This window comes from Chelonus insularis, unplaced genomic scaffold (assembly GCF_013357705.1).
Source record: "Chelonus insularis isolate UGA/USDA-ARS -01 unplaced genomic scaffold, ASM1335770v1 contig_352_pilon, whole genome shotgun sequence".
In the NCBI taxonomy this organism is placed as follows: Eukaryota; Metazoa; Arthropoda; class Insecta; order Hymenoptera; family Braconidae; genus Chelonus; species Chelonus insularis.
In genome coordinates, this window is record NW_023276517.1 from 1 (window position 1) to 62,786 (window position 62,786).

The 62,786-nt window shown below is 29.7% G+C and overlaps 3 protein-coding genes across 3 annotated transcripts; all 3 read left to right on the forward strand.

The window, feature by feature from the left end:
• The first annotated feature begins 8,989 nt into the window (after positions 1-8,989).
• On the forward strand, positions 8,990-19,051 carry Ptp36E (protein tyrosine phosphatase 36E). The gene is made up of 11 exons (XM_035082867.1): positions 8,990-9,106; positions 13,365-13,452; positions 14,069-14,145; positions 15,085-15,219; positions 16,223-16,524; positions 16,617-16,752; positions 17,012-17,261; positions 17,989-18,065; positions 18,150-18,389; positions 18,474-18,818; positions 18,910-19,051. Exons 1-11 carry the CDS (start codon positions 9,005-9,007, stop codon positions 18,988-18,990), a joined length of 1,833 nt encoding a protein of 610 aa, XP_034938758.1. The 5' UTR covers positions 8,990-9,004; the 3' UTR covers positions 18,991-19,051.
• On the forward strand, positions 19,008-25,017 carry LOC118066666 (uncharacterized). Its single transcript, XM_035082866.1, has one exon. It carries the CDS (start codon positions 19,285-19,287, stop codon positions 22,210-22,212), a length of 2,928 nt encoding a protein of 975 aa, XP_034938757.1. The 5' UTR covers positions 19,008-19,284; the 3' UTR covers positions 22,213-25,017.
• Positions 25,018-26,928: 1,911 nt separating this feature from the next.
• Jra (Jun-related antigen) lies at positions 26,929-30,326 on the forward strand. Its single transcript, XM_035082837.1, has 2 exons — positions 26,929-27,346; positions 27,624-30,326. The coding sequence occupies exon 2, from the start codon at positions 27,782-27,784 to the stop codon at positions 28,586-28,588; it is 807 nt and encodes a 268-aa protein (XP_034938728.1). The 5' UTR covers positions 26,929-27,346; positions 27,624-27,781; the 3' UTR covers positions 28,589-30,326.
• The last annotated feature ends 32,460 nt before the right edge of the window (positions 30,327-62,786 follow it).

A 62,786-nucleotide genomic window follows, 5' to 3' on the forward strand; every position in this document is an offset into this window, starting at 1 on the left:
ATGAACGAACAGATCAAATATCCAACAGAAAATATTCAAAATTTTCAAAGTGCTCGAAATATATTTGATTCGTAGCAATTATTTCTACAATTTGACCCGTAAAAAATGAACATTTCTACAATATTTCTATTTTCTATATATCTAAACTCTGGTGAGTATACTACTCGACAGTTTCAAAGGTGAATATACGGAATCAAAAATAGAACGACGATTGATTTTCTAACAATCTGGTTGTAGAAATGTACAGCCAAGAACTATATGGTATGGGTTGGAAATAAGTAAAATCGTTAACGTATTTTACCGTTAGGCTAGGGGTGTCTGACCTGCAACATGATAGTACTACTGTCAACTAGATATGCACAAAGCAACAGTCAAGCTTAATAGCTTTGTATCTGTAATATACAGTTGAGGATTTCCGATATCCTAGAAATTCGCTCTTCATTCGGTCAAATTAATTGTCCAAGAATGAGTTTATCGACAAGTGGATGTCTTTGTGTTCGGTTTTGTTAATTAAACTCAAACACTTTGAAATGCAATCCGACCAATCTATTTCAATGTTATTATGTAACAAGATGGTCTTTATTATCATCATTACGATTAATACAAGCTAATATTCTTGACTATTAATAATATCAAAAAATATTATTTATTAAATTTTTTTCTTCTTTTTATTTAAACCACATCTTTACTATATGTAATAAAATGTACAAAATTATTTTCTCTCATTCGTTTGCGTTGTGTTAAGAAAACAAATCTATTGATTTCTACTGTCAACATTACACTTTCTGATATTTTTTTTCCCCATGTTTTCTTTCATTACCTTCTTGCTCATGTCATACACTCAGTAACGCGGAAACTCATTAAAAAATAAGCTTCTAACAGCGAAAAAAAATTTACAAATTCATCGTGAAAGAAAAAAAGAATTTCAAGTCAACTTTCTGACTCTTGAAATGACGTCAGATGACCCTGAGGCCGATCTGCGAGAACTATTTCTGGCCACCAGAAATATCTACACGCTTTAACACATGTAAATCTGTATAGTTAAATCTCGAAATATACATACACTTGAAGACTGTACTTGTGGCATTCGTGTGTATATATTATGATACATAGATTGACATCTTCTAAGCTTGTTTATTCACACATACCTATCCTTACTCGTCTAGAGTTATGACGAAATCAAGCATCATTTCCGGTCTGTATATGGTCGTGATTGCAGCGTCATTTTTAAAGTTTAATTATTTATATTGAATATTTATTATTGGGTTGGAAGAAGAGAAATAAATTGAAATTCACTAGTGAAAATAAAAACTTAAAAATACATTTGATAAGTATTTACTGCTATCCCATTTCGTTGTAGCAAAAAAAAAGTGACGCAATTAAAGTCATACATTGTCCATCCACATAGGACAGAGTATTCTGCCCTTTTATTTTCATAAACTTTTTCTCCCTCTGTTATTTCTAAAAGATCGATCCATTGATCTGTTGGATCATCCCACGAAAAATCATTCGAATCAAGAGACGACTTACAAACAGTTCGAGCTCTGAAGGTGAAATGAACTATCAAAATAGAATTAAAAAAAGGAGACGACGCAGAAGATATAGTAGTATGAGGTTTCAACCTAACTGATTGGCCAATAATTGTATTTCCCTCGTGGGCTTCCTCAACGGCCAATATTACGTTTATGTATCGATCCAGTCTTCTCAAAATGACTTTTTTAATTTTTCTTATCGTATCATAAATTTCTCTGCAAGTGATAAAATTGAGTAAAGTTGGTCTCCGATAAATTTATTTTTAATAAATATTATACGATATAGTTAGAAAGATTACCCTATTGAGTATTACGTTAATAATGATGAAAATAAATTTTGATTAAAAAGCAGAAGAATATTGATTATGATAATCATGTTATTTTCATTTATTAAATTTATTGATTTTATCATTAATAAAATTTTTTTATTCTTATCTCCATCAAACTTTGATGGAAGAAAATTTTTAAAAAATTTTAGATTAGTTTAAATTATATTACAGCTTTTTTCATCGAAGTTACACGCTGTAGTAATTTTTTTATATATTTTTTTTTTTAGTAATTTACCTCACTGAAAAATATGGCAAGAATTTCATAAAACGATAAAGTAGTTGAAATTTCATGTTGTAAAATGTTTGAAGTAACAAATTTAATGGTTGAGTGTTATTCAATCACTTTGTAATCAGATGCCATACAAAAATTTTGCAACTGTAATAAAAGCAGATTGTTTTAACAGCTTAAAAATTTGTGAAAAAATCATGTTGCTGATTTTTTCATTGTATGAAAAAGAATTTTTTTTTCAATAAAATATTCAAGCAAACACGCTATAATCGTATTTTTTTATAATCAAATCATCAAGCCAATTATGCGTACTGCCAATTAACAGTAAATTGTCAAAAAGAGTCTTATATTTTATGAGCTTTTAGTCAGAATCAATTAAATATTTCAGATACTTTAATTGTTACAAGTCATTTAATAAATAAAGTTATAATAAAATAAAGCAAACACTCTCTGGACTCAATAACAACTTCAAGGAATGATTCAAGCATAAAATGTGTATATGCAGTCACACTTCACGTTCCAATCTTGTACGATAAACGAACGCTCGAGAATTTCAAGTTGCTAGGTGATGGAGTGCCCACAGTTTCATTTGCCTCTTGCTATGTTATTACTCGGATCACGTTAAGCTTATACCATCAAATTGGGGGCTTTGACTCATTAAGCACGTATGCAATACACTGATTCACATTACACTTCTTGTCTTAGCGAATAATATACTGGTATTTTTTAACAAATAAATTCACTAATTTCCAGACTTCTCCAAATATTCATTTGAAAAATGGAGTATCTCGAATAAATGTTTCAAATATTTTACTCTCTGATTTCATCCTTCTAAAAATAGTTGTGAATATCGAACACTAGTGAATAAACATAAAATTCCATCGTCATTCATAGCATGTATTTGGAAGACATGATTTGTGTTATTGCATCTGACCATGCGAATTACATGATGTTCTGTATGGTTTGATAGGTGGGAGACATGTTTCATGTTTCATTTACAACGGCTCTTGTATCTATTGATCGTTAAGTAAATAATTATAGTAAAAAGGGAAATAATCATTTTATTGAGAAATTTGAATAAAGTATTGCTGTTATATAACAAAAACTATCAATATTTTGTTGTTTTATTTTTATTATTGTTATTGTTGTATTATACTTTTTAATTACATATCTATTTTAATATCTGAAAAAGAGAGAAATCACTGCAATAGTTAGGCTAAAATAATACCCAACTGAGGTAGTAATAACACTTTTAGAGAAGTAAATTCGAGCTCGGGAAAAAAATGGTAATAAATAAAAAATGTTAGCAATAGGGTAGCTATAAGGTAGTACTAGCAAATGTTATTAATTACAAGCTTCTACGTTTATTAATAACTATTCAGTATTCACTAAAATTATAAAAAACTATCAATATTACAGCTATAAATTATAAAAAATAGAAAAAAAGTTTATTATCACTAAATAATATCGGTCATTTATAGGGAATATAACTCTCGTAAACCATTGTAAAAAATTAATAATCAATTAAAAAATATTGTTATTTGGTCGTAAATTATCAATGCTTGAATGATAAAAAATCGTATTTATTTTTATTAATATAATAAATCTAAAAAATATTTTCCATAAAAAAACAGAATGAAAGGTCCTAAAAAATGAGTTTGGACTAAATTTCAAAAGAGCATAATATTTTTAAATAAAATAATTTGTTTTATATATCACATCGTAATGATACATTAACTTGTAAATATTTCCTGAATACTACTCCAGAATGATTCCCAATCTGGTGAGAGAATTCAGGATAAAACAGAGCCAATTGTTTTCTCGCACGATTTCCTACCATCGAAATTACTGGAATGAAATTGAAAAAAAATCACTGATGCAAAAAAGAAGTAAAAATATACGATGGAAAATGGTAGAAATTTATTCGTCTTTAATGCTTGAAAAAAAATTGTGACAGTGTGTATAATTTAACACAGCATCTATAATTTATTAGCAAAAAAAAAAAGCATAATCCTTCCGAAAAAACTGATCTCTGACCTCGATTGTAAAATGAAGTATCGAGTGTACAGGTGGAAGGAAGGGAGAAATTATCGGCGGCCGCGATCTGTACCGATAATAATCCGATCAATATTGTTAATGAACTACTTGATTTCTACAGAATAATAAGAAAAGTTTCTGTTACTTGAACTGTTGTATATTCAAAGCTCTGCGTATTAAACATCATATAACACAAAGTGTGTTGATTTACCACAAAGACAACTTGATGGAATATTTTAAAGTATAATTAAAGAGGTTTCCTACTGATCTAAAACACACTTGAAAATTGATTTTTTTCTTTTCATTAAAATTTTTCCAAGTATTTCACATTCACATTCTATTGAATTCTCAATTAAACGTCTAGACACATCTTGCTATCAACTTACATCTTCAAGATCAATCAAAAAATATTTTAAACTTGAAAATCCAACTTGATAATAATCTCTTTAATAATTTAATCAAAAATGATCTAATGAGAATTAAGAATGGACTCTTAGAAAAATTGATATTAACTAATGTCGTCATAATTGCAAGATTCATCAATGACTTCATTAACGCTCATTAAAAAAAGATTAATAGTTTTTTTTTTTTTAATTTAGTAATCAAGATTTATTATTGGATAATTAATTTAATTGATAATTGAGTTTATGAGTAAATCAATAGTGTTTTCATTGATAGCATCTCTGGAAACCTACTTGATCATGAATTATAAATGAATACTCGTATTTGGAGGGTTTTCCTATGATGTTTTAGTAAAGTACATTATGAGCTCTTATATGTTTCAACTGCTTTGGTAAAACAATTTCCATGCATTACATGCACTAAATGTTGGTATGTTCATGATCTATCAGCAGTATACGATTGGATTCAATTTTCTAGTGCCTCAAGAAAAAATCAATATTCTCGGAAGTTTATTTGCGGGCTATTTGCCTGGTAAATGTCGACATAAGTCGTGCGACCAACGGTGGTTAAATTCAGATAAGGTCCATGTAAATATTGATTAAAACAAATCTGATTTAAACTTTATCAGTTCCTCTTGACATTTTATTTATCGTCTGCAAAAAATTCTCCTGCTTTTAGCAGACATTGTTTAACCAAGTTATAAAGTCGAAATATCAGAGATGAGATTATAGCTTGGAGACTCAAGAAGAAAGTCAGCACAAGTTGGCATCTGTTATTGCGTAACCACAACCACAGACCACGTAAAATTACAGCCCTGAGCAACCTCAGGACCCTACAACACTACAACACTTAAGCTCTTGGGGGCTGAAAAATAAACTGGGGATAAGGAAAAATAACATCAAACTCTTCTAAAAACTCTGAATATACCTACTCCGATGCTCTAGCTTACCACGTCCATTCATTCCCATTTTCTTTTTTTATATCTTTATTTTACTTTACTCCTATCATCTAAGACATATTCCTAAAGTTTCAATGAAGCGAAGAGAGTGCTTTCTTTTTTATTTAATCGATATTTTACAGATCATTTCATTTTTCATCAGTGACACTATTGATGGTGAATAGACTCATCAAGTGATTCTTGATGGAAAAATCACTAAAGATCAATTAGTTTTCAGGTAATTTATGGCAATCTGAACATATAGGTCACGTGGAAAACAATATTCTTTTCTCTTTTAGTTTATTATCAATAAATTAAATGTTTTAAATAAATTATTACACCAAAAATTCATTCAATGTGAAAATCGATCAGATTTTAATTGGAAGCTTATAATAAAGCGTAATTATTTAATGAAGAAATCAATAATTTATTATTGAATAAATGCATAATAAATATACTAGAGCTATTTTGGAAAAGTTAAATGAGAATTTTTATTTGTGAAGCATAATTATAAGGAAAATTAAAAATAAAACGAAGTTTACTTGAAAAGTTAAAATTTTTCTGGAATTTTTAAAACGCAGAACTTCTGTGAATGATGATCTAATTATAATCAATTTTGACGTATTTTAGAAGTTCATTGTTTACACTTTCAAAGCTTGTCTTTTAATTTTTTTATCATCACTCACTTTGTTGATATGAATAAAAAAAAAGAAATAACTTAATTTATTAGTTTTCAAATTCACATAATTATCATTTTTTTTCCACATTAAAGTTATATATTCTTAACTTTATTTTCCAGTAAAATATTTTCCAACTCTTCTTTATGTCTTCTAACCTTCATTTGCTTTTGAAAAAAAAGATATATCTAAATAGGTTTTTATCAAGTATAATTAGAAATGACAAAAACATGAAAAATAAGGAGCTTTAAAATTGAAAAGCTTGTTTTATTAAATACAACCATTTTAAAACGGTCATCTAGATTTTACCTCTTCCATTTTATTTCAGTGTATTTAAAAAGTCATGGACTTGACATGTGTACTTGTCACAGATTAAACATAAATAAACAATTCACTGCCTGTCCCAAAGCATAAAGCTATTGATTAACAAGTCAATATCTTTATTTGACTGAAGAGACGTTTAAGTTATTCCGTCTAATTGACGCTGGGAAAATTCTGTTAATTACAAACGTGCCCCGGACCTGAAATGCAATTTTAATGAAGGAGCATTCGAAAACTGTCTTGGAGTTTAGACACAATTGCCAACAATTGCAACCCAACTGTGAAGTTTGAAGTTACTTTGTCTGTTCTTAATTTGTTAAACAGTTACATTTTCAATGAATAAAACAGGAAATATATGATAATAAGTCCAGTATCTCATCAAAGATATCACCAACATCTTCTTTATCATTGGATCCTGTTATAGACTAGTTTATTAAAATAATTGAATGAAATTATTTGATGAATATTTGATATCATTGCAAAATTTCCTATTGGAAGTTTGGAATTGGAAGCTTTTTCTCTGGATAAAATATTATCCTGACAGAAAACTCCAGCATGAATGCAGGACATATAGAAGTCGGTGTCTGTCCAGCGACTAGGAGGCGCCATTCCAGCCATGAATCTCGTTTTCTGACTCTTCTTCTCTCTATCTCTCTATTCTTCACAGTATGCACATCTCGACATGTGTTGTCCAACGCTTCGTTGCTTGTGTTCATACTCACGTACGAGTTTAACTCAATCCAACAGTCTTAACTAAAGACAAGCCACTCTCAGACTTACTCATCTCCAACTTAATCCCAGTTCAAATCAAATTCTCTTCTATTTCTCTGTCAATAGCCAATGTGTATGCTTCATCTGTCTCAATGGCCATTTTATTTCGAGCTCTAGGGCAGTTATTAGGTGACCAATATTGGCTCAAATGGTCTATCCTTTAAATAGTGCCTTCACAAATTCAGTATTTGCGATTGGGATTATTGCTTTAAGCTTGCATAATAAATAAATAACCGAAATGATAGTTTGTTGTTGTGAACCCATAATAATATATCTTGATTAAAGTTCATAAATTTAAAATAAATGATGTAATTGATTGATGAAATTATTAATCAATTTTCTTTGATAATTTATCAATAACTTATTTAGCAAAGGTTATTGAAGTTGAATGAATATTTGTTATTAATTAACAAGTGTATTTATTATTTATAGACAGATATTTATTCAATCTCATGAGTTTCAAATCATACTAGATATTTAGAAATAGAAACAGAAGATCAAATATAGATTTATTAATTATTAACGAATACTTATTTCTATAAGATTGAGGCCAACGTCAATTTTGAATTTATAAATTTACGAGTGTTAAATAAATCTTGCAACTTATGATGTTCTAAAGAATCAGTAGTTCAAATCCAAATATTTTCAATCACATTTTATTTATTATTTTAATAGAAAATTCAAATATTAAATAAATTTGATCTCCTTTTTACATATTATGTTGGTCATAAAAACTCTATTTCTTATTTAATAACATTGTTGAAGTATCATTTCTCTTTTGTTCTCAAATGAAAATATTTAGGGACCAATAATTGAGAAAATAATTGTATAAATATTGTTTTTTAATTAAAATTAGAAATGAGATCAATTCAATCATAAAACAGTTGATGATTGTCAATAAAATAGAAAATTATTGTGAATTATTATCACAAAAATATGCTACTGGCTTTGCTATTGACTGAGTAGTGAAAAAATCTTTGTTTCAATATAAACAAAGCTTGTCCAAGGCAAGCTAAATTCATAACAGTATTTTGAGTGTCACGCCATATTATAATCCACTAATCTAATTAGGCTTAAGGCTTTTATTTCGAGTGACATATGCGACATAAGATGAGAAGAATCCGTTGATTGAATACACGTGTTGGAGGGATCCCAAACACAACTATGTCAAGGCGGCTTTTACACTTTCAGTGACTTCCCCATAACCCTGAGTTCAAAGTCGTCGCCTTGTAGATATAAAGGTCAAGCAACTTTCAGCTCACTCTATATCACGACTATTTTTTTCCCCCCAACTATTTTCAGTGTTTTTTTTCTATCCGAGCTTCCATTTGTTGGATTTGTCTAAATAGAAATATCTGAAATACAACGTCCAACTTTTTATTTAACTTGAAGGAGAAAAAGTAAATGTTTCAGCCGACATTTTTTTTGTTGATTCTGCATGGTAATGCTTTACAGAATAATTAGTTTTTTTGCGTATTCTATAGGATTATTTGAGTACGCAGAAATCATTTGTTTGTTTTTCGTAAACGTGAAAGCTCATTCGCATTTATTGGATCATGCCAAGTAGGTCAGGGTGGCTCAATTTTCTCTAATTGTAACGACAGACCGTGAAATTTTGGCGGTACTCATTTATTATACAATTATAGTTAACATACTTAGAAAATAATTAAATGATTATTGCTTACAACTATTACCAATTAGATATTTTATTTATTAATGACTGTTGTTATTATCAACTGTAAATTTTAGCTGCTGAAGAACTTGGAGACATGGGAACAACTTTGCCTTCTGCACCAACGTCGCTTGCTCAGTATCCAAAACTCTGTGAACTCCGTCGAAAGTTTCCTGTTCTCTATCGTGTTGAATTTCAGGTAAGTTTTCCACATTTGTTTATGTCACGATTATTATTATTGTTATTATTCTTGTGTTTCTATTTTCTCTTGGATCTTAGCAAGTAATTTTTTTTTATTATGCTTTGACAATATTTTTCAAAGTAGGGAAAATTTATGACATAAAAAATCCACTAAGTGAAAAAGAGTTTTCAAGAGCACAATATCATGGAAATAATTCCATGTCGTTAGGTTAGATTATTAAAAAATTACTCTGAAGGAAAATAATAAAATACATGAGCTAAGATGAATATTAAGCATTGCTCTGTTCTTCTTTTCTCTTCGTAAACTTGAAAATGTCTAAGCTTGTGAAGTTTGTGGAACTCTGATGCAGCTTTAACAAGTTGAAGCATAGCATCTACAGGCGAGACAGTGAAGGTACTTGAAATACACACAGTTGACGTGATAAATATTGAAGTGCACAGAATGCACAAGATTGAAGGACTTTGCCTATTTCTACCAGATGCCAATGAAGTACTACATCGAATAAATCCTTGCTTGGTGCATAGATACGAGACAAGATGAGAGATAATCCTGTGAGAATGCTTTTAGAGTGTCACTAAAGAAAAAGAGGAGGTATCGAGGTCGACATCGATTTCTCGTTTGGCACGAGATTCAAGTCGTGAATTTTGTGGCAACGGATCTCTGTCTCGCCTGTTTGTCGTCATCATCAAACGCTCTTTTCTTTTCTTCCTCTTGAAGAAGATAGTTTAAATGATGATATTTAAATTATGGCGAAAGTTTGCATCAATAAGATAAGAACAAAAGGAAATCGCTTGAACACTTGTTTTGAAATTCATTTCATAAAGTTGCTTGTTTTCTCATTCACTATCTTTTATGCTTCCATTGAGATGTCTACTTTGATTTTGGTATTAATCTTGCTTTTTGCTCTGGCAATGAATAAAATTAATCGTGTATAAAAATACCAAGAGTACACAGAAATGAAATTTATATTTTTAACTAAGCTTTTTAAAATATAGTCATAGTGATGTTTTTATCTATTTAATTTCATTTTTTGTGTCAAGAGTATAAATTTAAGAAAATGTCATTGCTGTTATGATTTATTTATCAAATTTCTTTCTTTGTTTATTTGCCAATTTTCCAAGATAATAAATAATGATTAAATCAGAAGCAAAAAATTATCTTCTCAATGTATTGAAAGTTTTTTTTATCTTTTATGGATATAATAAAAAGCTTGTGCTCGCTAATGAATACAGTATATATTGGAAGCTTTTTCTCAACATTAAGAACTAGCTTAATGAAGTTGAAAAGAATGCATCTCCGAAAAAAGTGGTATTGAAGACTTAGTTTTTTTTATTTACAATTGATCGATTTTTTTAAATTGTCTGCGGTTAGTGGTCTTTTCTAATAAGACTGTTTTTGCTAAAGATCCACTATTTACACGGAAAAAAAAATATTCCTAGACTTAAAATATTTTTAAGCAATATCAATAAAAAAAGAGCACTTTTTTTGTGTATAAAAATCAAAAATAATTATTCTTTTTTGTAGGATACTATGATCTAGAATAAAGTTATTCTTAATCTTGGAATATCATTTTATTAATGTATGTTATTAAGCTAAAATATTAAACTTGAAGTCCCTGAAAAATGATACTTCATTCTAGAATAAATTACATCATCAAGTAGTTCCAAAAGCTGAGCATACAGATAATCAAAGTAGTGCTTCATAATCTTGAAGAAAAAATTCTTTCATCAATTTTTTAAATTTTTTATCCATGAAAAATTGAATCAATAAACAACGTCATATAAGATAAAAATAAAGACAAAAAATTTTCTTTCGAAAGAAGATAGTTTCGTAAACTCGATAGCGCATAATGCACACTCAATTTAGTGACCAATATCAAACTTATTCGATCCTAAAGGCCATCTTTCGCATACGTGACCTGAAGGAAGTAAAACAAAATAAAATGAAAAAAAAAGAGTCAAATAGCTTTTGTACAATACTCGAATAAGTCTAGAAAAGGGGTAGCAGTATTCTCGTCGAGGTTTGCTGGCCAACCACTTCTTGTCACGCACGTAATCCCGCGACGACTGAAAGAGATATATCCCTAGGACTTTGGCTGCAGTTCAAAGTTTCCCCTGACAATGTACCATTTCAGTTTTGGTACTGGCTGTGTAGACAACTAGCTAATATACTCCATATACTAAAGAAATACTACTTTAGAATATAAATTACCTGGATTTGTCGAATTTCCGGATAAATATATATTTACGATTTATAACTAATGATAGCTACAAATCTGTGGATAAATAATTTTATCTACAGAAAAATAATCAAAAAAAATTTATTTATAATTTAAATTATGGTATAATTATTGGCATATCTTCAAGATAAAATTGAGTAAATAAAAAAAAAATTAACTGTTCTTAATTTATTTAATAAACTGAATCCAAAAAAAATTATTGCTAAAAGTTAATGGTTTTAATTTTATTAAACTGCAAATCTCATTGTATATCAATAAAAATAAATTTGTATTAAATAAAAATTTCCTCCGCGAGTGTATAGGTTTAACTTTGTGGCTATTATTATATAAAAACGCTTTAACTATTTAATATCATTAAAATCGATAATAAATAAAATCTCATGTATGAGGCAGTAAAATTTATTTTAAATGGTAATTTGATAAATTTTGAAATGTATTTTATTCATCAATTTATTAGATTCATTATTTAAAACTGTATCCTTCATAATCGGATTTTCAGTAAATTGATTACATTTATTTAATAAAAATCATTCTACAACTCGACAAAATTCTATCAGTGCTATATTTGTCCACATTCATTTTCGTTTTGCACGTAAAGATTCAAAAAATGGATTTGCATGTCAAGTATTTTATTCTCGCGTCGTTGAAATGATAATAATAAATGTAACAATAGTTATATTTATATGACAAAATGAAAAAGCTGACTTGAAAATAATATTTCAAATGTCACAATTGCATTAATGTGTATATGATGTTACACAGCTATGTAATTTCCTATTGTTTTTTATTTCAATTCTATTCGATTAGTTACAAGCCCCGCTTTTTTTCCTATTACTCGTGAATTGTGAGAGCACTGGAAAAACGGGAATTCGGTCGCAATTGATCTTCAGTCGAGTAGCAATTCTCAGTTAGCCGACGGCAGAAGGGTGACATACCAAAAGCTTTTCCATGTTTCACTACGCTAGTACTCATTTGATCGCCAATCTGACTGTGGTTACAGCTGTGACTTGACGCCCACCTACAACTATTACTTTTTCTTTTACCCTGATAGCCCTTACATTGCTTCAAGGAATCCAAATAAAGGGGAATTTGATCGAAGCAATATCTACGGTACACACAATGCTTCAGGCTGAATCGTTTAACTATTGATTATCTAAAAGCTCATATTATCTATGGCTTCTTCTAAAAATGCGTAGGATAACTATTTAACGAAAAATCTGTGATTTAATCTGACATCAATCAACAGAGAAACAGGAAATGAATGGGGGATGTACGTTGAGAGAAAACTTACTTTCTAAGTAATGGAGTTCATTTACAGTTAATGAAAAATATAGCTGAGCAAAATAAAATGTATTTGCTATTGGATTTTAATATATAAACAATGTAAATACTTTTGCAGATCAATTGGATTTTTTATTGACAAAAAAAAGAATAAATACTTTATTTTAATAATAAAACATTATTTAAACATTTAATTCTTATTTATGTACTTTTTTTAATTGTTTGATCAAAATTAAGAGAATGCTTTGTCATTTATTAAGGGAATAATGAGAACAAAAAAACTTAATAATTTTTGGATTAAAATAAAAATAAAAATTATTTTTTATCATGTAAATATTTTTATCGTAGAACACTTGATTTTAATATATCTTAAATTTGATTCTAAAATTTTTAATATAACAATGCAAATAAAATGTCAGCTTTGTAATAAAGTATCTGAGTACAACATCATCACATAGAGAAACCGAGGTTGAGGATACAACTTTTATTGAAACATTTTATTAAAAAATATTTCAACACAATATAATATTACACACAAAAATATGGAATTTTATGAAATAAATATTCTCTCCATTTAATTAGTTCTTCTCACAATCACCACACGTGAACTCAATTTAATTCCAGTCGGGTTATCAGGGATCATGTGTAGGATATTTTTTACGCTCACTTGAGATAATAAATGTACATAATAATAAAGTTCTTTTTTTTCATATTTAAAATTTTTTACATTTCCAGAGTGCAGCAAAGGTTGAAACCCATTTGTGTAGGCACGCAATGAAACCAGCTAACAGGGAGAAAAACCAGAATCAACGTTGTATTCCATGTAAGTAATTAAAAGAAAAAAAAATAATAAAAAAAAAGGAGTAAAAATATTAGATGCAGAGCAAAAGAGAAAACGGAATAATGAAAATTGTAGTGCAGATAATACTTGGACGATGCTTTATAGTAGATTAATGACATGATTAGATGAATAATGGGAATAGTTGATGAATAATAAGAGTGTAGTGTGAGCCTAGACGTGTAATAATGATTCTGGGTGATTTTCTCATCAACAAGTGGTGCATCTGACCGACTACAGCACCACATTTCTCGGAAACGCAAAACCAATTAAGAGAAGTTAATTATACGGGAGATTGTCCTCACCCTCGAACCTTTGAGCATGCCGCGAAAGGAAGCACATTCATACTAAGTTCTAAACAACTGCAAAACACACCAATTGTCAAGAACATTTAATTGTTCTATTGGCGATAAAATGAGAGAATTCCTTAGGGTAGATTATTATCGTGTTGATGGCTTACTAAGACCATATAATTGTAACAAAGCATCACTGGAAATAATTAATTAAATAAGCTTTTTACTTTAATCATCATGAGTAGAGTGATAAATATTGTTATTACTGCCAGCAATTAATGATCCTCTCTCTTTCTGCTAATTTTCAGATGATTACAATAGAGTTGTTCTAGACACAATTGAGGGACAACCTGATTCTGACTATATAAACGCTTCATATGTAGATGTGAGCAATTTATTTTATTTTTTACTTTTTAATTTATTCACTCCACACACAGACCTGAAAGTAAAAACGCTCTTGGAGAATTTTATCACGTGCTAATTTTTGTGGTAATTCATCAAGATACTTTGTGGTAATTTTGATGAATTACGATGGAAAAAAATTTAATTTTTACTTTAGAAAATTCATAAGAAGATAAAAGTTTTTAGAAAATTTTTCTACAAAGTGAACAGCTTTCAGAAAACATTATTTCAATATATAATCAGAGATTTTGATATGATAAGATGGAGGTATTAGTTGATATTAAATAAAATATGTATCTAGTTTAACTAAAATAATGGCAGGAAAAAAAATATTTCATTCTTGCAAAGTATTCATTTTTTTCGAGTAGCATTTATTAAAAAGCCAAAGTTCTTTTCATGCATGACTTTGAGTTGTTAAATGGTACTTAAATAATGACTCATAAAATAAATATGAAAACATTTGTAGCTATGAACATAGTACAATATATTTTTCATACAACACTCAATCATTTAAAACGAGACCATTTGGTTCAGTCTGAAGACTTAACAACTTGATTTATTTACTTAATTTTTCGTTAACAAAGCATAGAAATTTAGTTATTAAAATGTAAAATAACAATTACATTCCTTTTACAATTAGCTGTAAAGAATTATGAAAACCTTCAAAGAAGAATATAAGTCTCTTATAAATGAAAGAGTAATTTTCTATGGATGTCCTTTTGAACAGAATTACCTTTTATTAATTAAAAGGCTTTTACATTTATAATTTGTGTTACTTATCTTATCAAACACAACTCGTGTTGACATTAAATGATGAGAGAAAAAAAATTACTTTCCATTACAAATCCAAAGAAATATTTACTCCAGGTCTGTAAACTTGATAATAAATTGCCTGAAAATAAATCAACGACATTTTTTCCAGAGTTTATTGAAGCCTAATGCCTACATCGTGACTCAGGGACCCATGGAAAACACAGTAACAGAATTTTGGCGAATGGTATGGCAAGAGAGAGCATCATGTATTGTGATGTTAACAAAAACATTCGACTTTATTAAGGTGAGAGCTTGTAATGATCCTCAGTGATATTCAATGATGTTATCAAATCTCAATGGACATTGTATCATAAATGTATGTTACTGAATTCACACTCAAAGACCATATTTTGTTCAACATGAGTATGCATCGTTGTATCACAGCTGTTATCGATTATGGGCGTATAAAGGAACGCAATAGAGCAGATCGAATGTCTGATCAATGCTCCATAGGACGTGATTGGTGAACGTACAGTAGGCATTGATTAATTGAACATTAATTTTGGACTGCTATATTTTCTCACTGGTACAGCTGCTGTTGTATAAGTTATTCCTTATCAACCATTTCAGGTGACATAGTTCACCAAATTCTGACATAGCCCATTCAAATTTCGTCATTCTGTTTTGATTTATTGTTATTGAACTTTTGGAGCTAAATAAACGTATTAATGATTTGTTCGAATTATTATTTTTTTTTTTATAATTACTTCAATTCAAAAGTCAGCTAAAGAATCATGTACATTTGGAATAAAATCATCAATTATTCTATGATTAATTAGATTATTAAAAAATAAAAATTTGATTCTCTTTTATTTTTCTATTAAAACAGGATTAATTTAAAAGGATTTTCTGCTTATTTTCATGTAAATAAAATTGATTATTTAATTTTAAATAATTCTCTATTCCATTAATATCTTGTGTTAAAACCATGATTGTTTCCAGATCCCAAAAAGTTAGCATGTATATAAATATTTCATGTCATGTTCGATTTTCTTTCTATGTATTCATTATAACTACAATTCACTTGAAACAATTGCATGGATTACGACACTTTTATTTTTATAGCTATTCACATATATGGTATCCACCCAAAACAATACAAGAAATATTGGATTTTTTTTTATTCTTTTTAACATACATGATCCTATCAATATAACAAATAAAATAGAGAAGAATAAAAAATTTATTTGAAATAATATTTATATAAGAAAGACGTAAAAGTGATTCATGTAAATACTATTTTCTAGGTAATGTGTGTACAATATTGGCCAGCAAATAAAGACAAAGATGAAGAGTATGGTGGAATAGGTGTGTCAGTATTGAAAGAAGAAGAACTAGCAAATTTTCATATACGAACGATAAAACTATACAAAACAGATGATAAAGGAGAGATTAGTGAAGAAAGAACACTTTTACAATTTCACTATACAGAATGGCATTCGCATACGTGTCCGTTTGGTAATGCAGTTTTAGAATTCCGTCGACGTGTGAGAGCTGTTGTTGGATCCACAATAAAAAATGAATCTGGTCCAATGGTAGTTCACTGCAAGTAAGTAGATATAACTCTAAAGAACAGACTGAATGCCAAGATAAGATAAATAGTCACAAGAATGTATAACATAAAAAAATATTATTATCTAGTGATGGTGGAGGTCGTTCTGGTGTTTATCTCGCAATAGACGCAAACATGGAACTTGCTGAGGAAGAGGACACATTTGATGTCTTTGGATATCTTAAAAAACTGAGGCAAAGTAGACGAGGACTTATAGAAAGTTTGGTAAAGAAAATAAAATCAATTTAAAGTTGACTCTCTTTTCTTTTTTGTCTCTTTTCTATATTCATTCCTCCTACTCTTTTCTTTTTTCTTCATTTTCTGTTCCAACATTTCCATTTTTTTTATTCATGTTTACTTAAGTCATACAACCGTAAAGTTTACTAAATTTTACTTGAAGTGATGATGAACTTAAAGAGGTGTAAAATGATCGAAACCACTTTAAGCTGCTAATCTTTTATATGACATGTTATGTATCCTACAGGACCAATACAAATTTGTCTACGACACCCTCGAGGAGTTCGTAATATGCGGTGTCTCGTGGTTCCCAGTATCGGAACTCTCACAACGACTGAAGCAGAAGAGCGTGAAAAATCCAATAACGAAGATGAACGAGTATCAACGGGAATATCAACAAATCTGCAAGCAAACTCCTCGATTTACGATAGGAGATTGTGCTGGTGGACATCGAGCTGATAACAGAGAAAAAAATCGAGATGTACTTGTTGTTCCTCGTAAGTAATCCAACATTTTATTCTTGATTCTTTATTTATTTACTTTTAAGACTAATAAAAGGCAGACTATTTCATCTAAATTCTACTCAAGTTCTTGAATAATCAATGAAATTATTTTTCATCCATAAAACATTTTCCTTCTTTACTTAACTTAATTTCAAGAACAAGAAATAATTATTATTTATGAGAAGTTATTGTAAGAGATATGTAGTTATTAGTTGATCTTTTTATATTGAGGATCATCAAAAAATTAAATAGGAATATTCCCGTTAAAGACCGTTCCAATTATTGATTATAGAATTAAATATAAGGGTCAATAATAAGTAGGAAAATTCAATACAGGATGAGGCACTCATGAAAATAAGATACGTATTTATATACTGAATTAAAATGCCTTTTTCCTTTTTATTGATTTTTTAAAATAGGAAATTGAGTACAAAAATGAAATCGAAATGTCGTAGATTAAATTTCCTTCAATAATTTATTTTGCTGTTTACTATAAAAGTATTATCAATCGATAAAAATATGATTGTGGGGTTGAAAGTTATTTATAAATTAACAATTGATCTTCAAGGTTTAACACTTTCTCACTGAACAATTTCCAATCAATCATAAAAATTTTCAATGCTAGATTTCATTTCTATTTTTCTATAATATCCTGTCTTTTATTAGTTACAAAAATTTATTAGCTTTATTTGTAACCTAACTGACGACTACTAATTTCCAGCTGACAATTTTCGGCCTTATCTAACGAGTTTCCAAGGAAACAGTTTCACAGATTACATCAACGCTGTATTTGTGGACGTAAGTAGCTTTATACTTAAAATTTTTGAAAATACCTCGTTACTTGATGGATTTGAATTTAACCAACATGAATTCATTTATCAGGGATATACTAAACCACGAGAGTACATAGTAACTGAATGGCCATTGAAGCATACTTGTGGAGAGTTTTGGTCTTTGGTTTATGACTATGAATGCTCAGCAGTGGTTGTACTTTGTGTTCCACCCGCATCCTCCCAAAACTTCCCTAGTTTCTGGCCAGAAGGTAGACACTCCAAGAAGTACGGACCGGTCTTTACGATAGATCACATAAGCCATAATCATTACACTAACATTAAAACATGGGTAAGTGTTAGTGTAAAATCAATACTCTAGACAGGTTTTAATCCTTCATACATGGGAAATTGATGCATCATAATATTTCAATAGGTTTTTAGGATAAACAAGAAAATCGTGTCATTAACAGAATTGATGGCAGGCGTGAAAGCACCCCCTAAAACGGTTCAGTTATTCCAGTTGACGTGTTGGCCAATGGGTCAAGCGGTACCGACGTCGACAAATAGTCTTGTCGAATTGATGAATATGGTAGAGAGATGGCGTCAAAGAACAGACTATGGACCTGTAGCTGTTGTGTCTCCTGATGGCAGAAGTCGTTGCGGTGTGTATTGTGCCGCAAATGCTTGTATTGAACAAGTCATTCAACATGGGGAAGTTGACATCTTTCAAGCAGTTAAGACTGTCCGCAGGCATCGTCCTCAATTGGTTGAAAATATGGTAAGTTTGACTTGTCAATTCTCAATCAAACTTTTCTTCCTTTTTGTTATTTACAAGAAAAATTGATCAATCAATCTTATTGTTTTTACAGACGGAGTACAAATATTGTTACGATTTAGTTCTACATTACGTGCTGCATTATTTAAATAAAGACATGAATGAAAAGAAGTGAGAAAGCGAGTTGAGGGACGAGCTGTGGTTCATCGAGTTCGGTCGTGGGGCTGCGTTGCCCTTGACGCCAGAAGAAGCGCCGACGGATGGCGAGCCGGTGGTGCCGTGTGCTCAGGGTCGAATTGTTGTTGAAACAACTCACCCTGCACCCCCACATTTTGCCACATGTTCGACTTACCGACGTACGATAACCGCAAATGACGAATCACCTCGTTCGACTGTGGATCCGTCACCAAGTCAGTCAACAAGCCGAGGTGCAATTGCCAGAAGTCTTTATCATCGTCAACATTCGATTATGCCACAAAGTCCAGCAACCAGGCCAGAGGATTTGCAAGTAACACCCTGGTATGCAGAAGAGTCTTTCACAGATTCCTGGACATCAGGACCTGGAGACCAAAGCTCGTATCCCTCTTTATTCTTCTCCCGGAATGATAAGCAACTGCCGTCTAGGCCAGATTTACGTTCAATACGAGGAAGTAGTGGGGAAAGTGATGCACTTGTTCCACGAACTAGTTCTTCAGCACCTAGGAAAGCTTATATGGATCTTAGTGATGCTATAGCACTACTTGATGAGACTTGCCCTAATCCTGATGCTAGTCCATCGCTCACTCCGAGAACGCCTAGAACACCATTAAATTTAAACTCGAGAAATAAGAGAGCACGTTCCAAGAGTAGTGATAATTCCTCAAATTATAGTAATGAACGTTTGAATGATAAATCAGTAGAAAGTAAAGATCGTGAAAAGAGACGACCTTTCTTGAAAAAAATTGGAATATCAAAAACAGAAGATAGACCATTCCTTTCAAAAATAGCACCTAGAATTACTGGTAAACCTTATTTAGAAAAAATTGGTCCTAGTAAAGCTTTAGAGCGGCCTTTCTTAGATAAAATTGGATCGTCCAAGACTTTAGATAAATTTAATTTTGAATCTCTTAAAGAAATACCGAGAGCGATGATGAGAAGAACTCAGACTATTGTAGAGCCTACTTTAACTGAAAAAGCACGTACTGAAGAAACTATAAATGATTCAATTTTAGTTGTTGAAGAGGAAGAAATACCAGAGATACCAGATACTTTTAATAGTGTTGAAAGAAGACGAAGTGGGAAAGGATTATTATTAAAAATGTACTCTTTTGAGACTGAAGACCTAGATGATATATCTGTGAAAAATCACCGAGATCCTCTTAGAGGTTCATCTCTAGACGATGTTGTAGATACGGGTCCAAGTTCATTACCTCCCCTTGAAGATGTACATGAACCCTCGAGTCCTACTAAATTGGAAGCCAGCTTTTCAGGAGGTGTAGAACTCGTCAAGTGTCGAGTTACAACTAGTGAGGAAATAGTTTCTTCAAGCACTGGTTATGCTGGTTCACCAAGAGCTGCAGCTAGTTGGAGTAATTCTCCACGGTGGTCAACAAAACGGAATGACAAGCCGTCCATGATTTTTAAAACACTCGAGCGAAACTTTAGCTCTAGGGAAATATCTTTAAGTGATGAAGAAACTGTTCCAAATTCGCCCACTAAGAGAAGAATCTCTAAAGTATCACCTGAGCCACAAATGCCAATTAAAGTTGTTCCTGCGAAAAGTAAAAATTCCTCGCTACCACGAGATTTGGATGCTTCACCAACGAAGACTCGTCGACAGGCTTCAGAGGAGCCGCTAGAGAGTCAAATTAAAAATCCAGAGTTTGAGCAATTGGCTAAAGTAAAGCAAATGGAAGAAAAAACAAGGAGTGCTGAGTTATTAGCCTTGAAAAGTAGACGGCAAACATTTAATGAAGCATTAGAAAAATTTGGTGGAACTGGCTATGCTAACAGAGCTAGAAGACAAATATCTGAAGATATTCTAGACAAATCTGAAGACAAAAAAGGCAGTGAATATGAAGAATATCATGAACGACGTGGAATTTCTTCAGATAATTTAAAGTATTCCAGAGAAACTGTTGTTGAATCTGCACCATCAGCATCGTCTCTTGGCTATCAAAGTGGAAGTGATTCTCCATTTGCTAGTCAACGTTCATCAAACAATAGTCAAGACATGTTAAAAGGTACATTCAAAGGTCTTCAGGGTAAATTCGAAGTTCAAGACGTTCCAGCAGAAAGTTATGCAGCATTTAAAAGACGAACGCGAACTGAATATCAAACTGTTACAGAGCGGTACAAGTTCATTGCAAAAGAAACAATAAGTCCAACTGTTCAAGTGAGCAAAGTTTATGAGATAAAAACAAAAGATCCTAAAGGTCAAACTGAAGTTGTGTCTAATTTAAAATCAAAACCAATTGAACAAGTGACAAGTAAAGATGATAGAAAAGATACTACACAGACAGGGTCTACTAAGGCAGTGTTGAAAAAGCAAGAAGGTATTGATCATTCAAATGAAGAAGAGATTACCGGGTCATTTAGACGACGTCCACTGAGAAGAATATTTCATGAGCCGTCCCAAGAAACGATGGATCTTCTTACAGAGTTAAAAAAAATAAAGAGTTTACTCAGAACACCTTCAGAGGAAACAAAAGACTGGGAACTAGATTGTTTAAAACCAGCTCGACTTCCAAAGAAAATTTCATTATCTGATAAGGAGTTTTGTTTATCAATAGAGCGAGAAAATAGCATTCGTCGTCCTTCGATACTGAAGTTCGAAAATGAAAGTAAAAAAGAACCAAAGACTGTTATAAATCAGGAGAAAAAGAACGAAGAGCAACCAATAGGCCCAGCGTTATTTGAAAAACGTTGTTTATCTTTAGATTACGCTGATGATGCAAAGCCAACAAGGCCTGAAGTACGAACAATATCTCTTGTGTCAGCGAGAACACCTAGGTCAGGGACAGATGAAACAATAGATTCATTCGATCCTGGTATACTTTATGATTCCAAGAGCTGTCTTTCTGATGTTTTCACTCCACCAAGTGATGAAACTGACAATAACATCACTAGTCCAGTTAAACAAACAACAAAAAATAGCGCTAATCATTCTTCTGAAGTAGACATTGCGATTCCAGTGGATCAAACAGGGTCTGCAAGTCCCAAGAAACGAGCTCAGATTCAAGGTAGAACAAGTGATCTTTATGAAATAATTTCTCCAAGATCTACTCCGTTTAGAGTGAAAAAACGACTTGGCAGGATATCTGTTGAAGAATCTGTTAAACCAGAGAGCTTTACAATTGATAAAGTCGACTGTAGGTCAGCTGTGACACAAAAAAAGACCAAGTGCTTCCCTTTGTAACCCATGCCGTTACGCCTGCGACGGCCGGGCTAATTTTTTTCAATTGTAAAAACGCAGGCCCCCCTGGACCATTTTTGTATTTTCTTACAAGTGAAGGAAATAACGACTTTGTCCTACTTTTATTGTTTTATTTTTGTATAGATCATGAAGTGGGTCTATGTATTATTTTTATTCATTGTAATCTTTGCAATTAAGCAAGAAATATTTTGTAATGTTAATAATTATTTTGATGAATATTTTAAGAATTTATTTGTGACAACTGTCTTGCACTTATTGTGTCTAAAGACAAAAATTTATTTGTTTTATATAAAGTAGAATTAAGGAGAAAAGTTGCAGAGTTAAATATTTCAATGAATTTATTGTGGTTGATAAAAAACAATCCTGCAACTAAAAATAATGAATTCCTGTGTATATATATATTTCGTGAACGAATATAAATTTGTTCATTACTTTTTTTCTTTTTTTTTTTTTTGTAAAGCTGATGATGATTGATCACTCAGTTGTTTTGCAATTTCATTCATTGATGAAATACACTTTTCTATAGATCAATTTATTGTATTATAAAATAACTATGAAAAGCGAGAAAAAAAAATTATATAGAAAATACAAACGTTTCCTACTAAGTAATTATTTGTTAGTCATGTCAAGGAAAAAATATTATTTGCCCGGATTTAATCAATCCATCTATAGAATTCATTTAAAAAAATTTACGTACATCTAGGCGGGTACTCGTTGTTAAGAATTGCTATTTAGTGTAAAATAGAAAGAAAATATATTAAAGCATAGAATATCTAGATAGTTCAGACATCAAATCGATATTAAATGAGTGATTTTAACAACGTGAACCCACAAATTTTTACGAACAGTGCCTTGTTCATGGATATATTTCTTTAAAAAAGAACAAATTAAACCAACGACATTTTATTCCTATGCGGGCCGGAATTTGAAATGGGTCCACATGGAATTGCAATTTTGATGATAGAATATTTTTTCGCGTAAAGAGAAATATTTTCATCTCACAGAATTGCAACTCCCACATAGATGCGTCCGCCTGCCACGCCTTTCTCTAACGCAGAAAGACTCGTGACATTTTCATCAAAATCTATAAAACATAATATCGAAACTAAAGAAAAAAAAAAATAAAAATAATAACAGTAATTCTACAACAAAACAAAAATTCATTGTTACATTAAATAAAAATAATAATTTGTTTAGATGTCTAGTTCAATCTAAGGATTATTGTACTCTAAATAATATACAGAAAGTAAGTGTAAATGTAGCTATTAAAAATAGAGATAAAAAAATCTATTTAAAAAATAAGTTATAAAAAAATTATATAAATATATATTAAATATCGTTACATTGATCGAATATTTGTATGTACAAGTTAAGCATATTAAATTTTAAGTGGACGGGTATATTTCATAAATATATATTTGTTTACGCGTTCGTGCCAATTTGCATCGCCAATTTCATGTAAAGAGTCTAAAAAAATTCACGTAAAAAAAAATAAATAGATATATAAATTACAAGTGAATAAATACTAGATATGTATTAGAATTAAAAATACATTAGAAATGCAGCGAGTATAAGCGAGATGATGGTGCCAAAACTGAGATATTACTTCTATTGTATGTTAACAATGTTACTTTTATATTTCTGAAATTTATGTATATGTTAAAAGTGCATTAACTGCACATTAAAAAAAAAAACAGGATTTGCGTGGACGTATTAATATAATAGATAATACAAAAAAACAAATATTCACGTGAGCTTGTGTAATGATATTATTATTATAAGGATAAAAAAAAAATTATCAATTTTATTTGTTACTTTTTATGTGAAATAATTAATTAATTAATTCTAGTCATTCTCGATGCAATATTTCATGTCTTGTGATAGTCGATAAATCTATTAAAATATAAAGAAACGAATCTTATTGCACTAATTGTGAAAAATGGAACAGGGTTTTACCGACTAAATCTATTTAAATTATGTCTTACTATTTCTTGGCACTTTAACTTGATTTTCTCTTTCGCTTCGTCTTTCTTCAACAGCCATCCGTCCAACTTTTCGGCTGTTAATGTTTATACTAAATTCAATTAAACAAGTCATATAAAATGTTTCTTTAATGAGAAACCAAGCATCGAGAATTATGATGATAAATTGTTTTCCTCGCGGGCGAGATAATTGTGTTTAAAATTATTTGATATTCATTAATTTGAATTATAGTAACAATAATTGTAATTATTGATGAGTGAAAGTGTGTAATTAGTCTCTTCAAATACAAGAGTAATATTTCACACACAAAAATTATGATATTATTAAATAATATATACGCTTGTATAAGTGACGTATCTGAATAATTTTCAATTCTACTTATATATTGATGCATTATTATTCCTGATATGGAAACTATTCGAATTTTCTATCAAAAACGTATGTTGTATATCTTACAGCATATGGACACATATTCTAATAAAAATCGAGTTATTGAACTCGTTGACTATATATAAAATTCCATTGGTTTGTATGAAAAGTGTGTGGTTATAACTTAAAAATAAAAACAAATATACACCTATTTCCAATATAAGACCAAAATTTGTCAATGGTCCTTTTAGGACTTATTCCTAGTGCATACATAATTACGATCTGGCAGCGAATTGTCAAATTTTGAAATAATCTCGAGCGATTTATGACAAATATACTGTGCGTAAAATATAAATTTTATAAACTGCGTGATAAATGAATATAAAAAAAGATTGGTATATGTTGTTGTAAATAATAAATAGAATGTACGTTGTATTCATAAGGCCTTCAAATTATCTTTTTATATCCTTTTTATTTTTAATTTGAAAAAAATTGTTTATTTTTTTATTTTTTTTCAAATTAATTAGCTATATTTAGTTAATAATTTTATTATAAGATGTTGTTGATGGTTTCTCATATATTATCTTGACAAGGAAAATACTAAGAGATTTAATTTTATCCTAATGTGAAGACGAGTAATAAGGAAAATGGTTATATTCTCGATGGTAGATAATGGCAAAGAATAACAAAAACATGAATAAACATTCATTACTGAGATATTATTCAACCCAGGGAATTTTTAAGTAATCCTATAATTGTCGTGGTGATATTTCTGATGGGATAAACAAAGTAGGCGTGTATAGATTCTCATTTGGTGAAAAAAGAAAACAATTATGTTTAAACTAACTTTTATAAATACCTTAAAATTTTGGAGAGTAAAAGTAGACTTATACCCTGAGGCCTAGGACGTAGGGTGGAGCAGAACAGCTTACCTGGTCTTCTGAAAGATAACGAGACTGTTGAAAGAAATTTCACACTACATCTGCAACAATAGAATTATTTGAAATATAATTTAGTCACGTTTTCTTTTTTTCAAATATATTATTCATGATAAAGAATATTATTTTGTAAAGTCAATATTTTTATAAGAGATAAATAGTATAAATGGAAAGAAAATTTTATTTTACTTTAAAGATGTTTCAATTTTTAATAGTTACGAAAATCAACTACTAATTCATTATAGGATAATAAATTTAAAAAATAGGATCCTACAATTTTTTGTACAACAAATACACACTTTACTTTCGTACAAATAGCCAATATTTTTGAGAATTGATTATAATACAGGCTTTAAGGTACTGAATTGATCAGAAGAATGATTTTGAAACTTCTTTTTCAGTTTTAGAAATTCATATTGATTATTGATACGAGGGTAAATAATTTGATGATAAACCAGAAATGTTTCGATAAAAAAAAACTCCTCTTACTACGATTGTAGATAAATTCGACGTCTATCGATAATATAGAAAATCTTGGATCAGCTTTTTTACATCAGAATCTATATTGTTTATGTAATTAATAAATAAACAATTGTTTAGTTTTGAAAAAAAAATTAAATAATTATTGTTTGTTAATTTTAAGATAATGTAAAATGTAATCGTATAATTGTACTCCAAAAATTTTTTTATTAAAAAAAATTAAAAAAAAAAAAATGAATTAAATTATTTAAAAAATTTAAAAGACTTTCTTTCACAGTCAAAACATGCAGGAACAAGTTAAAACTTGCATAGTGGTTATTTTCCATAGAAAATTGGTCAAACACACTGTCATAAATCTTTTCCTGTGATCGCAGAAGGAGATGATGCCTGCAGGTAAACACTTTACCTGCTGAAGAAGGAAAACCAACGTGTTACTTAATTTTCTCCCATTTAAAAATCATTTTCAAAAGTAAATTCATCTACAATAATATTAAAAATAATTAAATAATTAAATAGACAATCAAGTGTGTAGTATAATATGCAGATTGCACATTTACTACTCATTAAAATAAGTATAATTTATCGCTGTAGAAGCACACCTTTGCCAGCAAAACGTCAAACCGATTCAGTAAAAATGTACATATGAGCAGGAGAGTCAACACGTTCATCAGACAAGCTAGAAAGGGAAAGATAATCGAGTGAGAGAAAGCAATAAATACCAAAGTGAGATTGAGTGAAACAGTGAGAGTTGGTGTGTCGATCTATTGCCGACGTTTAAATGCTCCCTCCATCGACCTACCACTCTTTCCTAGTAAACGATGTCGACCGACCAATCAGAGTGTCTGTCTGACGCCACCATCGACCAATAAGATCGTACGTTTCTGACGTCAATTCTATTTTTAGTGAACGTGAGTCACGGGATATAAGGCTGTACTTTTAGTTGAGTGTTCACAAGTTGTCGAGACACCGTGCCGTTCAGTACGTAAGACATCCGATACCTAAAAGGATAACCACTGTGACACGCGTGCAAGTGTACGTCTGCATATATATTTTGCAAGGAAAGGAAAAAAAAAGAACGAAAGTGCATGCCACTCGTGTTGTAGAGTGACTTTGTTTTAACGGTTCGGTGTTAGCAATAGTAGTTCAGTGAGTCATTGTTGTGTTGAATCTCAAACGCGTCAGACCTCGTGGGTCTGAGAGAGAAAAAAAATCGAGATTTCTCTTCATTGAAGAGATTGCCAGAAATTAGAGGCCTGTAACTACAGAAAAAACAACAAGACATTGACGGCTCATAATAAACTAAGTGTTTATTGTGAATAGAAGACTTTGTTTTAGTGGAATTACTGGTAAATAAATTATTCATCGTTAAAAACATTGCACAGAATGGTTATGTAACTTCATATATAGAGTATTATGGACTTAACCCATGTTGTTAGTGGTAGTATATTTAATGTTGAGTTTTTAAAAACCTTGCTGAAACCTTAAAAGTCATTAAAAAGAAATAAAACTTTGGTTTTAATGATAATATTTAGTTTTTTATCATTTTATTTTTAAATTTTTTATGATAATTTATTCTTAAGAATATAACAATGTTTTAATAAATGCATATTTTTTATTTTCTAGACGACGGAAAACAAGAGTCTGCGTTGGACGTCTGGGCGAGGCCTTTCGTGGAGAATTTCGTAACGCACGTTTTTGCATTGAACAAAAAGGAAGAATAAAAAGAATACAAGAAAATAGGAAATTATTTTCTATAAGTTGTAAATTTTTTTTAAATACCGATGGTGCGAAGTCTTACGACAATGGAGCCGACGTTTTATGAGGAGCCAATATATGTTAATGGAAATAGAGAAAATGTTGGTCAGTTGAAACGAAACCTCACTTTGGATCTTAATGGTCAACGTCAGTCACCACAAATCAAAAGGCCAAAACTTGGACCACTTCCACCAGCTCTTAGCACGGCTCCATCAATACTCAGTTCACCAGATCTCAATATGTTGAAACTTGGATCACCAGAATTGGAAAAATTCATCATTTCACAAAATGATGGACTTGTCACATCATTACCTACACCAACTAATCAAATTTTATTTCCTAAAACTGTAACAGAAGATCAAGAACGTTATGTACGTGGGTTTGTCGATGCTCTTAATGAGCTCCACCACTCAGACAGCTCTCAAGAACCAGGAAGTATTTATGGGGCAACTTATACAACTTTGGAGCCACCAAGTAGTGTTCAAAGTACAGAATCATTATCACAAAGTTTGGTTATGATCAAAGATGAACCTCAAACAGTACCAAGTGTTACCAGTTCACCACCAATGTCTCCTATTGACATGGAGAGTCAAGAAAAAATAAAATTGGAAAGAAAACGACAACGAAATCGTGTAGCAGCTTCTAAATGCCGCAGACGTAAACTGGAGAGGATTTCAAGGCTTGAGGACAAAGTTAAATTGCTAAAAGGTGAAAACAGTGAACTTAGCGCTGTTGTCCACAGGCTTAAAGAGCATGTATGTCGTCTAAAAGAGCAAGTCATGGATCACGTGCAATCTGGGTGTCAAATAATGCCAGTTTCTGGTCAATATTAAACCTCATCATCATCACAAGATTTTCATAGATTAAGTTTAACAGAATCTCGATTGACTGAGGTTTTGGAAGATTAATAAAATGATGAAAAACGTGATGTTGACTTGGTCTGAATGATGAATGCAGGTCATGGACCACCTGCTGTCTGAATGTCAAATGACCATATAGTTATGTTCCTCGAGCACCAAGTGCATCACCATGTTTATTAAATCAACGCTTGTTTGAGGTCTTGGGTAGACAATGTGACAAGACAATTTCCTGTTTGTCTCAATAGTTGAGACCCACACGACAACGTTGGATTTTTATCAGTCGACTGTTTCTTTCGCGCAGTGAAACGAAGAAATCTGTCAGTGCCTTGAGTGCTACGCAAAGAAGCAAGCAGTGGATATATCACACAGTCTACGCACACGTATGCGATAGCTGTTGACGTTTTCTGGTGGGAGGAGGAACGCCATCGAGTAAGAGGAAAAAAGTGTGTGAGAGAGACCAACTAATACTTTATGAAAGTGTGTGAGTAAGAGAAACAAGAGACCGTGGCCATTTTGGAGAACGCCGTGGCGTGAACCTAAAAAAAAATCTGCTCGTTTTGACGTGTATGAACTTTTGTATTATTTTTACTTATTCATCTTTGAATTACTACTTGTTTCTTAGGAGCGCATGTCTCCGTGTTGCTCTATTTTGTTTTCTCTTTTCTATCATTGGATTAATAATTGGTAAATAAACATAAGATATATAAAAAAAAATTCCGTTGTTATACATCTAGTCTAATGTAATTTCTAAAGTTGCGTTATCTCAAAGATGACCAGCTTTAATAATAAACTTGATTGTTTTTTTAAAGTACTATGCATATTGTAATGATCGTGGAATACGGTATATTAATACAAAAAGAAGAATACATATTTACGGGTTTTTGATGCTTATTATGCATCGTTTTTGAAATATAATACATCTCCAGGGTCAGCATCTTTAGGAATAAGAGATTGATGACCTTAATAAACTGTACATCTTGGATTTAGAGATATATGAGATGGTATTATGATTACAATTAATTTTTAATACTATTCTTCTTGAATGTTTTCAACTAAGCGGGTTCAAAGGTACCCTTTGTTAATAGTTAATATACCGAATTCACGCCTACGCGCGTTGCACAGTAAATAATAGTCATAAGTAGATAAGGTTAGACATATTTAACCTTCATTTTTGATTAACGAACCCGCATTTTTTATTCAGTGGGTCTATCCACACTCAAAACTAACTTGAATTGATATATTTTTGTTGTATAAAAAAATTTCTTTGTTTACAAAAAATTACATTTTTTTAAAAAACTTTTTTTTTATACTTTCTAAACATTCCGGGATACTAAATAAATAAAAAGTTATAATTAATTGATAAAATCAATTTTTTTATGTAATAAAAAAAAATGTGTCCCGTGTATTTCTTTTGTTAAACAATACAATGTTACTGATTGTAAAAGAAAAAAACTTTAAAAAATCAAAAAAAAAAGTCGTTGCAATACTTGTGTTAAACAATTGTGCAATTATAATGAAATATTAAATGACACAATTACATAGACGACATAAAAAATTCCCCGGTTATCAAAAGTGTGTTTGCAAAAATAATTAGTACATGTTGTCTAATAATAATGCAATGCACAAAAATGCAATACAGTCTACACAGTGTGCCTTTTATTTTGTACAAGTATCGATGAGGCAAAAAGTAAATGACCGAGAAAAAAAAAAACATAAGAGTAATTTTACATAAAAATATAAATGTTAAACATGTACGAGGGTCGAAGAGAGAAACCGATAATGATATTAACAACACGAAGAAAGCGCTTGTAAGAAGCTGCTGCACAAAAGTATGAAAGTAAATTTAAAAAGCCACTTGTGATTTAGTATATAAGCTAAAACCCCATATAGACTATATACTTTTACGGTGGAAATATTAGTTATAGTTAAAAGTTTAAATAAATATAATAATGTAGTTGAGTAACTTTATTATTATTCATAATGAAAGTAATTAATACTTTATTATTAATTAATTATTATATAATAATGCTATACAAATACATAAATATGTTATATTTCGATAAAAGCTGAGATGAAATTTTTTTACGAATAATTTTATTTTTGAATGAAACTTGATGAAAATAAAATTCACTATATATTACACATTAATTTATGACTTATTTATTGTCAATCCTCTATGTCCATCATGAACCAAAGTAAATATACATTTTTCCAATCAATTTATTTATTATTTATTTAATAAAAAGTCTTACTATTAAATACATATTATTTTTTATTTCAAAAATAAATAATTTTCCTAACTAAAAATATTAATTTTTTTTTTTAATCCAAATATCGAGTTTTTTTTCTTAAATAATCATTAGAAACTTGAAGTTATTAGAAATTATTGTGTTATTTAGTCAAATTTGTAATAAAAGAGTTCAAGAAACTACATTACTTGACAAAAAGTTAAAATAGATGAGAATACCGAGATCATTTAAACTCAGACAAGTCTTCCCTCTTAATTATTGCAATTGACTAATTGACTCAATTGAGAAAAGTTCACTTCAAGAGGAATTTAATCTAGTGAGAACGGAAAATATTTTAAACTCCACAATACTTTATCACACAATCAGGAAAAAAGATAGACTAATTATTCAATAATAGAAACTATCAAACAAATGACAAAATGCAAGATCAAATGCCAAGATAATCTAGGATATTAATACACACAATAGGATTGATAAATATTTTACGGGACATTTCAGATTGACTTTACGGCCAATGAACATATCAATGGAGAAAAACGAGGGCAATTACATCAATAATGCTTGTTACTAATTGCCCCAGTCCTAGATCTAACGACCGATATCATTTGACATCTTGACATACTGAATGTTGGGTGTGCATCTTCCTTCCTTGGTTAATGGCCTGTAGATATTTTTACATTAACGTCTAGGGGAGGATCCTATCAGTTATTGGCATAATAAAAAATATATTTGCCGTATTAATTAATAAAAAATGCATGTTTTTATCATTTTAACGATGAAATAAATCAAATTACTTTATCAAGTTTGAACAAAACTGCATAATAAAAGTAATTAAAATACTTTAAATAGTTTTTGCTCTATTTAACTACACTTTAAACCAGTCTGAAATGATAGTGAAGTCGTTCAACATTCGAAGGGCACTCAACGCCTGTTATCACATTCACAGAAATTCCAGGAATTATTCTCACCCGTGCTTTACCCCCTTCTATTTGCAATATAAAGCTCTTAGAATTGGTATCTCTGTTTATTTTACGTCTCTCAACACTACGAACGTGCTTATTCCACACTCTAGAATCTACAGTTTCTAACAAAAAAAAAAACACCATTTAATTATATTTATCAGAATATAACTAATTGAGTCTAAAAGTAAATAGGTTTCTCGATAATGTTTATTTTTTTCAAGTACTTTTAAATGAGAACACAGCAGTCTTTTCATAGAGAATATGCGTTTTTGATTTGATTATATATTAAGTATTTAATTAATTATATTTCTTTTTAATATCAATAATATTAAGTAACATTTCTTCAGAGATTATTTATTAAAAATAATCATAATGATGTTGGTAATTTATATAGATGAAGAAATTTCTTATCTAAGTTAAACCACAGTCGAATAAAAATCAACGGAATCGGAGAATTTTATTGATAATATTCGATAAAATACACTCGATGCTCAGAAAATTAATATTATAGGGAAGAAATAATTTTTTTTGAAGAAAAGTATATTTATTATAAATGTAATAAATTTGAAAACGATCTTGTCCATGCGTTGAACTTGAAATGGAGTTGATTAAAATTGAACTTGAGAGAGTTAGATTTGTATCACAGAAGAATTATTAATTGATAAAAACAATAATTATGCAGAAAGAATTTAAAAAAAAATGAAATAAATATCTGTGAGAAACATTTGTTTTGTTACAAATAGCAAAATTTAGCAATTACTTGTTGATGATAATGCACATAGAACATGAAATTCATAAACCAATGTTGACACAACAAAATATGTTAATTAATTTCGATTATTTCTACAATGAGCTTCCGCATGTAATCAGCTAAGAGTAGTTTTTCATATTCAGCCTTTCAGTGCATTACTCAAGTTCCAACGTAAACATGTGATGAAAATAATTTATATCTTCGTGTGCATGTTTATTAGAATGTGTAAATCTACATAAAATCGAATATAAAAAACTAGAAAATTAAAAAAATCATCTAATCGACAATGGTAATGTATTTCACTCTTTTGCTCTCTTTATTGCACTCATACACTTATAACAAGCTTCTTTCCCACGCGTTGGAAAGCCCCTGTGTGTCAAGGTCAGAGCAAAAATATTCTATCCCACGGTATCACTTGATGTAAACAAGAAGTCAAATATATATAATTCTATATATTTTTTTCTTTGTTCATTTTATTACATCTATTTTATAATTAAAATTTTTCTCTTATCCAATCACAGCAAACTGTAATGAGTTGCTGTGTAATATGAGATTTGAATAAAAGTATAAAGCCTTGAGCAAGCATAGATAATCAACGTCTATTTACAAACTATTTTTTTATCAGAAAATCGCGAGGAAAAATCATAGCATCATTACAACGGGAAAATGTTTGCTGGAAGATTGATTTAGTTGATCTTAATAATTACTGAGAAAAAATGTCGTAAGTGTATTATAATTGATAGCTAATATTACTTCAAGTGACAATGAAATAAAGTCATATAGAGGTCTGATTATGTTTTCTTATCATTCACCGTAATGTTACTACCCTATTACTGCCATAAAATTATCAATTATAAAAATTATCACTCAATGGCCCTGGTTTTATTTTTTTTTAATTGATATAAATAAAAATAAATTTTTTGTTTTCCATATTAAATAAAAACTTTATAAAAATATTTCATTTCTGAAGTACTTGATCAAATTAAAATTCAGTTAATATTTTATTAATAATATTGTTGAAGTGAATAAAAAAAACAAAACTCCAAAAATTATTTATTTGTACTCCATTATTAGAAAACTGACAAAAAAGCAACTTATTAACCTTTTTTTTTTTTATTTATTTAAATATAAAAAAATTGAATATTCAATTATCATCTTCATTATATAGAGAATAAATAAATTTCAATCTTTTATATTTCGTAAATACTTCAAAATCCCTGTAAAATCACAGTCTACGTATTTCTTCCAAATATAAATGAAATACCAGCACACAAAGTTAATTTTTCTATTTAACTTACACCACATTAAAATCATATATTATCAAATTCCAGACGTAGTTTTGATAGTTAATCGTTTAGGTCTCAGTTCGCATCTCTCGTGGCTCAGCTTCCGGCGAGACGAGTTCTCGAGAAGAGTTGGGGTCTCGAATAAGCAAGTGAAGCCTTGATGCTGGGTTGAGGACAACCAGTAAAAGACAGAGATAGAAACTCTCTCTCTGTCACCTTGGCTTTGCTGGAATGCGTTTATAAGATAAGCCAAAGTCTGTGTTAAGAGTATTTTCTTAAATGTATAGGTCAGTTGTGCAAACTCTTCTCGATTTGGACTGTATCATTTATTTCCATGAAAAAGATCAACAAATAAGGAAAGTACATAAACGAAAGACTCGAATCTTATATGGCTGTAGTGGTATATAATAAAATCACTGAAATTATCGTGAATTGTATTACTGTTGTTACTTAAAAGCCAACAGACAATGTTTGGAGCACGAAATTACATTTTTTTTTTAAATGGATGGGATTAAGCTGGTGTGTCGGCATCAAAAATACGAGGTCTACGGACAGCGTAGGTCGTAACGTTCATGGACAGTCCCAAACGTGTTCGCTTGGCTGCCCATATGCCACGCGAATAAATTAAACTGCGAGAGAGAACGCGTTCTCACACGAGAGAGGTTCATCCGCAACGAGCGACAATCATTTCGCAATGTGTATTTACACAAACAAACCCTGAGATATTTTTAGCTTTTCCATATAACTTAGCATATCCTTTGTGTGACGAGAAAATTTTCCGAACATTTAATTTCATAATGAAAATCAAATTAAAACAAGAAAAAAAAAACAATAAGTAACCTTGGAATAAAAATGTTTGTCATAGTATTTGGTTTGACCGTGAACATTGGATTTGGTCTCCCATAAATTGAGTATAATAATAAAAAAATTGTTTACGTAATCAAAGTCTTTTTTTCTGATGTTCTTATAACATAAATGTACCTCGAGGAAGAAGCCAGACATTATGTAATGCTGAAAGAGTCCCGATTCATCGGGGGCAAGTCCGGTTTCTTTCTACGTAGAAAACAAGACAAGAATATTTACCTCATTAAATGTGTTTCTGCCTTGAGAATAATATAACATCTTCATGAATTTCTAACGAAAATAATTGCAGCACAAACGAGTTAGAGAAACTGCATACAAATTGAAAATTAATTCTTTTAAAAAAATGGAATAGAAAAGATGAAAGAAAAGAAGAAGATAAAGATGATGAAGAAAAAGAGGATTTATTTAATGAGAGATTCTTTGATACACACCAAGTGGATTTACTAATTCGAAGGTCAATCTATCATTTTACTCCAAGGCCAATCAGTGTCTAGATTTCTGTCGGCAAATTTAATGCCTATTTTTCTGAGCGTTTATTGCGGAGAAGAGGAAAAATGTGAGAACGATTAAAAATGATAGTATCTTTTCATTTTCTTTATATATTATCTTTCATTATTTCTACCCAAGTAATGTAATATACGCAGTTACTTCTCTCAGTTATAACAAGTGTGTGGATTGTACTAACGAGGAAACTTATTTTAGTTATACAATTAACGTAAACGTTTGTAATTTATCAAGATATTTCTCACAGTAATTAATGGATAATAAAATTCATGAATACCAACTGCATATATATATTTATTTAATCTCATTAGAATGTTTCCAACTTTATTTTTGAGTAAAAATTATTTTTATATAAAATTAAATTAAAATAAAAAAAATAATTCATAAATTTCTTAAAATGTATCTTTTATTATAGCAAGATTGTAGATTCTTTGAAGTAAAAAATTCTTAGTATGCTTTTTTTATCTAAAAAAACATTACGATATTAATCTTGTAGATCTTAACAATAATCTTCAATAAAAATTTCTGAATACTAGTAATTCCCTTTAATCTTAATTAAATTTAGTAATTTTTCGATATCATTTACAAATGATTTAAACTTTGATTATCAACAAAAAGAAGTCAAATAATCCATCATTAATTAATTTCAATCCATATCCTTTCTCTAAATTGCAGAGTACGATTTTTTTCTGACAGTAAAAAAATTAATTTTTACTTCATAAAATCATCAAATATATCCCCCCTAAATATCAAGTAACATGAAAAGCAAATGAACAATTAATAATTTAAATGAAATTCAATAAAAATTTATAACATAAATGAATAATTCAATTATTCCTAAAAGTACCACTGCACATGGCAAGCCAATTTGCATCCAAAATGATTTTTCATGAATACAATAAGTAATTACCAGAATGCACTTATCCCAGCTGGGATAATAACCCACATAATACCTCATAAAAAAGGAGTTGAAAGTTTTGCTGGTCTCTAAAGCCATAAAGTATGACGGGGTGTCAGAATATGTAGGCCAAAGTACTACCAGTGGTTGAGACAAGCGGGCAAGCTTTGTGATGCAGATAAAGTCTGTGACTTGTCGCAAACATGCTTGAAGCAGTCTATGTGGTGATATGGTTACTTGAAGCACACGTTGCGCGACTGCGTGATCAAATGGAATGCACGCGGACACAAAGAGTGATCGGTTAGGGAAAAGAGAGAGAACAAAAGAAGGAAGTATGTACAGAGACAAAGAAAATTTACATTTAACTATTGTATCAACACAAATAGAAGACATTTTTTTAAAAATTATACTCAACATTAGTGACAAAGAGAGAGGGAGGGAGAAAAGAATACTTTAGGATTTTATTTGCTGAATCTTATCACAGTATTCGAATCGATGATAATGTATTGCTTCGAAAGATAATTTATGATCGATAATTTGATATCCACAGCTATGTTATAGATCTCTGGGAAAGATTTAGATAGATTGTATAGAGGTAAAAATAAGTATCTGTGCAACGACGCACGTGTGTTTGCCGAATCCATGCAACTAATCCTTATAACCAACAAGATAAAAGCTATTTTTCAATCCAATTTGTACTACAACTTCCATTCTCTTTTTCCTTTTTCATTCTCTTGTCGACACATAACAGAAACTGAAAAGGATATCTTTTATTTTGTTTGCCTTTCTGCAATTGAAGAGGAAAAGATTAGAATATTTGCTTGTTCTCTGAACAAAAGGTTTTCCAAGAAACCTATTATTCTGTCCTTCGTTTCGTAATTCTGATATTATTATTGTTCCTGGTCTGGTACCTAGTTACATGCAAATATTGCTAATTGTTAGTTATACATTGATGATATTATTATGCTTTGCATTTTTAAATAAGTCATTTGGATGCAAAATACTTGAGTTATAATCTATGGTTGCATAGATGTATGTGTTTTAACTGACATTTTTTTGCAATTGTACTATCAGTGGAACTGACACAACAAAGCCCTATTATACGTGATGGTTTTTGTTTCAAAATATACATCAATTGAAATACAAACTCCAATTGCGCAAAGTTTTCTTCGAGCTGGTGGCGATGCGCCAAACAAATCCAACGAATTGAATGGCTGTTTGCCAAAGCCGCATTCACTCAGGCCAATAGTTGATTGGGTTTCATGATATTCAAACGAGTTGGGGTGTTTTTGCATTACCACATGGGCTTCATGAGAAATTAAATAAATAAGTGTAGTTGTTTAAACTTTAATTGATAATGACATTAATGAGAAAAAATTCGAACTGAGCTTTTCCATATACTTGAAGCTTGATATAAACACGAAAAAAAAAATGATTTTCTTCTTGCAGAGTAATTTAAATTAATTAATTATTCTGTTATGACAGAGCAATCGAAAAATTGAATCATAAATAGAAAAAGCGAAAATTATGATAAATATTGAGGTGACAGTAATATTATATAGAGCAAGAATTTAACTACTGTGAAATTTTACGAAATGTTTTGCAACCTTCATAAATAAAATAAAATGTGGCTCATATATTATAATAAATGTCTACTTTTCGAAGTAGTGTGATAAAGTATTGGAGCAAAGATTTCATAGAGACGTGTCTGTACTGTGAAAGTGTAAGTAATCAATACGGCGACAAAAGAACGACAAAGTTTACATTAGATAAAGTCGGATAAGACTCGCGTGCGTGCTTATTAAGCTAAACATTCAGAGTAATATAATAATCTCAAGAAAAATAAAGACAACGTACTTTGTTACTTTGTTTAAAATTACTAAATTAAACCTTCAAAGCATTCCGTTTATCTAGAACGAAAATAATTAGTTTTAATTCTATTATAATAAAATTAAATAGAATTTTCAATGGAATTTAGGGATAAAAAGACACAAAAAAAATTTTTAACATCAGTAATTATTTGACTTAAAATTCCTTTCAACAAATATTTAGACTGCTCATAGAGGATTTTAGGTATTGAAAAGCTGATTTTCGGTTTCACGTTTAAAACCTCAGACAAGGGAACAGTCGAACAAGGTCATCTAGACCCTATTGGTCCTCGCCAACATCCAAGCACGCATGGAATGCACGGTGTGTTGAAAGGAAAAAACAAGAAGATGCGAAACCGCTGAATATTTCTCTTTCTCAGCTATAATACTTCCTCGTTCTCGACCGTGTTTCTTGATTCCAAGGGCTATTCAAGTCCAAATTGTGTACATATTTCCTTTCTTATCGTATATTAAAGTGTTAATTTATTTTGTAATAAAAAATTTCTATTAATAGTTTCCTGTTAAATTTTAGCTCCACAAATAATATATACTTAGTAAAACATTTTTGCAAAGTTATCAAATGAATCACTCAAGTATTTTAAAGATGAGTGTTTTTTTAATTTATTATTCAATAAAGTCAAGTAACAATGTAAACTTGGCAATGAAATTTTATAATAAAAAATAAATAAATATTCAATACTGTAACTATTCCATCTGTAATCATTTTTTTCTTTTAATTTAAAAAATATAAAACAAAAAATTTTATCATTCTATAATAAAGAAGTGAATTAATAAATAGTACTTCAAAACCCTATAATTAATAACAAAAATTTGACGAAGAAAAAAAGTGATAAATTATAAATCAGAATAAGCTAAGTTGAAGAAAATAGTACAGCGTGAAAAAGAAGAGAATAATGACACTTGTAGACCCGGAATTATATTTTCTACGTCGTAAAGTTAAAAGTTCATTGTCCGTATTGTCTTGTCTCCTCATTTATTCAACTCCTGGCTCGTTGTCGCAATTATTATTATCTTTCCCGCAAGGAGGATCTCAAATCGCTTTGTCGGGAGCTTTATGTTGGTGGTGGATTTGTGAGTAAGTAGCGACCACCTTGTGCCCTACTCGAATTCGTCTTGTTTTTTCTTTCCCCTGTCATTTGACAGTACTCCCTAGCTATTCGCAGAGCTTAATCTGGCAACATAGTTTTATTAGTCTCATTTAAGTCTCTTTTCCCCTACTTGCGCACACAAGCTAATGTCACATCACCACGTGCGAGAGAAAATCAACGATCAAAATTGTCTTGCTCCCAACATCTGGCGTATGCCGGACTCAAGTCTTCTAACATTTTATCCGTTTTATTGGATACTCAGAGCGTTAAATTGCGCACTCGGTTTATTATACAGTAGATGAGACGTTGTTTTCTTGACAGAATCAACCAGTTTTCACGACTGATAACGTTGACTTTTAGTTGGAGAATATTCAAGAAGTTTATTGCACGCGCCTGCTTTAACTCTCGCATATTAATGCTTTTCAGACAATTCACATAAATTATTTCCTGCGTCGAGCTCTCAACTTTCAGGACTAATAGAAATAAAAGAGAAAAAAGAATAAGACCACATACATATATGAGAATAAAAGAAAAGAGAAAAGAAGCCTTCACACCATCCGGGATTACCCAACGTATTTCACTTGGTCTTGTTCTTTTATTTACTTGTCTTATTGCTTCTCTTGTCTTTACTCTTTATTTGAACATTTACAGTTGACCTAAGCAACTACCACGTGTTGAGATCTCGTCTCTTTGTCTCTAATTTCCATCTCTTTTCTCTTCTTTATTCTCTTCTTCTATACGTGCACTCTCGATTCTCTTATCTTCTTCCCGAGATTAGCTTTGCTGCGCAGTTTGTGACGTATAGGATGTACACGAAGGTTGGAGGTATTCTCTATTATTTTAACAAAGAGTTTGTACATAAGAATTAACATTTCCAATCGCTCTTATTCAATCAAGCGAAAAAATTATTATCTCCAATTTTTTGACATTTTTTTATGGTTTTATTTTTCTTTTCTAAAATAATAGGATAAAAAACCAAATCATTTATGAACACAAAACTAAATTAATTTTTTTATTACAAAATTTTTCAATATAAAAAAAAGAACATTATTTTAAGTGCTAAATTTTTATTGAGAAGTAGATTAGATATTTGAAAAAAAAATATCAGAGTTAAAAAAATTCGAGAGCTTAACTTGGTTAGAGTCTTAATAAAAAAAGGTCTTCACTGAAAAAAATTAATTGGTAGTCTGCAATTAAAAAATAAATAAAGAGTTAAAAATAACTGTCGGGGAATACCCAGTTGGCTTGACCTTTCTGGAACGATGTGCTGGTGTCCAGTGTTGAGACGATCAGACATACACTATCGCAATACAATTCTCGCGGCCCTATATACAAAATAAAATCACCAAGAAACATGCTCTGCACATTGCCGAGGTAATAAACGTGACTCGATTACATTCAGACTTCTTTCTACCATTTGGTCGATCGCACAGATATTACAGCTAAGTTCTGTTCAATTCTGGTTTTAAAAAGTTCATAGAGTATAAAAAAAATTTTAAATCATTCATAAGGATCCAAATAAAAATTTCTTAATTAATAATATTCTATGTTTTTAAAAATAAATCAATAAAAGCATATTAATAAAATTGATAAGCATTAAAATATCAACGTTATATTTTTCTAATTACTCCAAAAACTACAGTTGAAAAAAAATATGTTAATACTATTTTTAATCTTATAGAATGTAAATATTTTTTCTAAATAGAATAAAATATTATGAAATAATTTTAATTTACTCCAAAACATATTTTGATAGTAAAATGGTAACAAGTCTTTTTTTTATTATTAACAGAACTTTAAAGAGTATTTATTCTGGTCAAAATGAGCTATCTCGAGTTTATTGTTCAGATTAATTATTAAAATGACTGATTGATGAATAATTTAATCATTTAATGATAAGTTGATAAAAAAGAATTAGCAGAATATCTAGTGTAAAAAGGTTGATTCTTATTATCAAAGTCTTATTTTACAACTAAATCAATAGAAGATTGCTAATCAAAGGAAGAACAAAAGTCAAGGATTGTTATAACCTTTTTAATTAAAAATAGCATTGAAACATGCTGTCTGTCAGATTCTCATAAACATTAAGTAATGTATTGTGTATTTACATGATAGAGCTAAGAGTTGAAAGAGAAAACCTTGTCCATCAAGAATTCTTTATTAACTACGGGAAATTACTTTCTACATATCTTCAATGACCTCGATGACTTTTTTATGTCCTGATGATTTTAAATGATTGGATATACACAGAAGATAAAAACTTGAATTTTTTTTTTCAAGTCACTGTTATTGAGGAAAATTTTTGGAGTGCTGCCAAACACCACCGGTTCACTCATTTATTCGCTGGACCAGTTCTCTTGCTGTTCGTCGAAGGTACATAAGCACAGTCGTGTACCTCTGAGAACAACCGGTTCTTTTCAGCATCACCCGCGTACGGCAGCTTGAACCATAACATCAAGGAATAATGATCTGACCAGAATAAACCATACTGTTACTGGCTCTTTTAAAAATATGCTTCATCAAAAAAAAAAAGACTTTCAACTCTTTTCTAAACGAATTTAGAAAAAGTTTGTAAAAATTAAATTATCTCAAAAAGATATTTTGCAAAAATGTTTATATAAGAGTCTCGGAATTTTTATAATTTATCAAAAATTTAAACCCACACAATTTGTAATTATCATGAGTATGAAAAATGCTGTTATATTTGCATAAGTGTAGTTTAGTCCAGACATTCTTTTATGTAACATTTTTAAAAAATTATTAAAAAGATAAAATTTAAATACTCGACGCGTGATGCTAATAATAATATTTAACAGAAATTACATTTTATTAAATGCCACTATTACTTTTTGCATGAGATAAAAACTTTTTTTTAAAATATTTTTTATAATAATTTGAGACTTTTGGAAATATTGTGTGATATTTAAAAATACCATTTTCTGAAGATTGTAAAATTTTATCATCCGACAATATAATAAAAGAATAGTATTTTTTAGCAGACAAAAAGCATGAAATTGAAGTAGTGTTATTTAGAGAAATGTTTCTTTGTCTACTCAGACAGCATTATAATATACTCGAGGCCTTATCAATTCAAACGGTGAGAGTAGTACGAAACAAACGTGATATGTTAGTCGCTGTATCATGCAAAAAGAAACCAAGCAAAGCATCAGGACAAAAGACATTTAGTCGAGTGTTTTTCACATCTATCGCAGGTGGCCATACGATCCTAATATAAACGCACGTGGCTTTCTTACGTGCTTACATGATGCACTCAGTTACTTAGTAAGTAGATCCCATTATCAAGCATACATTCTAAAATAGAAATAGACTTAGATATGTGATACTAATGACAAATTCGATTTTATTGTTATACGATCTACCTTCCATTACCTAATAAAATCTACATAATGTTTTTTACAATGTTTACATTAATCAATACATTTCTCGACGAGAAAATTAATTTCTCAGTCTGAAAATTCTTTTTTAAAAATAAATGATTAAATAAACATGTCCTAGATTTTCATAAAAGCTTTTTTTTAAATTAAAAAAAAAGATAAGCTACAGATATTATTAATAGTATTAATCTTACTATTAATAGGAAGATATATAATTTTATTTAATTAAATTTATTTTACTGAATTGTATTTGTAATTAATAAATATGTTTTTATTTGAATTTTTATTACTTTACCTTAATAAAAAAATTAAATTTTACATTATCTCTAAATGCAGTATTTAGTTTTTTTTAATATTCTTCATTTAAATACGTTATTCTTTATCTTAAAATTTTTTTTTATGAAGGGATATTTCAAACTGTCATAAATGATTTTATCTGAGAAAAAAAATAATTACTATCCATTGTTCATTTTACAAAAATAAAATAATCTTCAAAAGATTTAAAGACATTACCCAAAATGCTATAAAAAATTACATGAGAAAAATAACGAAGATAAAGAACAATATAATTCATACTCGAGGTGAAATAATTTTCTGTATTTGCCATAATAGAAAAATGTTCGAGGTCTTGTGTTATATGAATCTATCCTTGGCAATCCTGTGAGAATATTTGCAGGATAAAAATGTGTCCTTGTTTAAATAGATCAAAAAAGGCGTAATGACCCTGGAGAAATGTTTCAATATGTCACAGGAACCCTTCTAATATAAGGCCTGAGGAAACGGATCATCAGATTAATTACTATTTCCATCTTCGTTGTGATGGATTTTTAATGGCTTCTCACGACAGACCTTGAAGAAGACCCCGAGACAGTCTAGAACTTTTTTTTTTCATTTAAATTAATTTTCTTCGATTAATATTTTATTAAAATATTTTTTTTTCTAATAAAAAACTCGCGGGTGTGTATCAACAAGTTAAGATTCATGCAGATACACACAGGATTTATCCCATTTGGAAGCTTGCCAGTGTGAAAATGGTTCAACTTGACAGAGAGAGAGAGAGAGAGAGAGAGGCCGAAAATAGCATACGGCAACATTGGAAAAACAATAACTAAAGAGGCAAAAAAATATTTTTTTTAGCTCGTTTGAAATTATTTTTGATTTAGTGTAAAATCATTTGTTTATTTTAGTCCTTGAGGATGGAGGTGGAATTTTTTATTCAGTTTTGCTTTCATTTTATCCATTTTCATCATTTAATACACTTTACAACTACAATCCAATTTTTTGAAAATAATTTTCTTCCAATTAAAAAAATAAAATTCATGTTAATATTATTAATTAATTAATTAATAATATTCCATAAATCTATTCAATAGTAATTTAACTAAATTGATTTGAAAAAAATTACTATCAATTGACAAAGTAAAAAAAATCAATGAATAATTAAATTTGTCACTGACAATTGTATAATGTGGATAATAAATGATATATTACTGATCAAATAGAATATTGTTATTTTAAAAAAATGAATAAATAGTTTCACAGTTTAACGATTAGGATAAAGTTTCTTATCTTTTTGATCACGTACGATCGTGATTATTCTCGTTTTAAAGTGTCTCCATTTTTATCTTTTCAACAAACACATATATTTATATGAGTCTTTATTACTCTCACACGTTCACCCGCACGCTGTGTTAAGCCGTAATATGTCAAAGCTTCGCTAAAGGCGTGCTGGCCTAGACACACATTGCACTTTCTTGGAATTGATTGAGCTCTCCTGTAATTCCTTCATTGTCCTCATTAGACATTGCATCAACTGCACCCATGAAATTGTTATTTATTAAAATAAAAAACTTCTTTCCCAGAACTTTATGAGATGATTTGTCTTTCCGTTTGAGAAAGAAATCATTAACATTACTGTCATAATAAAAAACATCAACAATAATTAACCGCAAATAATTTATAACTATTTCATTAACATAAAATTAATAATTGATAAACACGCAGGAGTAATCTCTAGTAAACAAAAGCTTAGAGGATTTCTTTCATTTCAGAGGATTTATGATGCCTTTAAAAATATCAGTCTGTTGGTAACAGATTAACTTTATCAATTTCCCCGACATGGATTAATTTCTTATCATAATCACTGAAAAATCGTTGAAATAAATATTTATAATTTTGTTAAAAACTGTTATTATTATCTTGACATGAATAAGACTATTTTTATTTAACTCTCAGTATCACTGCTGATATATCAAGCAAATATGCTGATAGTTAATTAGCAAATTACTATACGCAAACCGACAACATAAAGCAATACAAATATTACTCCATTCCTAATTACAAAATCTCAGTCTTTTACTCATTTTTCACTTTTATTTTTCAATATTACATTTAAACTTTTTTAATTTTTTCATTCAAGAACATTAATATTAGTCAATAAGAAGAGGAAAAAAAAACAAATTATCAGACTATTATAGTTGTTTGTCTCCCAACAAAATCACGTGTGTTATTCAAAACCTTTATTATGCGTACGAGCATATACTCTGTAGACTCTCTACGGCGTAGAGAATAAAGTACTGTCATCACATCACCTGTTTGCTTTTGGAATGAATTTATATACTTAACAGTTCTATTCTCGTGACTGTCTACAATAAGACCCATTTCATTATTATTTTATTTTTTTGTTAACGAGACAATAAGATTACATATATTAACTTCAATATAATAATTATTTTCTTGCTTTTTTCCCTATTTACTTTATTATTATTTGAGTAACGGAACAGGTAAAATTAATAAACGCCTCACGCGATCGTCAATTGTAAAATAAACCGAAATATCCGGTGTCTTTAGAGCTATTGTGATAACAAGGCATTGACGTAAAAGTTGTCGTACCGCCAATGAAAACAAAGGTGAAGTCCAAAGGCTTTTAGACACTTCCGGTTGACGTTTCAAGCCCGGACAACGACAACCTCCGGACATGCAGACAAATTCGTGATGACTGACTTCTATTACATATCAGTGGCTATTTTAATTAATTGAATACTCTATGATAGTAGATTCATTCAGCGGAAATATATTCAAAACTTTGAGGAAGTCTTTCCGACTATTTTATTGATGTCTAAATTGTTTCAAGGTCTGACCAATATTTCTGACCTTTGAAATGTCACAATTCAATGATACAAATTGTATCACGCTCGCAGTGATAAAAACCACAAAAAGATAGACAAAACGTGACTACTGACGATAATAGAGACACAATCAGTTATAGAGTGTTATATTATATTGGAAATATTTCTATTTATCTCTGTAGTTTTATCTACATATATTCAACGCTACAAATTTCTAGGAATTGGCAGAAGATCTATTTAAATATATTTTTTTCAAAAAAAAAATATTGCGTGGTAGAAAATGCATTGAGTTTAATTAAAATGTATGCAAATTTTATTTGTATTGATTGAAAATTATTTATCGAATCACCAGTTATTTAGCATACATATGAGATTCTTACTCCTGACAAAGAATATTAGCATTCACAATTTATAATAATTTTTTTTCTAACCAAAACATTTTTTACAGGAAGTAAAAATTAATATTAATTTGCCAAAAATTAATTATAAGAAGTTGAAATAAATTTTTTTAAATGAATGACAAATAAATTTTGTAAAAATTGGATATAATTTTCTGAAAAAAAATAAAAATATCCGAATTGAGTGAGAGGAAGATAAATGGTCTGTTAAATGAAAAAAAATGAGATTTAAATTCTATGTCTAAATAGCAACACGAAAGTTTCAACAAACTGTTGAGCCGATACGAGTCTTATTTCGCGACGCATGAATCACTTAGTGGCGCCAAATGCAACAACCTTATCTTTTTGGTGTCATTCCACACTTCCTTCTCATTTGATTATTTTTTAGTTTTCTCCAATATTCTTTCAACGTATGAAAATGTAATATCTATTTGAACAACTTAATCTTATTTTATTTATTCCTCTTTTATTGTCACTATCATCAATTTTTGTGCAAAGAAACGCCCTGCAACTCGTCCGTTTTATATTTTCTGTATAATATAATACGTAAGATATCCCAAGTTTCTTTACATTATTCGCCTTCACTCTCATCGTATATTCTATTTTTTCCACGTCCAGCTGCGTGTAAATGCGATCACCCTAATCCGAGACACGTCTCGTTGGTCGCGTCGGCGCCGTTGTAAAAAAGTTCGCTTGAACGTCGCGACGCAAAGAAAAGCAATAAAATAAAGCAAGGAAAAAAATGATAGTTGGAAAACCTAAAGTAGATTACCGTTATTTGAATGAGTGGTTTTGAACTGCTCGTTTTCCCCCTTTGTTTCTAGGCATTGCAAATTTTATTAGAAGACCAAAATACTGCTATCCACCACGCACCACAATTCTCCCCTCAGACAACAGTTGAGGTAGTTTTTATTGTCAAGGCCAAAATTCCTGCTCACCCTCATCCATATATCTGTATATGCTTTTATATCTCCTCGATTTATTAGACCATCAAGTGATAACAACATGATCATAAAATTTGATATTTCGGAGCTGTAAAAAATTTTCAAAGGATCGTTTAATAGGTGATGAATAGTAGAGAATATTTATTCAAAAATTTTGGTTTCTATTTTGAAGATTGGATAGATAATAAATTTGATTTTTGTGTGCTTTGCTTAGTGAAAAATATTTTTCATGTTTGAAATATATTCTTCTTCATTGCTTTTTTCGGAGACATGTTTATAAAACTCTAGTACGAAGCTTAAGAAGAGTATTATTGTTTCGTAGAAATCCAAATTTATCAAGAAAAAGTTTGAATTTTGAAAATATAAATATCTATTTTTTGATGTCTATATGAATTATTTTTAATTCTTACAGCTCATCAGTATCTTTTACTCTTTAACTTATTAAAAATAATCGTCAAAATTTAATTCACAATTAACATTTAAAAGATTCATTGTTTTGGAGCAATATTGAGCTTTTGTTAAAAAAATAAAATTACCAACAAAAATTTCATCAATAAAATGGAAGATTAATAAAAAGTTTTCAACTCAATTTTAGAGATATTGCAGAAAATACTTGAGCAATAATTTCAAATATTCCAAATAAATTTCAAAGTTTATCCAGAAAAATTTTCTCAATCACATACATCACATATATAATCAGATAACAAAGTAAAGCTCTTCCTTCGTGTGTGTTCTCTCTAAATAAAAACTTTCTCAATAAATAAATCTTGCTAGGAGAGATGAAACAAAGCCATCATTCTACCCGAAGCGAATAGTCTCCATCGACCACAATCAGAATAGCGAAAACCTATTGCTTCTAAATACACACAAAAATGATAGAACATTTTCTAAAGAATATATATATATATATCTATAACCTAATATGTATACGTGTATGTTGTCAGGGTGATGCATTGACCCCTTCGCAGATATCCAGACATGATCGAGGGTGAACTACCCCGAAAATTCAAGGATAAACATCGCGAACTCACTTGCACAGTGTATATACGATCTGACGTGTATAGACTCACGTAAGAATTCCTAATTTAAGAGTGTGAAAGGGAGCAAGAGAAAGTGTAGTCGAAGGGGACGGACCCCTTAGGGCTTATCGATCCACTATATACCATATATATACCTAGGTTCCCTGTTTCTAAGTAAAAGGGGGGTCGTGAACGGAAACAACACCCTCTGACACGCGTCGATATTTCTTTTCATCCTGATACTGACCGATTTCTTTTATATTTCATTCTCACAAATTTATTACCTGATATATTACGTAAGTTTACTTATTACAACTATAATTAAAACACTATGAGATACGATGACAATTTATGTAATAATACAATATATAATTTTATGCTGTCAGTACATTTAATTGTTTTGCATTAAAAAATTCATTATAATTAATTATTATTATTATTTTTTTTTTTTGTATTAAACTCTATTACAAAATGAGATTTTTGTGGATAATTAATTTTCTAACAAATAAAACTAACAAAAGAGTTTTATTATTCTTTTGTTAAAAATATCAAAATTAAAAAAAAATTCGATACGCATTTGATGATTATTTATTTCACAATATCATTTCAAAATGTTCTATGTTATGTTCTACGATTATTACAATCGTTAAAAACTACTTAAAAAAGATATTACATATACCTGAAGTCCCTAAATATAATTCATCTGTAATTACTTTCCGTTATCTTTCGAATATTCCGTAAATACTATTGCAAATGCGTCTCAAAAGTATCCTCAACAATGCATTGATATGTAAATAAGTAAGTCAAAAAGATAAATTATATGATAAATTACAACAAAAAAATGTAAAAGATTGATAGAGCAGAATAATCTGAAAGTGAATGAAAGCAGAAAATTCTAGACTTCTAGTTCACGGTCAACGTGCGTGTGGCCCCTAATAGTCTGGACATTGGAAGACATTGGCGCCATAGTACGGCTGTGATCACCCTTGCTCTACCCAACTTTAACTCGACATTCTCATAAATTTAATACTGAAGAACGAGCACCACAAAGAGAGTTAAAGGGTTCATTATCAAGTGTATATATATAAAACGTTTGTTGTTTGCAATTAGATTGATTAAATATTTAATTCATTTTAATACTTGGAAAGTAAACACTCTGAATGTATAAAATATAGTATATTGATTAAATTTTTGACCACCCGGTACGTTAAAAGAGTCAATGCAAACTAACTTAGGCTGACTTTAGTGTTAGTCGTCCGGCTGGAGCCACGTCGGCAATCATTCGACATTAACGCTGTAACCAACGAACACCCAGAGCCCCTGAGGTACTTTGCACGACGTTAAATTACTTAGTATTTAGATATTGTCGAAGACTTATTGACGTAGTCGAGCAAACCGATACATAACTCTGCATTTAAAATGTCCATTAGTAGATCGTTTAAAAATATTTTTGATTTTTTTTTTTGTTGGTTTTTTTTATGACTCGTTACAAATCATTTGTCAACAGTAGAAAAAAACTAATGAAGCGTTAAGGATGATGATAACTACTTAGTCTCGAACGATACAAAAATATTAAAGCACCTAGAAATGTTTTTTTAATGAGATGTATAGTCCAATTATTATAATTAATATTTACATAGAAAAAAAAAGTATTTTAAACAATTTATCAAATGAAGATAACATTAAATTTTAGTTATTTTACATTAATTAAAATAGTTTATAATAATTAATAATTTTATTTAATATTGTAAATTATTTAAATAAATAAGATAATACATGATTGTTACTCTTTATAATGATGAGAAAAATTAAAGAGGAATGTTAATATTTTAAAGGACTGCTGGACCCCTGAAGAATTTCAAAGGGTATGAGTGTGAATAATAGAAGCAGTAATATAAATGATAATGAACGGAAGCAATTTCTATTAAATAGTTGAACATGTCAATGACATAACGACAAACGTTTGTTTCACAACCATCATCATCATTTATATCTACAAGTGTAGATATTTTCTGGATGGTTCAAACTCATCCCTATGTAACATCGAGTCGCAATAAAAGCCGGAATAAAGAAAAAATAAAATAAATTACGCAATTGCCACTTGAGTATATATCTAATTGAACAGCTAAAAATAACACAAGAGGAAGGCTAATAAAAGTGACGCGATTTTATACACTTGAAGTATTAAAATGCCATCGAAAAGCCTCTGACATTTTCCCATAAATCATTCGCCACAAAGACATATTAGCATATAGCGTATGTCTTCATGTCTATTTTCATGATCTCCTTGGTGGTTAGTAACAATATGAGATCACATACTCCACTTTCTTCAATTGCCATTCAAACAAGCATTCTCTGGCTGATTTCGTATCCATTGGTCGCACCCACATTTTTCAAGGTCCACAGTGTGCCGACTGAATGTCTAAGGTATCAAGACTATTAATCATTATTATCAACAATTCGCTACACACGATAGAGGTTGTTATAACTCAAGAAAAATAACAGGTTGCCAATATAAAGATAAATATGAACAAATTTTTGCCATTTTGTTTTCGCTATTTTCCACGTGTTTATCGTCAGCAATTACTGATTTAAATGAACATTAATGAAACTAGATGAATCACTACACTTGTATATTACTCACTGAGAGTTTGTTTATAATAATAACTCTTGCAAGCATTAAGACTGTGATCATAATCAACCCAAGTGTCTTTTATATTAGATTGATTATTACTTATTGAAATAAGAGACTTGCCTAGTGAATCATGGATGATTATACGTGTTTGCGAATACTAAAAATGTGTAGTCATGGCAAAAATAAATATAGATATTAACATAATAATGTATAATTTTTTTTAATGATTTATAAAAACATTGAGCGTTGATGAATATTGTATGTTTTTAGAAAAAACAATATTTTTTATATCTCAACTAATGACATATTGAGTTTTTCATTTAAATTAAAGTAACTTTTAATAATTTATAACAATTGAGCTTCCTTTAAATTTTTTGGAGCAGTTGAATTTTAATTAATTGAAATCATTTCATTTATCGGCAAAAAACACAATTTCAAATAAATATCTAAGGTTTTTTGTAACTTTAATTGATCTTTCTGGTTATTGTACAAACTCATGTTATCTTTTGAAAATCTTCCAAAACTTTTTTGGAGCATTGATGCTTTAAATGCTCCAGAAACTTATTGTACCAATCATGTTTTTAGTGAACTAATAAATCGAATCCGATAAAAATAAAAATTATGAGTACATTTAATACCTTTATTTTTGCATACTAACTAAAATATATTTTTACTGTCAACATGAGAACTGGCTCAGCCATTGCAGGCTCGCGCCAGTAAATATTTAGGCTGGCTCAGGCACTCATTCGATCGTTTTATTTCCGCAACTTCCTCCACAAAATTTATTGTAAAATATCAAGCTGCTATTCTATAACTCAGCGTGTTATAAAAGTTTAACATTAACAAATTAAAAAAAATATATATATCGACCTTTGAGTCAGTAGTTAAATTTACAACAAACAAACAGTATATAAATTATTCTAAAGAGTAAAAGGATATCTCGAGTGAAAATTCCAAACAATCTAAAGCACCTACGCAGACCAGGTGTTGAAGATTAATAGAGATTGATTATCTGACAGTTGAAAGAAATAGTATCATCATCTAACATTCTAACAATTGATATAAGTAAATATAATTTTTTCAAATAATTCTCACATTACGTTAATAAACTTTCCAGTAGTATTATTATTCAGGGGTGGATCTTTGAAAACAACGCCATCCCACAATTTCTAGACTCTATTGGCTGCATTATAATAGTTCCTACGTGATTGGCTAGTACTCGAGTCTGTTCCTCTTAGTCAGCAAGACAGATTTGGAGGATTGGATAGTTGCCAATTTGCAAAAACTCTTGCACAAAACACGATCGAAGACAGAGTCCAGAAACTCGTCAAATGTTGTCAAACTGTCATCAAGATATGTTTCAATACCACCAGATAAATAAAGAGTGTATATATATATATATATATATATTTATTTCCATTGGAGAAACAGCGACATACATTTTATCGCTATACAGTGTATTGAGTCTCAAGTGTTGCAACATAATCCAGTATTTACGTGGCGATGCGAAGGTTCTGACTAAAAGGGTTAGTGAGCCAGGGACGATTTCAATCTGTTTGCAAGTCAAGAATGGTACATAGCTTTCTGTAAATCATTGTTTAATTAGCAAAAACGAGAAAAATTATCGCCACTAAATGTAGCAAGAAATAGAAACTGTATATCTGGTTGAATAGAGATGAAAAAAAATTTTATATAACAATTTATAATCGGCAATAATTAAATAACAATAAATTACATTGGATAACTGTTGATTAATGGTTCATGACTTGCTTAATTTAATCAATTCTATTATTGATTTCTTTTTTCTCATACAGAAATAAATTTTTTGGATCTACTAAAATGGTTTTTAGATAAAAATTCAACTTTGTAAATTTATTAGACAAAAAAAAAAAAATACATTTAAGGTTATAGCAAGAATAGATCATGGTGAAATAAAATATTCTCTCTTGTGTATTAAAAAAAAAAAAATATGAATTTATTTGCAACGAAGAAACATTGTTGACTGATATGTATTAAATTTCTGTTATGACTAGAAGTAATACCAGCTATTAAATTCGACTCTGAGCTCCAAAATCACTATTCCAAGTAATCCTTGAAAATGAAAATAACCTATGTTAAAAATAATTCACTTTTTAATCAACAATATTATAATAATTTATTAATTGCTGAATTTTTTTGCGTAAATACAGTTATCATTTCATAACACATCATGTCTGATCTTCCACTAACCCATTTTTTACAAAAAAAAAAAAATCATCTGCATCAGCCATACATGGGTTTGAAAACGTAGGCGTCACCCATATGTCTTCTCCAATTTTTTCTCCCCACAATCTATTCATCACAATCATTTTCAATTCTTACTTTGCCTTGTCCAATAACAACTAAAACCACTATGTTATTATTATCATTAATATTTATCTCATCTACCCGAATTTAAATTCATGTTGAACTAGAATATAATTTTTTTCTTCAAACATACAATGAAGCATAAGCAATTTTCCATCTGATTGAAAGGTCTATAGATGTCTTTGAAATGTAAATCAGTTGATGTTCTTTTTTATTAAAAAACCGGAGGAATAATATTCAAGTGAGAGGGTGGTGGTGTCGGGAATGTTTAAAGACATTCCAAAGAGGGTCATTGACCCTTTCTGCTGTCCCTCTTGACAAGTATCAGTGGGACTGGCGGTCCCTTTTTCACGGTCTCTTGCCAGTTACCCCAAGTTGCAGTGAGGAACAGCAGCTGGTCGCGTGCTAACCTCCATGGTGGTGGGTGCGGGCCTCACTCTGACCACATTATTATCTATGTAGAATATGTATCCTGATGGATATTAATTAACTACAATTTTTGTAAATAAGAAATTTATATTTAATTGTTTTTTTATCTCCAATAAAAAAGTATTGAATTATTAGAATGGTATTTAAATTTTATCTGAAAAAAATTTTTTTTCACAGATAATTTTTTGATTAAATTTTACTGAAGTTAATGGAGAGAAAAAACTGATATATTATTAAAATATTATTCATAAACAGAGTGTATAAAATTGATGATTGAAGACATTGTGTTTCAATACAAAATCTTGGAATGAAAAGAAAAAAAAAATTATTTTCTAACACTAGAATTTTTTTTTTATTTCTCGATTATTAATGAAAGAATTTTTTAAAGAGAAGAAGTATCGAGATAGCAAGGATATAAAAGTGAACTTAAAGCCATAGAATTTCGCAAACATAAATTACGACGACTTAACTGACCCTAATGAGGCTTGGTCGTAAAGTTCTCTAAGATATTTGTCGTCCATTTAATAATACAATTGCATGAAATTTCTCAAGTGATAAAGTCAAAGTATTATACTCGAATCATTATTCTACTGGAAGTGTTAAGAAGATAAAAAAAATTTTTTTATTTATGTAGAAGAAATAAAAATGAATGTTCAACGGTAATAATTTTTGCTCGAAAAAGTATAGTCTGAACTCAGAGAAGAAATAAAAGTGATGAAGAGTAGGGAGTTACAAAGTCGTCGTTAGTTGTTGAGTGGAGACGCGAATTCGTGCGTGTATACATATGCATTCGCCCCTTTGACGAGGGCCACGTGCAGTTATCCGTACTCTCAACGCGCGTTTTACAGTCGTCGTTGTCTCACTCGTAAAATCGAGGAGAAGCAAAAGGGGCGAATACACCGAGGGGGCCCGGATATATATTCCAAGTTGGCCGTCAGTATTGATTTTCCTATGGTCGCTTTTACTTTCGTCCTCCCCCGAAAAAAGGAGAGAGAAAGGCACGCGTGCCACAATATAAAGACAACTGGGGGTCTACTACAACTTGAGTCCTTCCCTTTTATTATAGTGTGTATGATGCAGCCATCTTTTTTGCTCCTTCACTTGTAGACACAGATTGAGTGAAAGCATTCGTTCACTTTGCTGAATTAGTCGCGCGAGAGAATCGCGTTACAGGATTATTTCGTCCAGGCGAAGAAATTGCCGAGGGAGAGTCGAATAAAGTTGACAAGAAAGACATTTGTGGAAGGATAGAATGGTGTTATATATATTCATGAAATGTTCTGGAGAAGCTTCAGGCAAAATATGATATGATGCTAGATTTTTAGAAGATTAACTTTCGATTAAATTTGTTCACTACATTTCTTTTTTTTTAAATAATAATACTTTCATTATCTCCATCTACTTTTGGAATCAATAAAAATTTCATTGTTTATTTAAACTGATTAAATAATTTTATTTTATAAATAAAAAAAATTCTTTTAAAAATTGATGAAAATTATTTATGAGAAAGTTGAAGTTTAAAGAAAAATAATGCCTAAAATTATTGTTCAGTAATTGATTCAAAATTAGCTTGAGGTAAAAGAAAAAAAAATGTATTATTTATTTTTCACTGTTATTTTGATTACAAAACGTTTCAAATGATAATAACAGTTATTTAAAGTTGTTAAAAAACTCTACACTTCACTTAAATTTACGATAACTTTTTTTTACCCTCTCTTCAGGATATAATTTATTCAATCAAAGTAAATGCACGATGAAAATTATGTGCAATCAGAATAAAATTAAACAAATTTATCGTAGTTAATTAGTTTGATAACATATATATGTTTATGTTTTATCGAATATAACGGTCTTTTAGCGTAGGTTTAAAATGATTTGAGTAAATTTATAATGAATAAATCGTACTATTATACAAATGAATAAACATGCATATGTGTAGAAGAACTAACAGAAAAAAAAATTTAAACAAGAATATAAAGTGTCTACAGTGGCCAGTAAATTTACGATTCACAGCTAAAAGTCAAGGATTATATCCACTCTATCCACCTCCGCATCCATTTCCAAATTTCATCTCTAAAAATTCTTTTGTCCTCTCAAGTTCTCAAGGATCAATAATAGAAAATTAAATCCCACATTTTTCATTTTTAAAAAAACAAACAAATAAAAAAAATTTCTCTTACAAAATTTTCAAAGACCTTTGATTAAAATAAATCATAAAAAGATTAAAAAATATTTCCCACCAAAAATAACTGGGTTATTATTATTATTATTATTATTTCTGTTAAAAGGATTTTTTAATAATAGAATTTTTTAAAATTGACAAAACGAAAGTTATCTAATAATAAATAATAATTTTTACAAATATTATGATGTTTTTAATCGACATCTAGCTTATCTAAAAGCCTACAAACAGGCACACATGAAAATAATATCGGATAAATTCTCTTTGCATTTGTCTTCAAAGAATCACCGTTTATGCTGCAACGTAACTCGACTCATATATGAAGTCGGCATCTTTAAAGCTCCGTTACGTAACACAACTTAATGTGTGTTATGCATTTTAAAGTCATGACCGAGTTTCAGAGCGATTTATTTTAACCTTCAAAGGATGCGCAAAAAATTTTGTTCTCAATAAATATAATAACAGTCAATAAAAAGGTCAACAGTGATAAAAATCAACAATTAACTTCAACTAAAAATAACTAAGCAAACATGAAAAATAATTAATTCATGTTCCTATTGATGTCCACAAAAGACTACTGGGACACATGATGGATAGAATATTCAGACGATTCGTTCTTTATATTAGGTTTCAAAGAATCAAGCTGGCTAGGACGATATGTAGGCCGCAGTTTTAGTGAGAGCGAAGCCAACGGCTCTGAGAAACGATACGTCCGGTTGCCAAAGAGATCGCGAGTATTCTGCGAATGCATTGAATTCGGATGCTGCATTTTTATGTACACAAGTCAGTTGGTAGCAGTTTATTAGCACCGTTTAAATTAAATATTCAATATCTGTCATGATAAATATAAATTTCTGAAGTAAAAAATACACTTAATTAGTCGTTCTGTCGTCCGGCTAAATTAAATTAAAACTGCAATAAAAACCATAACCCGTTAAAGGTGGGCGAGGTCCACCTACGTTCGCTTTCGCCCACTGGCTACTAGTGTAGACGTTTGTATTATATCTGTATATACAAACATGATCTTTTACGTCACATGAAACTCCATGACGTAAAATCAATTGGCGGGTAAACCTGTTTTCATATTCGTATGATAGCTTTGTCAAGAGCACAACATATTGAAATTTTTCACATCTTTATTTAATAAATATGTATTTGTTTTGACCAATAAGAATATACTTAACGGTCCAGAGAGACTATTTACGCCTACTATAGTGTGCCGTTAACAAACAAATCTCTTGATTTCAATATTTTATTCAATTAGTTGGTAAATAGATATCTGCCTTTTGAATTTCTAAGTATTAACAATAAAAATGTTGATTTATACTTTGATAAATACTTTGTTTAATTGCAATAAGAATTGAAAGAAAAAAATATATAATTACTTTTTAAGAATTTAAATTAAAAATTAAAATAGAAATAATTTATTTATCAAGTAATAAAATATTGTAAAGTTATTAAATATCATTTGTGATGTTTGAAATTAATTTTATAAAGTTTAATAATTTTGTAGTGATAGTAAATTTGCTATTAAATAATCTTTGAATACTGAAAGAAAGTTTTTCACACCTAGAACCTATTTCAATAGTTACTCAACTACAAATTCCGGTTTTAGAATTTTTAAAACTGCACTAACCAACTAAACTGTCAAATAAGAATAGAAAGGCTAATTATAACAATTTATAAACCCCTATTCATTGATTTATAACCGATTAATCGATTAAAAAAATTATTATATAAACTTAATCAATAAAAAACTCAACGTTAATCAACATTAAAAATATCTTTTATATTCACATTTATTATTTGCATGTATATTTTTAATGCATTTGTATGAAAAAATAACGTATTCCCATACTATAATATATAACAAATGTACGTGACTCAATATCGGGTTGTCCTCCCACTCATTTATGATGTCAGTAGAGTTAATATAAATTCCAACTCTCAGCATTACTTAGACGTAATAAAAAAAAGAGAGAAAAATAATAGTAAGAGTGTGTAAGAAGTATAGGTATGTGTAAGGAGATAAAAAAGAAGGAAAGACATACATATAATTGACGATTAAATTGGTTCCGGTATAAGAATCATGACTTTTATGACGAAATAACCACATATAATGACGTAGATTATTCTATTTCTTGGAATCTGTTTTCAGTTCTTTCCTAATATGGAGCATTTGAAGAGAAATAGTCAAGTATAAGCAATTATTTTAATAGATTTTCACTTAAACAATAAAAAAAATTGACAAAAATAGAAAAGATTTCTATCGAAGATAACAAATTGCGAAAATAATTTTTTTTTAATATTTCCTTTTGCCTTTCAGGATGAAAGAAAATAATTGAGGAAGAAAAGTTAAGTACATAATTATGAGTAATTCAATTTTTAAATTATATTTACATAAAATTGGATTAAAAATTTTAGAAATTGCAAAAAAATTTAATCATGTTAAAATAAAGCTTGCTTTTTTTATGTGAATTCTCCGAAAGGAGGAAATGATAAGAAAGTTATTTACAATTTAATCTTTTATATCAATACTAATATCAATCATTTAACTAAAATTAAAACTACAAGTTTCCAAAAGGAAAAAATTGATTCATAAATTCTCTAATTAAGTTAAAAACAAGACTACATACAATCTTATCACATTTATCAATAGCTTAATCAAAGCCACCTTTCCTTCTTTTTCATTCCAATAATCATGATGATATCGTCAAGGTTATGAGTAATATTTACGTCTTGATGATAAAAAAAAAGTATGAAAATTAACGACAGAATTATTTAAATAAATTTTTCCATTTTTTTGTTTGAAATTTACGAAAATGTTAAAGATCTAGATAATAAATTTTTTATTCGCAACCTACAAGATATAACCACGTGTTCTGAAATTCATGCGTGTCTTATAAACGATCTTAAGTCTGACTCACGACACTTGGGAAAAGTTATCGCGATCTCGCGCCGGAAGATCGACGTCCGTCCGTGGCTTCTATACTAGCAGAAATCGATCCTCCCGTGACTAGATTGTGACTCACACGTCTCGCAAAACCCGACGATCCATAAATTTTGATAAGACTACTCTAAAACTATTACTTTTACATATTTAAATATACAAAAATATCCAACCACGTTCAATATAAGGAATCAAACATGTTCTTATAAACATGATACATATTTTAAATATAAATCCAATATACTAAAAATTTAATTCATAATTGATATAATAATATTATTTGTAACATTAATTAAATAAATTACTTAATCATTTAAGAAAAATAATAAACATTTAGAAAAAAGAAGACATTTAAAGTTCTTTTATTGATTTGAAAATTGAACAGTAATGTTTAAATGAATTCAAAGAATCCGGAAATGATATTTTCTATCAAGTAACAATGGTAGATCATCAATAAAGATTTTAATTAAGCATTGAATGAAAAAGGTTTTATATGATATCTCAATGTTTTTGTGAAATTTATTTTTCTAAAATTAATTTTAAAACAATTCTTTTTGTGTTTTTACTAACACTATCAAACAAAAACCAGAATGTATTCAAGTATTATGATGAGTTTTTAGTTCGTTCATAGACACGATACAAATACTGTCACCGCAGCAGATGAATCATATTTGTTTTTATTAAATATTCATGAGAGCTACTTGAGCTAGTGTAGTAATCACTGAACAAATTCACGCATTCGGAATTGACTCATATTAAAGATAAGAAATTTATAAGTATCTTAAATGTGAGCCATTTTTTTTTTAATCTCTATAATGGAGTAGTAACTTTACAGAACCAGTCTGATTAATAATTACTGTATCTACTGCAACTTGAGGTCATGAAAGTTTTTTAATATTGTCTTTATGTTTAACATATTATTTTATATCGGTTAAGATTTCTACGTAAACAAGAATATTATCAGACCACACATAAAAAATAATTTCAAGGAATTTTACACGCTATATGTTTCCCGGAAACATGATAACAACCTTCGGAAATCCCCACAGGCCCAAGTATGTCGGTTAAAAGGGAAATAAAAACTAAAAAATATTAACTTGAATTTTCAATACCTTTAATGATTTAATTTAACGGTACAAACTTTCATCTCAATGCAAAAACATTCTTGTTAGCTTTTTAAAAAAATATTTACATTGAAAAGAAAATTATGATTAGATAAGTTTGTACAGGATATGATAATATCTGATTAAATTTTGTTTAAGGAATAAAAATATTGAAAAAAAATATTTTTTTTTTATTATTATTTTAAATAATTAATAAAATAAAAGTCTCTTTTTATTTTAAGATAATATCTTTCATCATCAAATTAAACAATTTAATTAAAAAAAAACTTAACCCAACATCTGTGGTGTGATAGATTAAGTGGTAATGAGCATTCTAGTACTAATAATAACCCTAGTTGAGTTTTAATACGACCACAAAATTTTCGTACAAATCCGGTACAGTTTGGGGCTGATAAATTGGCTGCGGATGCAAACTAGACTCTATTTCACAAGGAAAAAGGAAAGAGATAAATATCTGGGAAAGACAAACAGAGGATGTGAGGAAAAAGAAAATAAAGAAAACTAGTATATGGATGCGGATAGAATAAACTACTCAGTTAAGGTTTAAAGGGATGCCTAATCAAAAAAAGGCTTATTATGATACCTCATAATCTTTCACACTTCATAGTTATAATTACTAGTAAAAATAAAAATAACATGTCTTTATTTATATATAATTATCAGAATAATTTTTTAAAGAACTTGAAAATAAAGAAAAATTTTTTTCATCAATAATTTGCAGTAATTATCACGTCATTGACTCAGTAAAGATATATTTTACTAATTATTTTCTTTAAATTAAAGTTTGCAGTAATAAGTAATTATGTTTTTTATCGAGAATAAAAAATAAATAAAAGAACGGTTGGAATAAAAATATTTCCTTTTTTTCCTTCATATTGAATTATTCAATGAATTTTAATTAAAGTTTTTTTTTTCTAATTTGAAATACTTGTTGAAATAATAACAAATTAAGTGATAAAAATGATTAATTTTTAAATAAAGATTTCTATTGGCGAAAAAAAAGATTGATTTTAATAAATAAAGTTGACAAAGTCTCATGATTTATTCATCGTGCTACCATCATTAATTTATTTTTCCTTTTGTCAAATTCTCAATCGATAATTAATCCATCATAACAACAATAAAGAATGTAGGTACGTAGGTATATAGAAATAATTGTGAGAGTTTGCGCGCATTGAGGTCGAATGCAACAGGTGCCAACAGGTAGATTACAAGGGATGACGACCTGGTGAGTCACAGGGTTGCTCTGAAAATGTAGAACGTCTCTTTCCTCTCTTCTTTCTTTTCTCCTCAACGTCCGGTTCTACTCTCAAGCATACACACTTTCGCGCTTGCAAAAGACTCTTTCGATGTTTTTACCTGTCTGATGAGTCACCAGCAGCTACACGTGGTCTCTCATACGTTGTATTGGTGGAAATACCATGCGCTACCAACTCCACCCATTCAACGTTTGATGATTATTCAATGAAGTTAGACTGACCCTATACACCGTCATATGTTTATAATACAAATCGACTTAAAGTAATGTTTAACGGTCAACTGTACACATGTCACATACATTTGTTAGATCATAAATATGTGAAACGTTCTTTAAGTCAAAAAAATATTACCAAATATTCATTTAAATCCATTCATTGGATTATTAACTGAATTTATTCCAATCATGGTTCACGTTATCTTAAATAAAATATGTGAATAATATTTTTTACTCAGTGGATAAAAGATCAAATTTATAATTAAAATTTTTTTATCATTTAAAAGGTAATTTATAAAAAAAGTGATAATAAAAAGGAAAAAATTAACACTACATTAATTAAGCAGAAAATTGCATAATTTTGATAAATATTACAATTCTTAGCATTTTCAGGATTTAAAAAAAAATAAATGTAATTGAAATTTTTCTTACATAAATTTTTCAATTTAAAATATTAATTAATTAAAAGAGTCACTTATTTCTAGATAGAAATATTTATTGTTCATAACTTTTTATCTTTTTTAATCCTACTTTCTTATTAAAAAAACTTCAACAGCTACAAATGACTTTTCTTCAAAACACACTCATCTATTTTCTGTATTTATAGTGTATTTACATCGAAAGAAGTAAAGCTAGAGAGAGAGAGAGAGAGATGAAGAAATTCAAAGTCTTATGCAATTGTATTATATATGTTGTATGTCTTCTGCAAATACCCTCAAGAGGAAAGAACTTCGACGATAACATTCAGAGAAAACCCACCGGGTGGTAGTGGGCGGATCGTCGACCTTGGCTCTAGTGTGACTCAGTGCTTGGCATTCATAATGTTGTGCAAGAGGGGCAGAGAAGAGAAGAGTTGATGATTTCTTAGAAAAAGTTTTCCGGAAGTAACGATCGTGTGTGTAGATTTGTAAATCGATGGTCATAAGAAGTTCTCTACGGATTGAATCCTTCGAATCACGGCTGCAGTCGTTCGTAGTTCATATGAATCATCACACATGTGATCGACCTGACGTACTACATAAAAAAAACCACTGGAGAGAATGCTGTACGGTTGGCAGGTGTTTCTTGGAATTTGTTATTTTAAAAAAAAAATGGATGTGAAAAGATGATGAACAAAGAAAAGTTGTATGAACTCTTGCATATTTATATGGATAATTTCACGAATATATTGTTTGGAAAGAATTTTCGAAGGAAACAAAAAAGAGGAAAAAGAGGGTCACACAGAAAATTTTCTATTGAAACATAAACCAAGCCGATTTTTCTGCTGTCATTTTTGGGCGTATGTTTGTATAAGAGATACAATCATAAAGTGAAAGAGGCGGGCATTGAAACCTCAATGTTATAAACTCCAAAACGTTGAATCGCGAGAGAGAATTCTTTTGTCAAGATTTAACACTACGTAGTAAGAGGAGTCTTTCTTAGCAACCCCCTCTAACTTCATCATCATCATCACCATTGAAGCATCATACAATGGAAACCTCCTTGTCCCTAGGGAGCCAATTGGTAGACAAGACTTTCACCAACTCAAATAGGGATGAGAATGAAATTAATAAAAGGCACCTGTGTAAAATTATTCTCAACGTCAATGACAATTTTATAATGCTAATCACTTGTCAATTCCCACGCCTGAGGTCAATAATCCTACAAGAAATCTTC

Excerpts from the sequence above, each read along its gene's own strand:
- Ptp36E (XM_035082867.1), top strand. The coding sequence starts at position 9,005 with ATGGGAACAACTTTGCCTTCTGCACCAACGTCGCTTGCTCAGTATCCA. Across the intron at positions 18,066-18,149 it reads TCAACGCTGTATTTGTGGAC|GGATATACTAAACCACGAGA; the intron begins GTAAGTAGCTTT and ends TTCATTTATCAG. Across the intron at positions 18,819-18,909 it reads CTCAATTGGTTGAAAATATG|ACGGAGTACAAATATTGTTA; the intron begins GTAAGTTTGACT and ends TTGTTTTTACAG.
- LOC118066666 (XM_035082866.1), top strand. The coding sequence starts at position 19,285 with ATGCCACAAAGTCCAGCAACCAGGCCAGAGGATTTGCAAGTAACACCC.
- Jra (XM_035082837.1), top strand. The coding sequence starts at position 27,782 with ATGGTGCGAAGTCTTACGACAATGGAGCCGACGTTTTATGAGGAGCCA.